The sequence below is a fragment of the Anolis sagrei genome, chromosome 3 (genome assembly GCF_037176765.1).
Source record: "Anolis sagrei isolate rAnoSag1 chromosome 3, rAnoSag1.mat, whole genome shotgun sequence".
Lineage (NCBI taxonomy): Eukaryota > Metazoa > Chordata > Lepidosauria > Squamata > Dactyloidae > Anolis > Anolis sagrei.
The window spans coordinates 233598035-233660972 of record NC_090023.1 but is presented as its reverse complement, the minus strand read 5'-3'; the positions used below and the strand labels follow the sequence as shown (position 1 = coordinate 233660972).

Below are 62938 nucleotides of genomic sequence, written 5' to 3'. Positions count from 1 at the left end.
GTTTCAAGATACGCAGTCTATGATTGGACACAGATTTTTTTAAAGGCCTAGATTTTGTTGCAGAAGCACTTAATGCTGACTTCCACATGCATAAGTCTGTTCTAGCCACCTTGAGTCCTCTCCAGGGTGAGAAAGGCAGGGTATAAATACCATAAATAAATTAATAACAGGCAGCCATCATGTCTTGCCAGCTACTCTGTAGACTGAAGAAAGAAGAAAGGAAGGAAAGCCCAAGCATAGCAATATACGCAAAAACCTAGAAAAATTATTATTATGTTTGTTTATTTATATCCCACTTTTTCTTTCCATAAGGAGACTCAAAGTGATTAACAAAAACAAGCATTACAATACATTACAATACAATTTTAAATACACACATATTAAAACAATATTAAATATCATTAGTATTAAAAAAACTATTCAGATTAAATCCATACGACATTAAAAGAAAAACCATAGAAGCCCCTGACATGATCTTAAAACCTTTCTACTTTAAAAGTCTGCCTGAATAAAAACGTTTTAACCTGCTGTGTGAAGGACAGCTGGGAGGGTGCCCTGGGCTTTCCTGGGCAGTTCCAGAGTCAAGGGGCATCCACCAAGAAGGTGCTTTCTCTCGTTCCCACCAACCGTGCTTGAGATGGATGTGGGTCCGAGAGAACCTCTCTTGAAGATATCAGGGCCCGGACACGTTCATACAAGTGGTTGCGGTCAGCCAAAAAGACAAAAGATCTTGGGGATAATTGCCCATCTGTGTGTTCAATCAACTGGCTATTCTTAATCTCATTACCTGCATACCTTGAGGCTGAAACATGCTGGCACTTCTTGTAGTCTTTTACTTTTGTTTTTATCCAACATGTATTTTAAGCAGTTTTTACTGTTTGCAAATTTTATCCATTTGTATGTTCAATCAACTGGATGTTCTTAATTTCATTACCTGTATAACTTATATGGTACAGTATAATAAGGGTCTTTGGACCATAATAAAAATGTTGTTGTTCTTGAGTCAACTGCATGCCATCCTTGTTCTACTGGTTCATGTTACTTGTCACACTATAGCTCTAATTTCCAATATTCACAAATAGAGCTTAGCTCACCTCTTGTTTTTGAATGTGCTATGGCAAAAAGAGGAGGAGGAAGCAGAGGAGGAGAAGAAAGGGAGATATGTTGGATCACACAATACACGTAACCATGAAGAAAAATTTTAGGAATACTTGAATATCATCAAGGCAATGAACTTCTGCTTTATATGTTGGTTTTTAATGACTATGTTTTAAATCGGCAATTATTTTCTTGATTTTTTAATTAGATTTTACTTTTTTTTTTTAGCCATGATTGTTGTAATTGTTCACTGCATTGAGTACCTGACTGAAGAAAGGTAAGTTAGAAATGGTAATGGTGGTGATGATGGCAGCCAGAATTCAGGATCAAACATATGGATGAGTAACCTGAAATTTCACACATGTATGTATATATGTATGCATGTATAGCAGATTTGTATTCATGGATCTATATTATTTTTTTGAATTATTACCATCTGGCAGATGGCACAGGGTGACAAAGTCCACAATGAAACTGAGGCAAACAGACTGAGGGACAGCTTTTATCCTAGAGTTGTAACTATATTGAACGCCATAGCTTCACATTGATGTGGCATTGTGGGCTGTGTGGTGGTGGTGTGTGTATGTGGAGGGATGGATGTGTTGTGTGTTGGGGAAAGCAATTAATTTCATTGTACAATATGGAATGACAATAAAGCTATTCTATTCTGTTCTGTTCTATTCTATGTAGTAACAAATGTAGTGCTACTGTCACATGCACTACTGTCCCTCACAACCTGCTTCACTGGACATTAGTAGGCAGAGAAGAGGAGGTCCATTCTTCAGGCCATTTGGGTATGGGCAGATGATAATTTCACCTCTCCTATCAGCCAGTTAACAATCAAAAGAAGGACCCTTGTTGCATTTTCTTTGTGCAGCCCAGATGGCAAGCAGGAAGTGGATGGAATTGTCATCTGCTCTGTCTCCCCATGCAGCCAATGCCCAGTAGTTTGGGAGAACTGGAGCAGGAGACACTACTTAGTTGTATTAATCTTAAGTTATATTGCTGAAATCAAGAAAAAAAAAGATATTGGGAGACCGTGCAATGGATACTGATCCAGAGGGATTAAACACTCTGTACAGTTCTTGTACAGAACAAATTCCTGGGCTCTGGATTCTTTAAGACTAAGAACACCAAGCTCTGGTTAATGGATCTTGGTGTTCTAGCTAAATGAAAACAAAACCCAAGAAGCCTTGAAGTCTTCCCACCCCTGCTTAGATGACCTGGTCTTTGCAAGTAGGGCTGGGAAAGACTCTTGCCCCAAACTCTGGAGAGTTACTATCCATCTGTGTAGAAACAGTGAGCTAGAGAAATTATTTTCTGACTTTCTTCAAGACAGCTTCCCACATTATCAGATATTTATTTAATATGCTTTGTATCTTACTTTCAAATATGTACTAGCACTTCTGGTGATTTCCTTGAACACTGTGGGAGTTCTAGTGTTTTGTTGTGCCTTATCAAATACCACATACTATAAATTTGAGTAATTTAGAAATAGAACTGCATTTATTAGCATATAAATAGGTGAACAGCATTATTGCTTTAATTGCCTTTGAGAAATACATAGCGTAATAAGGACTTTGGAGCTTTCTGAATCTAGAAAGTGCTTAAATCCACATCAAAATGCAGAACATTTCATTACAAAATACACAAACAAAAGTCCTGAGCCTACAAGTAATGATTCCAATGGAATTCTGATCAGCCCATAATAATTATGTCGTAGCTTTTCTCCTAGTTCTCCAAAGCAACATCACAAAGATTGTGTCTTGTTAATTGTCCAGTTCTGAAATACCTGAAAATCCAATCCAAAAGACATCATTCTTCCAATGCCCATCTGAATCCCTTTAGCTATACATGAGCTAAAAAATTAATCCAGGAGGAATTTTTGTGCACCGCTACACTGTGGATCAATCCAAAGCTTTAATGACATCTTCATTTTTTCTGTTTTTTCCTAATATCCTAGCCATCCCCTGTCACGCGTTGCTTTGGCCCAGTCTATATATATGTTTTGTGGGTGTATATGTGTGTGTGTATATATATATTTGTGTATATGTGTGTTTGCATTTATATGTGTGTGTGTGGCTTTGTGCATGCATTGTAACGTATTTTTTGTTTTTGGCTTTTTAAGTCTCTTCTGCTGTGTTTTTCAGTGTTTTTATGAGTGATGGTCACTCATTGCCCTGATAGGTGTATTGTGTCCAAATTTGGTGTCAATTTGTCCAGTGGTTTTTGAGTTACATTAATCCAACAAACGAACAGAGCATTTATATATATATATATATATAGAGAGAGAGAGAGAGAGAGAGAGAGATTATAGGCTCTAGGCAACACTATGCAGCGATTGGTCCACAGATATAAAGCAGATTTTTAAAGTTTAAATGGAACTATTATACACTAATATAGGAGCATAATGCATACTATGGTGTCGTGATTAATAATTGCTCTTTTTCCAATAAAGAAGCAACAAAAAGAAGCAACAATGGAGCTAGACAATTAGGGTAAAGGAAACAATGAACATTAAGATCCTTTTCATTCCACAGAGTTGGAATTATTGTTCATAACTTCCAACCAATTCTTCAGACTTCTGTGTTGTTGGTATCTAGATTGCCCATTTATAAAATAGTTTGGACTGAATTTGGTATTTAGTCTTAAAATTTCTATCCCATACATTTTTGTGTAAGCTTGGGACCAAAGAGCAAATGTAGAATTCCTTAACAAAACATTTCTCATTTAGGTCATGTAACAACTCACTTAGTCTGACACAGACTTCCAAACTTTTGTTGCATTCAAATTGTGTTTTCTTCACATTAGAACCAACCCAGTCAAGATTGGATACATTTTCTAGTGATCATATTTTTGGAATATTGCTTTACCTTTACTTTTTAGCCTTGATGGATCAGCAAAGCTAAGAATAGTAAACGTGGGTGCTTGTTATATAAAGATACTATAAAGGTAATTAGAATGGTTAGAGAAATTTGGAAAGTAAATACATGATGAATGGTATTAAAATTAAACTTAATGAAGCACACAATAAACAGAGCAGCATAATGCCTATGTGGGCATATTCCTCTGATCTCCTAAACAGTTTTGTATCTTCTACACCATAGTTTCTCAAACTGATCCTCCAGGTGTTTTGGCCTTCAGCTTCCACAATTCCTAACAGTTGGAGTTTGAGAAACACTGCTCTGCACGAACAAAAGAAGAAGTTGTGTAGGTAGATCTTCCTTGATGCTCTAGGATGCCAAACATGTCCAAAGTGATGGCATCAAGACCTTCGCTACCCCAAAAGTTACAGTTCAAACAGCAAGCCACTGCACACAGGAACTTTTTTTGGGCTTGTTTTATAGAGAGTTAAGATTGGGGGGGGGGGGGCAACAGATGAAAACAATTAAATCTGTAAACCATTGAGAGTGTGGGGGTGCCTATGTCAGATTACATCAGGGTCCTTTAAGGAACTTTGGACATGTGCCGACATTTCAGCAGGAATGGTAGGAGAAAGAGGAAAAACTACTAAAACACATATTGTGTAAGCTTCTAATCATTATGGTCAGGAGTTGGATGGTTTGATTAAAGTTCTATGGCTAACTAAAGGAGAAATAGTTTTGTTCCCGAAGAACTTCAAAGCAAAGCGACATCTACTTGCCATTGTTCTCTTCCACCAACACATAGTTATGGAAAAATGGTGTAGATGTGGGACAGACACGCATAACATCTGGTGACTATCAGAGTCAGGGATGATTACCATAAACAAATATTTCTATCATCTCAAACATACTATACTTTCTAAGAAAGCAGGCGTTGCCTAGTCTGAGGTTGAATGCTGTTACGTAGTATAGCTCAGCCTGTTGTTTTCCGTGCTGTTTGTATGTGCCTTCAAGTCGTTCCTGATTTACAGCAACTCAAGGCATACTTATGGAGTTTTCTGGTGCTGAGAATGTGTGACTTGTCCAAGGTCACCCAGTGGGTTCCATGACCAAGTGGGGAACCAAACCCTAGTCTCCAAAGTTGTAGTTCAATGATGAAATCACATCATGCTGGCTCATGTTGTGTTCCTTAGAACTTTTAAAAAACACAGCAATCCTGCACAATGACAACACCCAAGCTTCTCTCTGTTTCAGATTGAGGAAAGATGGAAGAAAGAAAACAGGCACCATCAAAATGGAAAAGAACCTTCCAAATAAGAGCAGTGTTGTTGAATCATCTGGTTTGCATCAGTATTGGCATTTAGAGAACAAGACTCCAAATTGATTCCACATCAAACAGTACACCCTTCTGTTTCTTGCCTATTTTGAAAGGCTAGAGCGGGGGCGGGGAATAAACTATACGGACTGAGTGCAGAATAACATGTTTTGAATTCTGACCTGTAAAGTTGCTCTGAGAATTGTACTGGGGATACATAACTAAATATCCATGGCCTGCAGTGTGACATACAGTAGGCCATGCACTCTGGCCTAAGAGGTATGACAACCTTACATGTTATTTGGTTGGATGAACCATAAGATCTGAGAATTTAAGGCTAAATATGCCGAGCTTATTTTCTTTGTTATGTGCCTTCAAATCGACTCTGACATGTGATGACCCTATCATAGGGTTTTCTTGGCAAGATTTGTTATTGTATTCTCTGAATCTAACATACAAAGACTGGTATTTCGGGTAAATCTTTTTTCCAAATCTTTTATAATATATTGATTTTAGTCTCTTCTTAAGAACCTGCCGGCAATTTTGCAGGCACAAGAAAAACCTAACTTCCTAAAGGACTTGGAAACTCACACAATTTTTTTTCAGACTGGGCTGCAGCAAGACTTCTTCCATATTCAAACTCCCGCCACCTACAGAAGCTGACTCGCTTTCAAAAAGTTCTCAATCTCATACATTATTTGGCTATAAGCCCAGTTCCAAAGAAGACTTCATTTATTTTGGATGCAATCCTTAGACTCAGGCCCTCTTACAAAGAAAGAGGACTATAGTTAAGGATCTTAATTAAAGGAGTGAAAAACTAAAATCACACATGAAACATATTAACTTGTGAAACTCAATTTTAATTTTATTGTTTGAAGTGTAAATGTCCAATTACAAATAAATAATTCATACAATATAACTCAGTTATGATAGACACATTTTCAGGCAGTTCAAAACAACAACCAAGATCAATGAATTTACATTAAATAACCAATTACTATAACAAACAACTGGTTATCCAGTTACTTTTTCAGCATGGTCTAATATGTTTATAACCTTTTAAAAAGTTCCCTCCTTTTGCCAGTTTAGAAGACAACAGACACATACAAGTTTCTTACAAGCCCAGAAGAATACACACATTACATATAATTAAAAATATATATTTTTAAAAATCAAGTGGGTGAAGTGGAAGTCTAAAGCAGGAAGAAAAAACCCAAGCTTGTGCAGTTTGCAGCAAACAGTTATTTTCTATGGATTTCCTATTCTGATGAATTTGCTACATAAGATCTTAAGCTTTAACAGGACAAAACCTTTATATTTCAACTCCAGGTATTTTTGTATCTTTGTTTAAAAGGGGAAACCCACAGTACATTTATAGGCTTCCTCTTGAATAATAATTGCACACTGCTTTTAATTTCAGCAAAATATTTTACTGCTAAAAAAACAGCTTCCCCTTGAGGTAAATATATGCATTCTCTGTAAACTGCAACAGCAGCAGGAAGAGTATTTAACATGTTTCCTGATATAAAAGGTACAATCACTGCTGCTGTATGCCTTCTGATGGCATTTGTATGGCGCTCCCTCACAAGTCTTGGTAAAAGGAATGAAAAGTTGGACAGAAGGGGCATAATCAATCTCTTTTAAAGCCATTTACACACACAAACACACATACACGCCCACACATTTCTTTCTCTTTCCTGCAGAATGCATGTAATAGCCGAGGTCAAATATGTTTTAGGTTCAAATCCAGAACTGTTATACAGTGTGAAAAATGAGACATATCTTCAAACTTTGGTGCCCTTAAGAATATATTTACCAAGCGTTGTTACTGAAGAGAACTATTATCAATCCCCTTCTCGTATTCACTGTCATCACAGGGGCCATGCTCTTCTGTACAGCATTTGTGTTGCTACACATCCTGCCTACGTTGTGTGCAACTGGACAATAGGATCTACATGACAGCCCCCTCTCCCCACTACACTAATGCAATTATTGGCCGCATATCACAGCAGAATGGAGATGGACCATGGTGGAGGACTTTGCCATGGCAACCTGGGGTTATCAAAGGGGTCATAAATTCATTCATTGAAAAAAAAATCAGTCTTTCAAAACATGGACAAACAAATGAATGGTCCCACGTGTGCTAATGACCTAGAGTGAGGATTCTTAGCTCTTGGTCCACCAGATGTTTTGAGCTTCAACTTTCAGAATCCTTGACATAAATGTCAGCTTTGAGAGATGAAGTTCATAACATCTGGAAGACTAAAAGTTGATAGTCTTAAGGTTCAGTGAATTGACAGCAAGTATGTATGGCTATGTTTTCTAAAATTAAGAAGAACCAGAGGAACAGCAGGCTGGAGAACAGCTGAATATTTTCTCCTACAACCATTTTCTAATGCAAAAATGCCCTGTGGCTTTTCAAAAGAACATTTTTTTCTAGCTATACAGAAAGGGAAGAAGGGCAGCAGTAAAAAAAAAAAAAACTAGAGCTCTTCCCTTTGCCACTTAGTAATGATTGAAGCTTCCTATGGCTATCTTTCATTCAAAAACATTTAAGAGGCTGTTACACACATCTGCCATATAATGTATACTTTATTCAATTTTTGGGAACTTCATTCAATAACAAGCCTTTAAATGTTTAGCAACTACAAAAGAAAAAGAAGATGTTCTGGGACTAGTTGTTGAAAAAGAGCCTATTTATGATTTCTTCTATTTTCTGGTTCCCAACAGAGAAGCCAACATAGCATACAGCCACAGGGATCAGACAACATTCTCAGCAGAAACAAAGAGAACACTGCAAGAAAGTCCTGCACTTTGATTTTGGTTATCAAAGTCTGTTTATGGCCCAGAGTCCTTTCACTTTGGTTCTCTGCTTTACTTAGTATCTGAACCTAAAAAACCAAAGAACCCACAAACATGAAAGCCATGCATGGAAATTTAAAAAGAGAGAGAGAGGGAATCCATGTAACAGTAAGTGAGGCCACTTGGTTCCTTTACTGTGTACAAAAAAAAATCTGTTGAATACAATTTCTTCTAATGGATATTGCTCCATGCTGCTTAGAAGACTAATTGTGAGGATATTCAAAGATATACTTCTTTGATGAAAAACTCCAGCATCATCAGTGACAAGGGCTGAATCAGTAAGTCCAAACATCAGAAGTTATAGTTATGTATCATGTCACGAATTCAGTTCCCAGGGGGGAAAAACCAATTGTACAATAATTTTACACAATATAGGAATTTGTTACACATGAAATCCAGACATTCAAGAAACAAATGTTCTTCATATGAATTCTTACTTCTAAAAAAATGCCAGTTTTAATTATATTCAAAGTAATGTTTAGAGGGAAATCCACAAACTAATTATCAATTTGATTGGATGAATCTTGTTCCTCTTAAAATTTAAACAGTTCATGTAATCAAATTAATTCCACTGTGCAATAATAACATTCTCAAAAGGTGAAACCCAATGCAAAGACTAGCATTATGGGAATACAACAGTATCTTCATCTGATGAGTCAATTTCTTTCAACCATGAATGAATAAACTATTTCACATTTCCCCATGTGATGCATCAATAAATGCACATTTTAATAACACCTTTTCTACTTATGATGTAATCGTCAAGTTTTTCCTCAAATTAAAGCTATTAATTCAAGTACAGAGCATGCACAATCAAGCGATAGTTAAGCATTTGTGTTTTTCATGAGACAGAAATAAATTAAACATATTATAGTCCAAATGTTTTCAATTGGGAGACACTGGAAATTACTAGGATTCAAATACTTCTAGTTGGTATCCATAGTCTTTCTAGTGACCATTACCTAGTCATATATTTAAAATCCACAATTTCTGTAATTTTATAGGTAAGTTTGCAAAGACTTTCAGATTAAAGCCTTTATGAAACATACGTTTTATTTTCCTCACATTGCCTAAAGCAATTATTTTTATCTTACTGCAACAGATAACCAAAGGTTCCCCTGGCCAAACAAGGTTAGTCCTTCCCCAAAACCTTCAGCACATCATCATTATGTAGCTCTCATATGCTCAAACAACTGGGATTGCACTCTCTTCAACATCAGGAGGAAGCTGAGCATGTCCCTCGCCTGCAGGTTTTTCCCTGCTCTCTACAGTTTTCCAGACCACCTATTACAACTGTCACATGTGTCTATCTGTGTGAACCAGGAGAATTTGCAAAAGTAATTTTTGGACCATAGCTCTCAGAACAACCAGCAAGTCTTCTACCCATGCTAGTAGGTGAATTCTACAGGCTGTAGTTCAGTAAGACTAACATTTCTGAGATCTTTACCAGAGCAAAGCAATTAAAACCAAAAGCTTCACAGTAACATGACTAAGAGCCTACATAACAGTTCTCATTTTCAAATTCAAGAGTTTGGGACAACAATAAAGTAGCAAACAAACAAAGTGACTCAGATCAGGATCTCAAGTGCAGTTAACATGGAAGCTTATTTTATAAAAAAATCATCCGAGGTGTAGTTTTGCTAACTCTCCTTATGAACAAAATTTCAACAACTGGGTAATTAAAAGCAATCATTTCTATCACCATTCACAACAGTGAGGAAAGTAAGAGTGTACAAATTGTCATCAGTACAATTACTGTTCTTCAAATACTCAAACAACCATCAACTTATCTCATACAAGACCATGCCCCACTCCAAAAGAGGCGCACATAAGAATGCATAGTCTCATGTTGGTGGGGCTTATGCAGGAAACGGCCATACAAATTGTGTTCTTAAAACGTTTGGGTTTTAGCTTGCTTTGGAGGGGGTTGAAACTGTTGATTGACATTCACACTCACATGCTCACACATATATACCTACATAAAGAGAAGAAACCTGAATGGTGAAGCTGACAAAATCAACACAAGTAGAAGTCCGATTTTAGAAATGGACACTGCCAATCAGAAAGTAATTCATTTAAAACTGAGTTCTCACTAGTTTCAGCAATTCGGTTTCCTTAAAAAAAATGGCCACAATACATTTTGAAAAGTGAATTACCTCTGTTAGACAGATTATTCACAAGTATAACTTTTGCTGTGTTAGAGCATACTTTGCCTGATTAAAGCCTTAATACTGCTTATCGTGCAGGTATGCTCCCATATATACAGTGCCTTTCCATGCCCATTTTTTTCCTTTATTCAGATAAAAATAAAATATATATGTAGGAGGAAATTGTCAGGCACATACTCCAGCTGTTATTTTATAAGTCAGAATGTCAGACTATTTCTTTTGCAATTTTATACAAAACAATTGCACAGCAACAAATAATCTGGTCTTCTGGCAACAATGATTTTCACCTGTAAGTCATTTCATTGTACATAATTTCACATTGATACTTCTTTAATATTTAAATACATATGTAAAAAAAGCCCCCCAACTAATCATTTCTTTTATAGCCAAGTTTTCCCTCTATGAAGCCAAACTTCAAAAAGTTACAAACAGAATATTATACAGGATTTATAAATCAGGTTTAAAAACTTGAGGCTTTAAAATCATGTTTGCCCAAAAGGACATTTAGGAAAACCCACACACTGTCAAAACAGCAGAGGAAACTGAGTGGGAAAAGAAGACAGACACAAGAGTTTTCTGTCTCAATATTTTTACTTATTCTGCCAGTTAAAGATGTTGATATTATCAGAAATAACAGCATAATCTGAAAATGTGTAAAGATGTTTTCATGTTGGTCCCAAGTGATGAGACATATGATTCAAGTATTTCCTATTTGATCTGAGCTCACCGTATCAAAGTGGTGTCAAAAAAAAAAAGGAAGAAAGGACAGAAGGGAGATGCGAGTTTATTTTACTTTTGTTCCATACATTCGATTAATGTCTTCCTGGTAGTATGTAGTCAGCTCTTTACGTTTTAATTTGAAGGCATCTGTCACCAAGCCCGTCTCTGGGGTCCAAGGTTCAGGGCTCAAACGAATTTTGAGTGGGATTTCAAATTTCTCAAGATTAGCTGCAACAGAAGAAAGAAAAATATGACTTGCAGATTTAAAAAATTCAGACAGATGGAAAATACTGGACATATTCCCCCAAAATGATGGATAAAACATCTGGGACTATTAAACACAGTGGGGGAAAAGACACAATCAAGAATACATATTCTATAAAGATTTTAAAACTGAAATGGAATGAGTAAGCATTATTCCTCCCTGTTAAACAGTAATACCTCTTTAGGTCTTGGAAAGTGATTGGCAGTAAAATTCAAGACAACCAATGAAAGCACTTTCCCCACACAATACCTTATTATTGTATGGAATCCACAATTTGAAAAAAAAATCACCTTCTGAACCACATTCACAGAAACTACTACAAGATACAATAATGTGGTTAACTGAAATTCTTTTGAGGGTGAATTCATGGCAGATGGTCATATCAGTGAGTAGCAATCATGATGATGCTACAAAACATTTAGTTTGAAAGATAACATTGCCTGGGAAACAACAGTAGGGGAGGGCTGTTATTTCGATGCTTTGGTTTCTATGCTTCCCGGAAGCATCCAGTTGGCTAGTGGGGAAGACAGGATACTAGAATAGATTAACCTTTGGTCTGATCAAGCAGGGCACCTCTTATGCACTTAGGAATTGTTTCAAAAGCGTCCTACCCCCTTGTGGTAACCAAAACAAAACCAGCATCTCAAGGAGATATTTCAGTTTGTCAAGTTTTGATCTGCTCTTTTACCATTCATTTTCATGAAATCAATGCAGTATGTGGGGAGAAAATATATAAATAACTTTCCTTGCTTGCTTACCTACGATACCAGCCTCAGCCAAAAGCTTTTGGACTTCTTTCTCCATTTCTGCACTGTTACATATCTCTTCTATGCTTCCTTTGAATCCTTTCTTTCGTGCTAACTCTTTAAGTTCTTTATGATTTGGCACAATAAATCCAATGACGTAAGACTGGAAACTTAAAAAGAAAGATGCATATGCACAACTTCATGATAAAACGTATATATCTATTCAGTTTTCCATATTCCATAACAACATTTTACTGTACATTTCATCGTGTTCTTTCTGAACTTTTCAACTAAATATCATGGCACACACATTAGTTTTGCCAAATGATTGCCAGTGAAGTCAAGCAGCCCCAAGTCAAGCTCACTCTAACTGGTAAGTGCTGTATGATTTCAGCCTCTTCCTCTGTTCAATGAAACCTCTTTTTTTAACCACTATTTATTTATTTATCGTGTCAGGCAACCGAACAGTTGTATTACATTTTTTACAGAACAAACAAACAAACAAAAGGCACAGAGTTTGCAAGCTTGGTAGTTGATTAAATGTCCTTTGACCAGTATCTGGCCACTTGGAGTGCCACTGCCATGGGATTATAGCTGTGGGGTTATGGGAACCAAAGTTCAATATATTAGGGAATGGAGCAGCAGGTTAGAGAAGAATTGTATGGTTTAGCCTTACAAGGCCAAAATGTTGGAAATTCCGTCTCATATAAAAAGGCCTCAGTGAAAACAAATAAGTTCCCTGTTCAAAGGTATTGTCTTGCTCCTTGATCAGTTTTGTTTAAGTCTTACAGTGTTATTGGAGGATGAGTTAATCACTCTTTTTACAATACACATAATATTTAACAACCAAACCCAAACTCCCTATTTCTTTGATTTGCTCACAATTCTTTCTTTAAAGGAGGGAAGGGACATGGCATGAGCCGGGGGTTTCAGACTACTCCAGCCCTCCCTAACTGGTGGCTCAGTTGTGGGAGGGAAAGCATTAAATTCCATGTGACAGTGTTACCAATAGTGACAGATACTATGTTCCATGTTGAGGGTTTTTATTGGAGTTCTATCATTCAATTAATAAGCTTGTGAGATTCCAATAACTTCCCTTTAGAATTTACAATTAGCTTTAAGAAACACCAGTACTAAGTTCAATTCCTGGCAATATGTAGGATTCGGGGGATTTTTTTTCTACTGTCAGGCCCTGCAGAATCTGTCCTTATTTGGGAGGACAATATGCTAGCTTTTAGCTAAAAACAGAGATGTCCTAAAATGCACAGTGTTACTCGGAGACAGAGAAAATCAACCTGAGTCTCAAGATTCTCAGTGGAAAATCTTCCTTCAGTCTCACCACCATCACTGAGAGAGGGCAAGGAGAAAGCCTTTTGGGTGGAGGCTTCCAGGCTATGGAATCCACAACTTGAAAAAAAATCACATTCTGAACCACATTCACGGAAACTACTACAAGATACAATAATGTGGTTAGCTGAAATTCTTTTGAGGGTGTATTCATGGCAGATAGGCACATCTATGGAATGAATTCATGGCAGATAGCCATATCAATGAGTAGCAGTCATGATGACGCTACAAACATCTATGGGTATTCTAGGATGGCTACTGTTCTGTTCTTTTACCAGTAGGAAATGACATTTTATTTCAAAAGGCATTTGATGATTAATGGTTTGTGCAGAAGAGCCTTTCTTCTGGGGGCAGAGGTGGGATTGCTGTATCCTTTTTTGCTAAGGTTTTCAATGATTTTACAATTTTTATTAATTTGTTCAGTTGCTTCCAATTCTTTGTGACCTCAAGGACCAGCCCATGCCAGAACTCCCTGTCAGCCGTGGCTACCTCCAGTTCCTTCAAAGTCAAGCGAGCCACTTCAAGGATATCATCCATCCATCTTACCCCTGGTCTGCCCCTCTTTCTTTTTCCTTCTGTTAATGGTATTTTGATATAACTAGCTAAATTGTGTTTGAGCTTTTTAACATTAGGTTTTAGGCTTATCTTGTGTCAACTTTGTTGTAAACCACCCTGAATGCCAGGGAAAGGGAGAGGGAGATTCCTTTGTGAATTGCGAGTACGATACAGCTCTTGGAAAAACTAAGCTAGAACTGTAGTGGAGGAACTAACTTTTCTAAATTTGAGAACTATTCTAGCACAAGCAAAACCATTATTTGCCAGAATACAGTATTCCCTTGCTATTTCATGGTTCGCTTTTCACGGACTCGCTGTTTTGTGCGTTTTTGCCTCCTGGCAATGATGGAGTGTGGAAGGGGGTTTCACCCTCCCCCTCGGGAGAGAGGCAGCCAATCATAAAAAAGAGAGAGGGGAGATACAAAGCAGTATATGAATCACGGCGTTACAGCCCCTTCCCTATAGATAGCACACAAAAAAAATGCACGGTGCCTTTAAATCTCTCCTCATTTCTGCCTCACCCTTGGAATGTAATATATATATATATAGAGAGAGAGAGAGAGAGATCGTCTCTACTTTGTGGATTTTAACTTTTCGTGGGTGGTCCTGGAACATAACAGCCGCGATAAATGAAGGAACACTGTACACACTGGTCATCTTACCTGCTTGCATATACACAGATATTATCCACCAATGGAAGATTCTTCAAAGCTGCTTCAACTTTACCAAGAGAAACATATTCTCCTGCTTGAAGCTTCACAAGATCCTTCTTGCGATCTGTAAAATTAATGTTTTCAGTTAAAAGATATACAGGATCAGACTAACAGAATTCTGTGTTTATTTTGATTTTATAACAGCTTCATTTTTAAGCAAGCAGAATGTTTTGGGACTTTAGCCAGGCATGGCTTGAAAATATAAGAATTAACTGCACACATACAGAATATACATATGCAATACATAAACACATTCAAGTGAAGAGGAAAAGTCTCCGAATCCACTGGAGTGAAAGAGTACTATGCCAATAGAAAATTTCAAGTAAAGTGCTACACAAGAAACCCACCAATAATTTTTAGACATCCATCTGAGTGGAATTCTCCAATGTCTCCAGTGAAAAGCCATCTCTGTCCATTCTCATCTATCATGAAATCGTTTTGTGTTCGTTCATCATTTTTGTAGTAACCCATTGTTATATTTTGGCCTCCAATAACAATCTCACCTCTAGGATATGGTTTATCTGTGTTAAAGTATCCACCTAGAATAGAAATTTTGGGGTTAATAAGTACTTTGAAAATACAGAATAACCATTTTCAATATATATTATGCTATTTTTGAATGCATATTTGAAAATATACACTAATACTTGCTGAGTCACAATGTCTAATGCACTGAGGAAGCAAACAGGGAGCTTTGTTAATTGGGAATTCTGCATACAAACAAGAAAGCATACCATGCAAATAACTCTCACAGCTACATCTTTGTACAGAGCATGTCTCATTCTTATAGCACCCACATTATCAGGTAGGTGAGGACCACTCCCAAGCAACATGGAAAATACTGCATTATGTACTATTTGATGGTGCAAAAGGAATTCATTTTGCCTTACATGATGATACTTCGCACTGGTTTGTGCAGTGGGACTGGAAGCCATTCTTGGCCAAAAAAGGATTTGAACTTGAGTCTTCCACATCTAAATGCAATACTATCTACTGTATTACACAGAACACAGGGTACCAGCTCCACTTAACCAAAGTTTCTACATTTATCTCATTAACAGTGACTCACAGACTTTCCATTATGAGGCCCAAATGTAAACAAGGGGGAGAAATGGTAAATATAGTTTGTTCCGAACTTTGATAAATTTTTGGTGATATTCTGGTTTTTAAGCAGAAGAAATTTTTGTTTTTCCTTTGGTTAATATTTGTTTTAACTAGCACACTTGAGAGTGTAGATCTTTTTTTTTAAAGCAACAGTATACAGTGGATAGAAAAATAATTCAAACAATAATTCAAACTCAAAATAGAACAGATATGAACACACTTTGCAGCCTAACGTCTTCTCCTGCACGTTTTTTCTTTTTTTACAGGAGACAGATGATACATTTTAAACAAGTGATTCAAAGAAGTAAAGTTAGAGAACAAAATCTAGCAATTTCTTTCTAATATGAATATTGGACTACGACTGTGGAGGCTAGAGTTCAATTCCCTGCTCAGTCAGGGAAACCCACTGGGTGCTTCTCTGAGTCAGAAAACCCGGTGATAGGTCGCCTTGAGGAAACAACTAGAAGGCACACCACCACCACCACCACAAAAACAACAACAATGTATTCTTATTACTCATGAACCACAAATACATTCTGTTGACAACTTTTATGTTTTCTCAATATTAGCAACTTATCTTTTTAGCAAACATTGGAAATGACATGTTTGGTAATGACATTATGTGTGAATACATTACATTTTGGACAGCAATGTTTTGGATAATGAAGACACAAACACTGAGAATATTGTTAAGAAGTGTTTGTTTTAGTGCTAATTTATTACAATTAAAACATGGCTTTTTAGGGGTCATTTGGAATTATGTATAGCATTTGTATTAAGTGTTTTTTTTAATGAAATTAATTAGTCATCAGTGTAACTAAAAAAAAAATCAGTAGAATTCTTCTACCACACAATTTTTTCCTGCCAATGTTATTTCATATTTATCTCATTTTTCCTGAGGGATCAGGGTTGACCACAGTGAATTTCATTTAACATGTTGCTACAAGCTTTGTCTTGGTTTCAGGCCATCATTGCTTATTTCTCTTTCTGAAATCATGTAGTATGTGTTGAGACTTCAAGGGAAAAGAAATGCCTTTTCTCACTTTTTGCCAAGGAAATATTTGAGGGGGGGGGGGGTCAAAACAGCAATGGCTCCCACTTTTATTTAAGATTACTACTGGCCATATGGGGCAAGATTGGTGGAAGCACTGAAGAATCAGCATATAATTTGTAAGAAAGGACAAAATGACAGAATCCCCCTTTCATTCTAGCACTTTGAAATAAAAACATTATTTACCTAACACACTGGGATGTTGGTGTATATAGAGAGGCAAACAAGTGGCATTTACTCTATGAAAGTTAGATTTGTTACTTTTTTAATGAGCAGCACTAAAGATTATTTGGAAACAACTTAGTCTGCCAAGTCTATAAATCCAGGTCATGCTATTCTACCACAGAATTTACTGCAGTGTTTTACTCCCATATTCAGATCCATATCTTATAATTTCTCAGAGAGACAGAAAAGGAAGGTGCCAACTTAGAAAACATAAGAAAAAGGGAGAGGTGATTACTGAAGAGCAAATTTTATAGGCAATTTCAAAGGGCTTACAATTTATTGGAATGGGCATTATCATTACAGACACTGTGTTGAGCTTTGATGGGGGAAAGCCTTCTGTGTAACTAAAAAGCAGAAATGTAACATGTACGATTCTCCCCATCTCAGCATCTCAAGGCTGGGAAAAGAAGTCACCTGTTAAAGGTATACTGATCATACAGCCACCACAGCTGCAGGAATTACTTGCTTATTTTCTGTTGTTATGAAGTGGGATACAAATGCTTCAAACTAGCACAACTAGCTGGAAGGTGAAAGTTGCACACATGCATAGTCCACACAAAAACTAAAAGGCAACGTTTCAAATACTTTCAACATCTCAATTTGATGGATTTGGACTGTTGTGAGGCATTCCAAAGCAGAGGCCCTTCTGGTGTGTGTCACCCTTATGTATATTTATTTTAACTCGCAGTGCTGCTTATTCCTTTGTTTTTTCAAAATGCAATCTAAGGAGTTAGGAAGGGGTACACTGCCCACACATGAGTTCTTGGTGTAAGCCAGGGCAGGTAGAAAAGTCAGTAGCTCCTACTTGGCCCAAGATTCCTTCCCTTCCCCATCCAAGTTCTTTCTAATGCAGTGCAAAGACATTTTGTGACAGGGAGTTAGTCCTGATGACTAGGCATACGTCATAAGGAAAGAAGTAAGGTTATCTCTACTGCTAACAAAAAATTTCCAATCAAAACAATTTGCAAAATATTTTGTCAACAAATTTGAAGCAAGAGGCTTTTTTGTTTGTTTGAAAAATAGGGAATTTCCACTCTAGTTCCTTCATAGCCTACTTCCAGGATTTCTTCATCTCAGCTAAAATAATCATGAACTTCATGTACTTATTTCTTCAATGTATGTTAATCAGACTATTTTAGATCCACTACTCTCATTCTCTGCTGGATAACAAAACAGTCTAAGGAGAAGATGATATGTGTCACTGGAGGTTGGGATCCACAAGACTTTGCAAAAAAAGAAGACATTTAGGGAGAAGGGAAAAATGAGAATGGCCTATAGCATTTGTCTTTCATAGTTAACTCCCTCATGCACAAACACCAATCCCCTCCTTTTGCCATCCATGAGTAAAACATTTTTCTGCCTGTGGGATTCTGGGGAAATAATCTCCCACAATGCTTTAAGTTCTGACTACTTTCAATCACTTAGCACCTGGAAAATTACACTGGGGCAAGAGGAAGGATTCACACATGCTGTAACATGACCCCAATTCGGTTTTAACAATTCTTTACTGGTTTTAAGACTAAAATAACAGAAGAAAATGAAAGGCTTAGTGTAGTCCTCAGAGAAACTTTATGAAATAACAAAGCAAATTTCTACCACTACACACAATCAATCTTGGAAAACGTGTTAAAGATTTCCTGGAGCATATTCACATTGAAATAATAAAACCAAACATGTAGAAACTTGCTCTAAAAGAATTACACTATGTAACACAATTTTTGTTCCTGGGTTATAAATGTCATTTCCTAATTGCTTCTATTGTAAAAACATGGGAAAAGTTTATTAAATGGCAAAAACTTTGTTTTTGCAGGACATTCTGCAGCTCATTTTGCTATAGTTTTTCAATGAATATCACATAGAGCAGGGGTCCTCAAACTAAGGCCCGAGGGCCAAATACAGCCCTCCAAGGTAATTTACCCGGCCCTCACTCAGGGTTGACCTAAGTCTGAAATGACTTGAAAGCACACAACAACAACAACAACAACAACAGCAACAACAACAACAACCCTATCTCATCAGCCAAAAGCAGAACCACACTTCCCATAAAATACTAATAAGTTTATATTTGTTAAAATTGTTCTTCATTTTAATTACTGTATTGTTTGTTTAGTGTTTTTTGCACTACAAATAAGATATGTGCAGTGTGCATAGGAATTCATTCCTGTTTTTTTCAAATTATAATCCGGCCCTCCAACAGTTTAAGGGACTGTGACCTGGCCCTCTTTTAAAAAGTTTGAGGACCCCTGACATAGAGTCTCAACCAATTCAACATAGTTTGTGGCAGCCACAAAAATGAGGTTTCAGGAGTATAACAACTACTTTCAAAGTAAGTAAATTAAACAATTAAACAAGAAATAACATTTTCAAACCAGGAAGCAGAAAAAAATGCAATTTTTGTTACATAGTTTACCACATTCCCTGGGAAGTTTCATGGCAAAAAGACTTCTTACCTTCTTTCCAGTTCACTAGTTTGATCTCACAGCAAACTAAGGGTGCTCCCACTCTGCCTGTTGTATAATCCCAAACTGAAATTTAGAAAAAGAAGACAACATTACAGACTGAAAGGAGTACCTCTCAGCCAGTTCTACTATTGTTACTCTACATAGTTTGAGATCAAACATGTTTTGAGTAATTCTGGAGTGAAATAATATCAATGTGTCATATATAATCACATTATATCCCTGTGTCATGGCTGATATTCCATCTCCATGCACCTCACTAACCTTCTGTTATTGTTCCAGCCCCAGAGGATTCTGTTAAGCCATAGCCCTGTCCCACAGGGCAACAAAAACAGATGTTCATAAATCTCTGAGTAGCTGCAGAAAGTGGAGCTCCTCCACATAGCAAAACCCGAATCTTCCCACCTAGCAGCATCCGGACTTTTCGGAAAACAAGACTAGAAAGATTTTTAAAAAAGATAAAGATAAAAACTGTTATGTAGATCATCTACACTAGCAGGTATATCATAAAAGCTGCATTTTACTTTCTCAAATAGCCTCTCTACATCTATGCATGTTTACTCAGACAAATAAAGCCAATGGCCCAAGAGGAATTGCTTACAAGAGTGCATGTCACAGCCAAAGACTGGAATATTATAGCACATCTAACTTTTACTTTTCAACTTTATAGCTAGCACTAGCTTCCAAAAACAATTTCCTGTTTAACAAATCTTGAGGACAGCATGTTTTCCCTCCATTCAAAACATCATTTCAATACATATGCTGCTTAACCCTGACTTTTACTTTTTTTTTTCTACACATTTCTGACGCAATCTCTTTACTCCAGGTTTGGGGCCACAGGCGAGTGGGTGTCCTTTTCCTTACCTGTCACACAATGGAGTAGAGTAGCCTTTTGAAATCTGATCCATCTTGTAATTGTAAGCTAATATAAACAGATTCCTTTGGAAACTGGACATTTCATTAACCCGATTCATGACATTTTTGTAGATTCGATCCATGATTTCCTGGTTATAGAAATGGATTAAACACATCAACCCAGCATAAATAACTCTGAACCCAATTTTATTCCCTGCAAATATATATATATATAAACTACTGTATTGTTTGGTTTTACATGACAACCTATCCCCTAGCTGCTGTGACCTCTCTCACTCATACACACTTCTCTGTCTGTCTATCTATCTATCTATCTATCTATCTATCTATCTAAATGCTCTGTTCGTTTTTAGTGACATCATAGTGATAGGGACTTAAAACCCCCCAAAACCTAGAATACAATACAGCGCATATTCCCCAACAACTTGCCTGGCCCTGCCCCCTCCTGTGGGAGGGAAAACAAACCAAACAGCTGTCCCACCTCTCTTGAGAAGAGACTGCAGAGGAGACCATCTGTAGGGAGGACTTTGATGGTGTCTTCCTTCACAGAAAAAGGAGGTTGGACTGGATGGCCTCCCCTGGGCCCGCTTGGCAGTGGAGAAACTCCCAAGTGGCAGGAAAGAAGGATGTGGAGTCTGTCTGTCTGTCTGCCGAAAATAAGGTAAACCTCTCCAGGGTCAAAAGGGTGAAGCCTCTGAGGTGAGTGCAGCCTCCTCCGCCTTGGTGGTGGTGACCACAGGTAGAGCCTGGAGGCAGCAGGGCCCGGGCCTTCTTCCCTAGACAGCAGCAATGCCGCCTCTGCCCTTTCTGCCTCCTTCCTTGCATTTCCTCTCCCTCAGCTGGCGGAGGGAGGATGGCGATGGCACCGCCTCTTTATTGGAGCAGGCACGGAGTAGAGGGCAGGGTGCCAGTGAGTGTGAAGGCCACTCCCCTTCTCCCATCCTGGAGGAAGCCTGGAGTTAAGGCGGAGGCAGGAGAGGTTTGATCTACACCAGGCCGGGGCAAGTTGGTAGTTCAGAAACCCTGGAGGGCCCAAGTATGCCCCTGCATGGTCTACACCATGAAATTATTCCATAGCATTGAGCCATGGCAGTTAAAGGGGCTCTATAGGCCATCCAGCCCAACCACTTTTTCCAGTAAAAGAAGACACCATCAAACCCTCCCGACAGACGGCAATCCAGATGGAAAGGAACCCCGAAGGCCATCCCGTCCAACCTCATTTTTCAGTGAAGGAAGACACCATCATCGCCTACCCAACAGATGATCAACCAGTTGGAAGAGAGCCGCAAAGGCCATCCAGTCCAACCCCCTTTGGCCTTAAAGGTGTATGTGTGTCTGTCTATCTGACCATCCATCCATCTACCATTCTATCTACCCTTGTATCCATGTTCTATCCATCTACCTTCTTTTCCATCTATCTATCAAAATATTGAGAAAAGTAATAGAATACTGTTTTATAAAAATACATATTTATGCCCAATATTTAAGCTCAAACTATTTCCATATTGCAATGTGTGCCATTTGAGGGGGCGGGGGATCTTACTGATTAAAAGTTAGGTAGGTTTTTCCCTGAGATTAAGTCCAGTCATGTCCGATTCTGGGGGTTGGTGCTCATCTCCATTTCTAAGCAGAAGAGCCACCTTTGTCTGTAGACACCTCCAAGGTCATGTGGCCGGCATGACTGCATGGAGTGCCACTACCTTCCCACCAGAGCAGTACCTATTGATCTTCTCACATTTGCATGTTTTCGAACTGCTAGATTGATAGAAGCTGGGGCTAATAGTGGGAACTCGTCCCACTCTCCGGATTTGAACCAGTGACCTTTTGGTCGGCAAGTTCAGCAGCTCAGCGGTTAACCCACTGCACCACCGGGCGTTCCACTATTAAAAGTTACAAAGATTAAATTTCCTTCTTTTCTATCTTGACAAACACTATACCATTCTTAGTCTAGCTAGCCAATATTGTATAAATAGTAAATTAATAGGTAGCATGAAACAAAGATGTTCATTAAAAAAATTGAAGTTATTTTATGTAAATGTGTTATAATAAATACACTCAACATTTTTTCATGATGAACAAGGAGCCACAGTGGAAAGGAAATCCACTTTCTGTGAACTTCTATCCACTCTATCGTGCACAGGATTCACAATATATTTTTCATGCTGTATTTTAGGCAAAAATCTAATAAAATATAGAATACATAAAACATAGTCTATACAATGGTCAATCTCTGGTGTGCTTTCTATTTATATATGAGACAATATTGTAGTGTTACTAACAAATTGCTGTGTTTTCATATAAATTTGAAGAAATTCATATTTTAAATATGCTTACCGGCACAGCTGCCATTAAAGTTGGCTTTAGTACAGAAACATCACCTTTGCTTCCTTTCTTTATTTTAGAGGACTAAAAAAAGCAAATACAGTATTAGGTTAGCAAAACAAAAAAGAAAAGCTCTTGTTTGCATACACAGGAGGGAAATATTGTTTCACCATGACACTTGGTGACAAAGTAGCATGTGCAAATTATGTCAAAAATACCAAAACTCTTAAAGAATTTCAAAACATAAATGTTTGACTTTACATTTAAATGTATTATAGGCATTTTTTAAAAATGCACCATTTACCGTTTTAATCTAGTTTATGAGGAAAATAATCTCACCTGATCACTTAGAGTCTGTGGTGATGAGTAACCAATGCGGCATCCATGGGACAAACAAACAAGTTCGGCACTTAATTCCAGAACATGAGCAAGAGGTAAGTAGCCGATGTAAACATCCTTATCTCTGTAAAAGGAACAATGATGTGCTTTGTCTCATATGGTATCAATGCACTGCCAGGTTTGGAGCATCATGATCCTGCCCCAACAACTTTGTAATTATGTCATATTACTATAGCTTAAAAAACACTGGTGCTACATATTGATGGTTTCCAGTTTTGAAGTCATCTGTAGAACTGGGTGTCTCTTCCCCCAATTTTCCTTGTCTCTATAGCAGTCTCCATGCTTGTAAATGATATTATGGATTCTACTGGCACCTTTACCACAGAGGTTGAGATCAAGTGACATTCAGGCAACATGTGGCCTTCAAGGACATTTTTGTAGCCCATAGATTCCACACCTTGTTTTGCAGAAAATCCAATTTTCCCTTTAAAACCAGTTTTTTAAAAACTTGAAATGATTGTTTTTCTTTGTATTTCAACTAGAGGGGCTACTGAAACTTCTCAAGTATCCTGAGCACAGAAAGGGGGCTCCCAGCACTCCCTTCCCAAGCTAACATTGAGAACAAAACAAGTTTTTCTTCAATCTCAGAACATTTTGCCTGTATCAAGGGATAATACAATAATTTAAAATAAAATCATTTAAAAGCATGTCCATCCCTCACTCCTACGCCATGATTTCAGGATCTCAGCTATTGTCTTTCTAGAGAATGGTGGCTCGGGCAAATTAAATCAGAGAAACTGTAACTTTACAGCATTCTTTCCAGGGTTGCAAAAGAACTACATAATCTAACTGTACAAAATTTACTAATCTAAACAAGTGCTACTGAAAGTAGATTGATGCCAGACTATAAGCCATCAACTCCTGGGATGTCCAGGAAAGGAAGAAAAAACCTTGAAATCTATATATATATATGGTACTGGCCTCTGGAAGATTGGTTTAAAACAACATAACATCAAATATCTTAAGATTTAAAAAACACTAGACTATATGTTAATCCTATTTATTCACACGTTAAGTCTACTTACAGAGGAGAGCTGAACAGCCCATTTCCTGTTATATACTAAAAACTTGGTAAAGGTAAACTCACAACCCTCCCAAGTTGATCTCTCTAGTAATACTAAAAGAAACAATATTTTAACGATTCTAGCAATGTACAGAAATGTGCACACTATTCAAGAGTGCATTTGATACTTACCCCAAATTAGGTATCCTTTCAGCCATCCCGGTTATACCAGAAATAAGGTTGCAATGTGAGATCATAACACCTTTTGGAACTCCTGTAGAACCACTGGTATACATAATTACAGCAATGTCTGATGGTAATGCTTTCAACTTCTGTTTGTTGATAGATACTTTAAAAAAGAGACATAAAGGCAATTAAACAGAAATCCAAGTTGTGAGACGATTACTCTATTATTCAAGAAGGAAACAGCTTCTTGTGGAGAATGGAAGCTGAGTTGGACACCTTTTTCTTGGTTTCTGCCCTCCTTCATCCTCTTTTAGAGCTTCTTTCCCATTTAGTTAGAATCAAGGATACCACCTCCACTGCATGACTTGTTTGGAGCCTATTTTTCTATGCACCTTATACACATATCCTTATAAATATTTTTTACAATATTTTTAATAATGTTGCAAATGAAAAAAAAATATGTATCATCAGAAAGCAAAGGTGTCACTATCTCAGTCACTCATGTGGACAGGTTTGGTATATTTCAGAAGTGATGTTCAGTCTGTACTGTAGAAAGCTTTCACTAAGTTCAACATAACCTTTTCAAGCTGTGGTATAAATGTTATTTCTTGTTTTGTCTATGGCAGACACAGCAAAGTGTGACAACTGAGCTGACACATGTAGAAAGTATGCTGGAAATCCCACAAGGAAAAAAAAGTAATTGGAGCTTTTATAACACATGCCAAGAAGTGAAAATTTCTTTGCTTTACTTTCGTAAGTCTTAGTCATAAAACTGCACACTAAATCAGCATTTTGTGCCAGATCTTTTACATTTGTGGAGAAAAATTACCATGCAGAACTTTATAAAAGCAATAGAAAACATGACAATCTACAGAGCCAAATGCTTCTAGCATCTATAACAGTTATATCTAGCATATGCTATCCACGTTAAATGCACCAAATAAAAACCTTCAAGCATTATCATGACTTTTTGTTTTCCAAAAAGTTTTCTTTATCCTAAGCACAAAAAAGATAAACAAGTAGATAATTATACATACTATTTCCAACTTTCTCTCCCATTGCTTGAACGGATGTCATAGTGTGAACAATTACACCCTTTGGGAATTCTGACCATGTTGCTGGTTTACCATCCACAGTAATAATATGCCGGAGTAGTGGAACCTGAGAAGCAATACTCTGCAGGGCACAAAATAAGATATATAGTTTTAGAAGATCTTTCTAGCACTGTCTTTTAAAACATTACTATCTAATATATTAGTTCAGAAGAAGTTATAAAAAGTGTTTTTTTATAATAATAATAAAAAAAGAGAGACAGATAAAAGAGTTGGAATTAGAAAGTGCTGAAGGCAAGGATGATAAGCAGTTACAGAAACAGGTACAGCATAGAAAAACAGAAAAACACACCAAGGCAAAAGAAGAGAAACAAGTGGACACAAAAGGCACGCATTTAATAATAATAATAATAATAATAATAATCTTTATTTATAGCCCGCCACCATCTCCCCGAGGGGGACTCGGAGCGGCTTACATGGGGCCAAGCCCGGACAACATGTTATTTCAGCCAATGAGTAAGATCCCCAGTCTTTCATGTTATTTTAGCCCCTGGTGGTGCAATGGGTTAAACCCTTGTGCCAGCAGGACTGCTGACCAAAAGGTCAATGGTTCAAATCCGTGGAGCGGGGTGAGCTCCTGTCTGTCAGCTCCAGCTTCCAATGTGGAGACATGAGAGAAGCCTCCAAGAGGATGGTAAAGCATCCAAGCATCCCCTGGGCAACATCCTTGCAGACGGGCAATTCTTTCACACCAGAAGCAACTTGCAGTTTCTCAAGTCACTCCTGACATGAAAAAAAATTAGGATATTTAAATTATTTCTGCAACTTATTAGATCAACAAAGAGAAGCAAAAATTTAAAAATATACTTCATGCATATGGCATTTTCTTCATAATACTAAAGAAACATGTATACAGGCGTCCAATTTATCTATGACTTACCTTCAATTTTGTCTGCATCAGTTCTTTGCTAGTAACAATAGTTGTCACTTCAGTTTCATTTAGTCCATGCACTATTGCAGGGCCTCCTAGGGTAGCATACAGTGTAACAACTGGGGGGAAAAATTAAAAATCTGTTATACTTTGCTGCTTCAAAGTCAACACTGGAATTCTGCAAAACAAAACCAGAAGTAGATTGTGCTTGTGCATTTGTATCAATCTCCTCATAAAACAGTAGTTCTGCTTCTCCAAGTCCTACAGAAGAATTCCTACTCTTTCCTACTTAACAGGAGGGCACACTGATTTGAATTCTGAATATTTCCACCTTAATTTTGTAGTAGGAATGGAAAGCATTGCTCAGCAAAGCAGACAATGAAAACAAACTTAAATATCAGCTACTAGTTGGCTACTTCACACTGATTTTTAATGAATTACCCTATATAATGTATAAATCTAGAATATTTAGTCAAAAAGCTAACCCACAAACTTGGGTCTGCTTACCCACAGGTCAATGTAACTACTGTACCTTAACTCTTATATATATATATATATATATATAAAGAATCGTTCTCTGGTGAAAGTCAACAGCTTGTCCATCCTGGGAGTAACTAAAGTAAGTACCAGCTCCCTTTGTAAGGATGCTTCTGTCCTTTTTAGATGCCTGAGATGGGGAAATGACGGCAGCGACCATTGACACTGTTCCTTCTCCACAGAATGATTCTCAATGTATCTACAGGCCATATCAAAATCCATATTTTAGCCCGCAAACCTGCCTTGTATATATACATGAGGTTGACTTATACATGAGTATATAGGGCAATGAAGAATTGATTGGACCATTCACTTTTTCTCCAAATAGAGGAATAATGGTTACTAAACAAGTTGTTATGATCTGGCCAGATTCATCAACTGAGTCTTTGAGTTCAGCTATTCTTTGTATCTTCATAGTTATTTAACACTCATAGAAGTGATGTTTTTTCTGGCAGGAAAAGAAGTGCAGAAGAGCACAATATGCAAACTATCTCTTTACTTCCAACTAGCCTTTCATCAAATCTTTTTACAAAAAAAGAAATGGCCAAATTTGTGACAATCAGGACCATAGCTCAAAGCCACTTACAAGAGGACATATTTTTAAGGATACTCTGATCAAAGGATGTGCCTTGAGTTGTCAATGGACTACAGTTCTCACAAATCCTGACTACTGATCATGACATTGGTGGTGGTGGGAATCAGAGTTCAATAACATCAAGATCAGTTTTTCCTAAATTTTGGTCTTCCAGGTGTTTTGGATTTCAACTCAGACTCCCTGAATTTAATTGGCAAGGGTAGCTGAGGCTTCCATGAGTTGAAATCTAAAACACCTGGATGACTAGAGTTTGAGGATCACTGATCTAGATGGCCACTGGTTCCCAGTCCTTGTCTTATACCCTGCAAGTATAAGGTGGCACATTTTGTTTATGTCGTCATATGCAGGGAAATGAATATTCCATCATGCTGAAGTAGTAGCACACATCCTGCTCATCAAGTCAAAACTGCTAGGAAATAACTTTTCTTAGCAGCTTGCTGCCTCTACAACTGTAAGTTAAAATATCAGTAATCTCAGTATTCTGGCAACAGGCATGGAGACTTTCCATATCAGTGCCAGCCAGTTCCCAGAAGCCACACTTGTGGCTTGGGAATTCTCTCTGTCAGAAAGACAAGCTACAACAGTCCGGAAAATGTCATCACATTGAGGCAGTTTCCAGTACTTTCCACTTGAGCTTGCAAAATATGCATAACTATAGCTATGCTTGATATCTTGGTTCATACATGCTAGGGAAAGGTGAATTTTATTTTACTTACTAATGAATTTCTTCTGAGGCACTGAAAAATAAAAGAAGAGCTTTGGGGAAAATCCTTCTCAGAGTACTATTTTCAGAAAGTGGCCAAGGTGGCTGGGGCATTCTGGTCAATAACCACCACCACGCAATTCTGCTAATATTCAGATACTAAACCCTATAATTACCAGGTCATTAGGCACTCTTAGCTACATGTGATTAGATGAGAAGAAAAACATTTCTTGGATATCATTAGTTCAACATGAACAAAACTATTTTCCCTTTAACTCAAAAACTAATCTGCTTGAACTGTGTTCTTGTTTTTTGTAGGTGGGAGGCTATTTCATAAGGAAGACCATTCTAAGCTGTTGCAAAGCAAATACACATGTACATTGTTTTCTTTGATTTGGTGGGAGCAAAGTACAAAAGACTGTCTTCATTTAGTTCCCATGTGCTCTCTGTGCTTAATCCAGTGACCCCTATTATATAAACATTACGATTTCCCCTAGCCAACTCTCAGCAAGCTATGGAAGAAGAAACAAATGCAATCTCTTGAACAAGAATTGCTATCATTCACCTACAGAGTATTTGGTGACAGTGAGGATGGGTGCACAAAATGAGAAACATTCCAGCAGTACATGAAGTCAAGAAACTTGCCTAGTTTACAAAATGGTACATTGACGTCATGAACGAAGTGAGCTACAGCAACTGCAAGCAATTACCACACACAGGGTCTGCCAAGTTAACATTGTGCATAACACTTTTGCATGCACACATACAGTTTAAAATATCAACAGTATAGTCAATAACAAAAGAGTTAACAGAAGTATATTTGTTACTTTTCAGCAGTAATTCAAAACAAACAAGAAACAAAAGGTCTATCCAAATATTATTCCTTTGGTGAAGTAAGTTAGTATAGTATTTGTTTTCTAATTCCATACAAAAAGAGAAATGGTACGTTAATTCAAGAAGAAAGGAAGCAAAGATATATACTGCACTATTATCTCCATTTACTAGATACAGTAATCACTTATCTCCAGTGACTAAAATTGATATTTTACGTGTGAAAAATTGTCCCATCAATCAGGGGGAAGAACAATAAAATTAAAAATGCATAACTAGTTTTGTGGAGTTATATATAGATGGGAAAAATAAACCAAGTAAAACTAGGAATTAAGGGTTTTTTAAAAGCATAGTACCTTCAGGACTACAGATAATGAACACAAGTAGAATACTACTTGTCAAACAATGCAACAGAAAGAATGGCTCCTTACATAATTAAACAAAATTTAATTAACTACATTTTATCAACTAACTCAATGTTGAGAAGCGACTACGTGAAAAATGAACAACAATATTAGCATCTGCCAGCAAATAAGTCAGCCAAGTTCATTCATTTGAGATCACTACACGTTGTGTCACTCTGTGAGCCGAAGCACGTCTCAGAAACTTGAGACGTCCTGTTAAATCCCCACTATCTCCATTCCTACCCCGCTGTGCTGGGCGCAAATACAGTCTTCCCTACACCAGATGTTTCAAAGTATTACTACGTTTTCATATTAAAAATTGAAGCCCTCTCTCAGAAAAGTTTTGTAGAGATGAGAGAGAGATTAAAACTAAATCAGTTTCTGACTATTTCTGGTTTTAATTTTTTTTAGCCTGTTTGATCATTATGATTAGTGCAAACAGCACAGAACCATTCTAAGACTGTCTTCTGATATAATTCAGACTTTTCCAGCAGTAATCTTTACAATATTTCAGGAAGAAAAGCACTTTGGGTTAACTGGAAATCAGCCTTGTAATAATACATCTATCTCTCCTTAACCAAGCCTGCTCCCTATTCCAGGCTCTTTATTCCAGGTCCACTGAAAAGCAAAGGCACAGTGATGATAGATGATTAAAATACTATGGAAATACACAGATTATAATGTGTGTTAGACTATTCAATTATCATGGCAGAACTGAAGCAGTGTTGCACAAGACTATAAATTTAAAGGCAAGAGCAAATACAGTATAGAAGGAGAACACATATATGAATACAAAGCAAGTCATAAAGCTATATACTGTATTAACATAGGAAAACGTAAATTGATCCCCATTTTGTCTGAAAAAGACAAATAAACTCGGTTCCTAGAGCACTGATCTATGAACCAGTTCACAAAATGAAAGTAAAAAAATTAAATATGGCACCTCCTGCTTCTCCCAATATAGAGTTCTTCCAGATTAAAAGTTCTCAACACTATCAATCAAAGAATTGGGCAAGTGACTCCATTTTTATTTCTTTAGTGAATTTTTGATAGGAAAAAGAGATGGAGGCAATTGTGGAAGAACATTGTATCATTTGGACCCTATTTAAAATTCACCATTTTAAACAGTGATTGCACAAGGAAAGGCTTTTCTTAGATTATCTCAAATAAAAACATTTTTAAGTAATAATTTCCTGAAGTACTTTTTCTCAGCTCTCCAAGCCTTTAAGAGCCTGTTTTCCACCTTTTAAGGGATGGGGGTTATTTTTCCTTTACACCTTTATCCTATAGTACAAAATACATGCATGAAAAATATATTAAATGTATTTTTAAATTTTACTGCATGCAGGGAGGCTTGAAAGCATGAGCCAAAGGATCATGGGAAAGGTATTGTGCTTGTTAAAAACCCACCTATACTTTAAAGATGTCTAGACTTACAACTGGAGTGAACTGAATTTTAAAGATTTTGTGGGAGAGTGAGATTTCCAGATCACTACAATCAGTATTTCTAAAATGAGGATAAAACTCATATTATTAGATTTTTTTTAAAAAAATGCAGTTAACTAAATTAAATGCCCAGCATTATTTTTAATTTTAATCTATTACATTTGGCCCGGCCATTGGTTTTCAATGCTTGTGTGTTACTGTGATTTATTGTTTATTTTTTGTTTGTGACTTATATTAATTGTATTGCTTTGATTGTTTTGTTTTGCTTGTTTATTGATGTATTATGGGCTTGGCCTCATGTAAGCCACACCGAGTCCCTTGGGGAGATGGTAGCGGGGTACAAATAAAGTATTATTATTATTATTATTAACTAGAAAGGTAATGCATGGAACTGAACAGGCACCATAATATGGCTCAACCACTTAAAATGCCACAGCATGTGCCAAAAAAACACCCCACAAAAGAGACAGACGAGCTGCACTGAAGGAATATAAATAAGATGAAACTATATGTCTCTTCTGCTTGTTTCAATAAAGCCATTTTTCCTGAGGGCCCAAAACAGATGGAAAAAACATAGAAAAATACTAAAGAAAGATTATTTGAATGTAATGTGCTCCATAAAAAGGAAGTGAAGAAAAACGTTAATTCTGACTAGGTATCTAGTGAGGAAGCACAAAAGTATTATGGGAGTAGGGGCATCTTAGAAGACCAAGAACCTTCCTAATCCAGAGTTTACCATATTAAAGTGATTGGGAAAACCTAACACTGTGTTCAGAAGGAGTAGAGAAAAGACCGATATTGTCAGGGGATAAAACTTACGCTGAAAGTTGTTCATGAAGCAAGCCTGGGCAACAATCATCCATTCCGCTCTAGTTTCACAGAAGATGGCAATATTTGTCTTTGGTAGCTGGCCCAACACAATTAATCCATCACCAAATTGTCTAGCTTTGTTGTAAACATCATCATATGAGAGCCAGTTGTATTTTCCAAGGATTACCTAATTTAAAAAAAATGAAGATTAAGAAAGAAACTCAGAAATTCAGCCTTTGTCTACATATTTTTCCTGTGCCCTTTCCCTCCCATGTTGCTTTCCTCCATCAAAATTTAGATTTCAATATTCTGAGAAAAGAAGCTGGCTTTATGCAAAATACATGTGATAATAACATACATAAATAAATGAATAATGCAGTAATAAACAACAGACAACAAAAACAGAGGAATGGTTTCTTGTGATCTCAATTCAGTTTAAGTTGAACTTATTTCATTCACAAAACATGAAAACTACATACACTATCTGGAGGAGCTACACAGATATAATTAATAGTAACTTAGTAATGCTGGCCAACCTGTCATTTTGTCAAAGGACGGAAGCTATTATTGCACAGAATCACGGTGTTGCTGCTAACATGTAGGCTGTTAGGAATTGTGGGAGTTGATGTCCAAAACACCTGGAGGGCCGAAGTTTGCCCATGCCTGATCTAGATTGAGGATTGCCTGATAACAATAACATAATATTTTGCATCAACCCATAGGCACTGGTCCTCATTCCCTCCCCTTTGGTTGCCACTGAACATCATCATACAATCACAACATTAATTATGCCACAAATGCAGCCTTAAAAAGAAAAGACTCTTCAGGTAGGAGAAGCAGAAAATTTTGGTGTCTAGTTACACACCAAAGACTGTCATACAGAGATTCCTATAGGCAAAAATCTTAAGCATTTAACAAAAGTGTGCATAAAAAGACCAATGCTGCCCTCCTGTGGGAGCTCCTTTTACAACAACAGAAATAAATTACCAATTGGCATATAGAAGTGGTTCGTAACCTGTGGGTCCCCAGATGTTTTGGCCTTCAATTCCAAAAAATCCTAACACCTGGTAAACTGGCTGGGGTTTCTGGGAGTTGTAGGTCAAAACATTTGGGGACCCAAAGGTTGAGAACCACTGGGCATATGGGAATCTATAAAGATTTGTACAGGCAGTCCCCGAGTTACAAACATCCGATTTACAAACGACTCATGGTTATGAACGGGAGTGAGCCAACAGGAAGTGAGAGCTTTATTACCAGTCCTCGTTTCCACAACAAGCCACATTTCTCAAAATCCAATTATCACAGGGACAAAAAGCGAAGTGAAATCTTCTGAACAGGGGTACAGACAGCAAACCAAACAAACACCACAGGGGTGTTCATCCTTCCCTATGCTATCCAAAGCTAAAACATCTAATTTTTTGGCTGGAGTTACACTTGAAAATGTACCTATTACGACTTTCAAACAAAATCAACTCAAGAACAAACCTACAGGCCCGATCTTGTTCATAATGTGGGGACTGTCTAAACACATTTACTCCCAGTAGATCCCATCAAAGTCTGCAAGACTGAACTCCAGTGTGGTACAATCCTCTTCTGAGAACTTTAATTTCAATTCATAGGAGCAACACATATTTTAAAATCACTCACAGCATGTTTTACATTAAAAAAAACTAACATCCTTTTGGTATTAATTATTTATACACACACACACACAAGCTGTAATTCTACAACTAAAATTAAGCCCATCCCGAAATCAATGGACTTTAACTCTGAGCAGATACATATATGATTTACACAAATCTTCATGAAGATTTATATATCTGATTCTATTATTTCAGCATTTCACTGAAAAGTAGCTACCTCATATGGACATGCTAAACAGGTCTATCAATTCTAGACACCTTCTTTTACAAAGTTCTTGTTGTTTTAAAACAAATAATTAATGTAAGAGGTACAGAGGCACATCTGGTTCTTAAATATAGGTAAGGTTTTAAAAACTAAATCTAATCTGTTTTTATAACATAAAATGAAAACACATTCTCCCAGGGGTGGCCAGAAGATTATGTCTTTAGTCTTTCATCACTGGATTATTTGTGGTACAACAAATAACTAAAAAGCTGGAAGTTACTCCAAAGGTTATCTACTCTAGCTTCCTTCCAAAACAAGAAATGTCAGTCAAAGCATGTATGACAGATCCAGTGACAGAATCTTCCACCTTCTTAAGTAGGATTTATGATTGCTCAATCAATGAAAGTACTATTCAGTAAGTTTTACTGATAAAATATGGCATTTAACATTCACCTCTTGTATAATACAAGTCATTCTAGAATAGTGATGAGAAACTGTGGCCAAACAAATATTGTTGAACTACCAATGCCATCATCTACTGACTATGCTTTCTAGGGATGATAGAAATTGTAGGACAATCCCTATTCTTGAGTGTTTCTCACACAGTGAAGTAGGGAAATAGTTTGTCCCAATGAATCAGTCTTTGCATTTGGTTCCTGATTGCAAACTTTCAAATCCTTGTAAAAAATCTTGAAAGCCTAAAATCAGCCTTGGGCTGCTTTACATATATAATACTGCCATCTTATGGAACAAGAGAACAGCAATAAAGGCGCTTACTATAACATTTTTTCTCTAAAGGCTTACTGTATATACTCAAGTATAAGCCTAGTTTTTCAGCCCCTTTTTAGGCTGAAAAAGCTCCCCTCAGCTTGTACTCAAGTCAAGGTTATTTATTATTTGAGTGTTATTAGTATTATTTTTATTACATGTATTATTTTTATCTATTATTAATATTACATTTATTATCTTTATCTATTTATTTATTGTTATTATTACATTTATTATTTTACTCCATTTATTATTATTATTATTACATTTATTATTTTACTCTATTATTACATTTATTATTTTACTCGGTTTATTATTGTTATTATTATACTTATTATTTCACTCTATTATTATTACTTTATTATTTTTTTATTACATTTATTATTCTACTCTATTATTATTGGAAGGATACGTAAGCACATTTAAACTGAAGAAGGTTAGAATAATGGTTTAATCAGAGTTGGACAGCCTTATCTTAAATTGCAGTTTTATGTAAATATTCAAAAACATTTAACCTCCTGATGCCTCCATTCATGTAATCGTAACGGTATCAATACGTTTCCCCAGTTCTTTGTGGTAAAATTATGTGCCTCGATCTATATTCGGGTCAGCTTATACTTGAGTATATGGTATTTAAATTGACATTTTAATTTTATACTCTGGCCCTAGCAGTTTTGGGAGAACATTGCCCTGAACCCATCCCCTTTGGATTAGACTGGGCATGTAGAGTCCAAAATCAGATACCCGAAATCTTCAAGAGCATCTCAACATTATGCAGTCACAAACATAATATTTCCTTTCTGTAGGATCCTGGAATTTGTAGTCTGATGAGATACTCAGAATACTGTACCAGAGTACTGCTGATGTAGTGATAGTAATATCATTATCATCATCATCATTGTTATTATTATTCCCCACTTTTTCACTCCACAAGAAGACTCAAAGTGGCTATGAACTAGAATTCTGAAGCAGGGAATTCAAAGTTCCTCATCATACTATGGATGGCCAGAGTTCCACTGGATGAAAGTGGAATTATTCACAATTATTCTAGAGTGCAGATACTAAATGACTGACGTATAACTGCAGGAAAGGGAAAAAATCGGCTCAGGGTTAGTAAGGGACAGAAGGAAATGCAGAACTCTCCACCCCACCCCTGACCCTACTCAAAGTGAGATGGGAACTTTCCTACCAGCTACAGTTTGAACTTTATTCAGAATTTGCAACAAGGTTTCTTGTTTCCTAGAAGCTATTGTGCCTCATTGAGCAACCCTCTTGATCTTTTAGACTACAACCCCCAGAGTCTCTTACCACTGGTCATGCTAGCACATACTTCTGGAAGTTCAAAACATCTAGAAAAACGAAAAGCCCCCGCCCCCCGCCCCCCAACCCTGTCATAAAAAACAGAAATAAGACTGACAAGATGGAGGACATGTGGGATAATAAGACTCTTGGAAGCCCCAGTGGCTTGGACTCCACTTTTAGGTATCTAATGGTATAAAGCATCCATAACTTTAAAAAGATCCAGAGGACTTTCAAAAGGCCCTCCAGTGGATAATCTTTGAAAGCCTTTAATCATGTCATTCTCACCAACACCACTTTTTCCCTTATAAGAAAGTAAAATAAGCAGCTCTGTTTCTGTATTTCTCAGCTGTCTGGTAGTTTAATAACTTGCATAACAGAATAGCCTAAATCTCTCTAATACTGAACATTCATTCCACTAATTATCCCTAGAAAAGAAACTTACTAAGTAGATAAATTCCTAATCTGTGTGCAAAAGCCCAGTTTTCAAGCAGTAACAACTTGTTTTCAGTAACACTTTGGGACAACTAGGACATGGATCACATGCACTCATGATCAACAAATTTTGGCACGGCTCATGAGCTAGCCAATATTTACATTTGCTCACCATTCACTGAGCCACCCTTTCCCACAATTCTTCCTGCATGGGGAGGGAGCAAGAGGGAGCAAGAGGGGGAGAGAGGGAGCTTTTGCCAGACATCATGCCAAATGAAATATATCAATAGGGATTTATAAAATGCCAGAAATTCACAGTCCATATTTTCAGAACAGAAAAAAATCAGAGTTGGTCTGAACAAGTGGCCTTAGGGCAATTTTTCCCAATAACCCTCTCCCCCAAATGTATTTTGCTTGGCAGAAATTAACGGGACTGCTAGTAAACAGAGACATGGAGAAAACAATGAAGTCAGAAGACAGAAACTGGTATATAACAGTTAATTTAAGAAATACTGAAGAAACTTCCCAATTTCTCAATCCAAATAATACTATTGAGTATAATTTAATATTTTATATTGATGTTACTGCACATTAATGTTAATTATGATAAACTATTACTCATGTACAACTTGTGAGAAGAATCTGATATAGAGTCCCTTTCATATACAGACTATCCTAGAAGAGACAAAGCATCTCAAATGGCAACCTTATGATCATAATATACTATCCTGTAAGAGTACATAATAGGTTATTTTCTATTTTTAATTTATTACCTACACACTTAATGCCTGCAACACTTAAGATCCAAAATGGATTACTTTGCAAGGTCCATAGACAAATTGTCTGCCTTGGGATCCTTCAAGGCTGCAAAAATTGCTGAAAATGTATAACATTATGCGAATGGGCCTTTTGTTAAAAATTAAGAAAGGAAGGGCAGAGATGACAGCCTATTTGAATTGTGAATTGCAATTTCTGAATTCCTCTAGGAGAGCCAATTCACCCTTTTTGTAACAGAAAGAGCAATCTGAGGGAGTTTGAGGAATAAGGCAGGGGAGAATCAGCTACATAACCACAAGTGGCCCCAAGACCACATTTTTACCATCCACGGCTTAAGATCTTCAATGAATATAAAAATAAGACATTAAGCCAAGGGTGGGTAAATGTCACATTCAGCTTCCCCAGGCTTCCCCAACCACCAATACTAAAGGGTGGGCAAAAAATAAAATAAAATAATGACATTTCCCTGTTTGGGAACTACTGACAATTTTGCCAAGTTTGGGAATATTCCCCCATGACCTTTTCAAAGGTCTTCCTCCAGACAAAAACAATAATTAGAATTCATGCTATAGCTATTTCTTCTTTTGAAAGATGGCTTGTATTAGCCAAAGGAAAGCAGAAAAATGAGAATTGCTGGCTTTTTTGGAGGGGAGGGGGAATACAATTTATTTTCCCCAGGGATTTGTGGAGGGAAATACCACCCCTGATCCCAGTATTCACTTCATATCCCCATCATTTTAATATGTCACTTCAGAAACAGAAAAGTAACATACCTTCTTAAAAACTTTTCCAGATGGCTGAATTTCATCTTCTTCCTTTAAGATTTCCCGTGTTCCCAGAAGTTCTTTGTCTTTAAATTTACTCCTAGCATACCTGAAAGCTTTGTCAAGTGTATCACATCCAGGATATAATACAGATGCTAAACAATGCAAGCTGTTTACTGATCTATATGCATTTCCTGGCTTATTTTTCACAGGTTTAGCTTTGAGTTTCTTTGACTTGGTGATGGCATGTCTTGATCCAGAAAATAAATACCATGGAATAAACGTAATGACTGTGTACAGCCAGATCACAAAGTTTATAATGTGAAAGAGGAATGGATTAATATCATGCTTTAACTTCATTGTATCCATGTTTGAAGAATGAAAGCTTGATAAGTGTTATCACATAAGGATCCACAAAGTCCTGAAAAAAAAGGAAATGCATTGTCACATACTGATAGTCTTTTAAAAGTTGCTTTCTTTTTCAACAAATGTGGTTTTCAATCAAATGTATAGAACCACAATTTCAGCATACTTTTCATAAATGAGGAAAGGGGAACATCTATGAGGCACTTGGTTTTGAATCACAGCACCTTTAAAGATAGATCATTACCAGAACTTGGAAAGACATCAATTAGCCCACCAAAACTGGATTTGGGACTATCCCTGCACTTGAACGTGCCATGAAATGGATAGAACAACTGAATTCTACTCATCTATTCAAGTGTTTTGCTCAAATCCCAACACAAAATCTATGCAGTTCTGGTGTATCATGTATAATATGATGCTTTTTCATGATACAGTAGAGCCCTGATTATTCGACCTCCGCTCATCCGACACCCTGTATTATCCGACGCCATCATGTGGTGGATTGGAAACATTGCACCTTTGATATGTGGTCATGAGAACTGTTGGCTTTCTTTCCCTTCGGAAAAACTGGGGGGAGGAGGAGGAAAGTGCATCTTCAAAGGGAGGGGAGGGGAGGGGAGGGGAGGAGAGTGAATCAAAAGAGGAAGAGAGGTGGGAGGGAAAAAAAGAAGGGAGGGAAGAGGGGGAAAGGAAATGCGATGGCTTTCCTTCTCTCTCTGCTCTTGGCGAAGGCAGAGCCTCGCTCTCCTGCTTTGGAGACTTTTCTCCAACCCAGCCTTGTTTCCAAATTGATGGGGCAGGGGGAGGAAGGGGGAAGAGAGAGAAAAAGCATCTGGAGCAAAGTGAGTGTGTGTGTGTGTGTGTGTGCAGGAAAAAAGGGGGGATCCTCCTCCCACCAAGGTGACGAGGCTTCTCTCTCCCTTTCCTAACCCACCCACCCCCCACTTGTGGCTGGAAGGAAAGGGGGAGAGAAGGCTCATCACCTTGGTGAGAGGAGGATCCCCCCCTTTCTTCCTGCACACACACTTTGCTCCAGATCCTCTCTCCCTCCCCTCCCTCTTCCTTCCCCTCCCCTCCCCTCCCCTCCCCTCCCCATGAGCTCTCTCTTCCTCCTCCTCCCTTTTACCTCTGGCAGCCTGGAATCCTAGAAACACAAGAGACTCCCTCCCTTAAGAGGCTATCCAGTCCAGCGCCATTCTGCTAGGCTGGAAGGCACAAGCCAAGCCCTCCCAACACAGAGCCACACAGCTCCAAATGAGATTCTGGAGGCAGTTGACCAATATTAGTGTTTAGTAAACTTTGGTTTTCCAGTGTTGCTATTCCTCTATACTCAATATGGGATTCTAGAGACTGTTACTCTATACCAGTGTGTTCCCAACTCTGGTCTTCCAGGTTGTTTTGGATTTTAACCATAATGTTTTGGTGCTTAATTTTTAAACCCATAACGTAATTTAATGTCTAATAGGCTTTTCCTTTATCCCTCCTTATGATCCAACATTTTCGTTTATCCAGCATTCTCCTGGCCCCTTTATGTTGGATAAGCGAGAATCCACTGTACTTAATTGTGTAGTTGTTAAAATATCTAACTAATTCTCAGAAGATGCTGCCAAGTAAGTTGAAGGAAGACAGGAATATGAATGATATATCAGTCACTCATATTGCCAGAAAACCCTTCTTTTCTTAAATAAAGTTCATTTTCCAAATTAGGAAATTATTCAGAACCACAAAGAACCAACTTGTTTACTTTGCTTACCAAGCCATTTTGCTATATATGATGTAGACCTCAAACATCTGTTTCATTTATTAGCATAACTTGCATTAACACCTTCTGCAGTATCTGTAAAAGAAATAGTATGGGTTCAGATATCTTTCTGATGGAAGATACTCTTCTTATAGATAATGTTATTATATTTGCAATGCTAAAACAAGCTTTACTGCAAAATACCATAAGCTATTTCAGTAAAACCTTTATAAATAAATTATATTGAAAATCATGACATTCCATTTACATATAAACAAATCTTACCATAATAGCTTTATTTATTTAAGTTACAATATTTAGCAAATGCAACTAACATTTCAGCATGTGCTCCTGAGTAAATAGCTTAAAAACTGGTACAGGCTATATCACAACACGTTAAGTATGTCAACAGTCCAAATAGATACATAAAATTATTCTCATGGAAGCAAACTTGCTTCAAAAATAGCACACCTATGTTGAAAAAATGAAAATAGCTTAACTAAATGTATGTACAAGTTCTGGGAAATGTATTAAGTGTTGCTAGGCTTGATCCCTATTACACAATATAATCTGTTACCTCATCTGTTACTTTCAGAGGTATGCTTGTTAATTGGGAAAGGGGAAAAAACACCCAGCAAAAATGTGTTTACCATCTGATCTGATAATCTTATGACGAACACTTGAACTGGAATAAAGCACAAAATGTCAAGTCAAAGAAACCTTAAATGACTTCTCATTGTTGTGGTTGGTATTGATGGGACAGAAGTCTCCACTTTCCTTAGCTGAAGTGGTCACAGGAAATACTGTAGGAACATAAAGGTGAAAAATTAAAACAAAATTAAGTAACTGCTTTAAAAAAAACTGCTGCTCTTTAACATAAACATGCATAAGATTTCCAAGTTGCATTACAATAATCAAATACTTTTAAACAAAATAATAATTTTCATGGTTTTGAATGATTACACCTATTAATCCATTGAAATAAAGTTATTTTAACGGAATAATAGGCATTAAGGGAGAATCACGATAAGATAAAATAAAAAGCTATCTTCTGTGACTAAAGAAATTATACAATACTTCAAATTGGTCCCAAGCAATAGGTCAATCCATACAATTACTGGATACACAAGAGCGACCACTATCATATGGTGGTTTCTAGCTAATGGGACATGAGAGAAGCCACCCACAGGATGGTAAAACATTCAGGCATCCCCTGGGCAATATCCCTGCAGACGGGCAATTCTCTCACACCAGAAGCAACTTGCAGTTTCTCAAGTCGCTTCTGACACAATTTTTAAAAAGCTAATAGGGAATTCAGGTTTGGATTCTCCACAATGTATTTTTCCATCCCACAAGAACTTGATAAGCACAGTCTTCCTCACTATGCTGGGTCTACAAACAACAGCTACAGGATTTTTTATTGCACAAAACAACAGTGATGCACAAAAATTATAATACTCTGTATTCTGCAATCAGGGTGCATATAATTCTATATTAGCACATTAACTAGAAAGAATGCAAGAATTTGTGTGTTACTATACACCTGAGAATACAGGCAGTCACCAAGCTACAAACAAGGTTGAGTCTGTAGATTTGTTCTAAAGCTGAATTTATATGTAAGTCGGAACAGGTATAACTTGTAAGTAACTCCAGACAGACAGATAGATAGATATGCAAGCTTTAGATAGCACAGGGAAGGATGAACACCCCTGTGGTGTTTGTTTTAAACCAAATGTCGATCCTCAGCACTACAATAATGCCACACCTGTGCTAACTCACACTTGTGGAATCTACTACCTAGGTTAAGCATCCCCTATCTGGAATTCTGAAATCTAAAATATTCCCAAATTCAAAGCTGGTTTACAAGGGTGAGACCTTCACTTTCTAATGGGTCTGTGTACACAAACTTTGTGTCATGCACAAAATCATTTTAAAATATTGTATATAAAATTGGTCTAATCCTATGTCTGTAAGGTGAGTGACCTTTATGTATAGACTTGAGTTCCATCACCAAGATATCTCATTATGTACGTATATGCAAATACAAGTATTCAGAACTCCCAATAATAATCCCAAACAGTTCTGGTCCCAACCTTTCGGACAAGGAGTACTCAACCTGTATTTGGCAGAGTCCGAAAGTTCCCACAATGTTGTTTTGCTCTGGGCCACTGTAAGAAATTAAATGGGCAACTTCAGGTCACCTAGCACAAAACGTAACTCCAAGCCAAATGGTACTTGTTACTACTAGACTTCACAAACAAATAAGCAAGCCCACTGAACTTTATGAGAAGAGAAAAAAAATCCCACCAGGAAACTAGTCTATAAAATCTGTAGCCAGACCTGGTTCAGCTGTAATAATCAGGGAGGCAAGGGTCAACAATCCAATGGATTCATAACCTAAATATTTTTATATGATTCTCACTTTGGCCAGAGACATTCCCCACATCTTATCCTTACTTGATATACAAACTGCACTCCATCTGGGACAATAAGAACTTAATTGCTGTAACACATGTTAAGCACTAAATGCAGGGATACCTTTGCAAAGTCTTCAGAAATTGAATCAGGCCACAACACAGAGGTCCAACTACTCACATCAATTACAGAAATCCTGATAGATCAGAGATTACTATCGGTTAAAGGATTCAACCTCAAAAGTGTTGACTGATCTTTGAAGTACTAGAATATAGATGATCTGGGCTCTGGACATTCAAAGAAGTGTGCCCTATTGTATGTTTTTCTATTTTCCTTAAGATCACTCAAAGATACCTTGCTTTAGATGTACATGCTATCTAAAACTCAGATTTAGAGCTTCTTTTGCTACCAATCCTACAGATACCCCTTTCCAGAAAATCATGTCAAATCTTATTTCTCACAGCTTTCCCTCCTCAGAAACACACTTGCAGCACTTGCTGCTTAGTTAGTTTTTAATGACTTTGTTTATATGAGCCATATGTAGCTTACAATAGTGCTATTTCAATGAATTAGTATATATTTTTCTGTTATTATGTTGTTGTTTGGCTTTATATTGTGCCACTGTTACCGAGTAGGATAAAAAAAATCTATCTAAATTCTTTATATAAAAAAATTAGATATGTACAGAAACATTTGATTATATAAATGTGAATTGGGTGGTGGATCTCATATGTTATAAGAAGTTCTTTATAAATTCTGTGTGAAGTAAAACAAATTAATCCCCTACAGCTATTATGAAATTACTATTTTAAAAGTTAGTAATGTAATCATAACTTGAATGACTCGTGATTAACCAGCATCAAATAAATAAAGATTAGCATCAAAAATAAGCCACATAAATGACAGCAGCAAATTAATTACAGAAGCATTTTGTTTTACTCAATGAATGAAATTGAGGCAAACTGACAACACAGAGTGGTGAGGAGCATGACTTATGGTACTTAAATGCAACCAATTCTACATATGGTTAGGCTAACAGCTTCCTTTAAACAAGCACAGAAAATTAATGGAGGATACATCTATTAACGGCTATTAGCTGGAAGGATTGTTCCTTTGAAAGCAATACATTTTAATACAAATATATTAATGACAAACCATAGAGTTTCCAGGGCAATTTCCTGGCCATTGTTACAAACAGTATGCTAGATTTATTTCAAAGGCAACCTTTTTTTTCCTGAACAGTATTTATTTCAGACTGCAAGTCAGTGTATTATGTTTACTAGACTTAAATGGTCCTCCCTCCTCAACCTCAAACCAATACATCTGAAATGCTCTCAATAACACTAAAATAGTAGAAGCTACAGCTTCATACAAAGCTGGCACATTAAAATTAAATACAAATTGTAACTGTCCAGACATGTGCTGTGGCATTTATTTAAAAAACAAAAACAAATATGCTATAATATACTCCAAATTTTATTGGACTTAACACTCTTGGCATCATATTTCACAAGTGATTAATTATCATCAAATCTGAATATTTTATTTTGGAATGTGGTGTCCAAATACTGGTATTACTACAAAGTTTAATTATTCACTTGAATCTAGCTCAACTAATGGGGTTATTTTGAGAATAAAGTTACACAGGCCATTCTACCATGTCAACACTTTTGAACACAGCAAGGCTAATTGTATTATAACAAACCAATTCAACTCATTAGCTTTTTAATCCATATTTACCATTCACTAAAAGGTTGATTTTACCACCTACGTTTGCATTTATGAAATAAGCAATTATATTTAAGTACTACAAAAGATGTTTTTTTCTGAACATAGTCATTATAGTTAACTGACTTTGGGGGGGGGGGGGAGCAGCAGTGTATGTAACGCAATGTTGATTTAGAACATCAAAACAAAGCAGTCCTGAAACACCTCTATGACTATATTAATTATAGTAATTCTATAATTGTAAAATATATTAATTAATATTATATTAATTTTAAATGTTTAATATATATTATTTTTTATTTAATTTAAATTTTAATGTTTATTGGAACTGTATGTGTTCTAAGGCATTGAAGAGGTAGAGAAAGGCAGGATATAATTAGGGTGAATCAATAAATAAATAAATTACAGGATAAACTTTCTTGGATTGGAGAATCAAACCTTCTGCTAATCTTAAAGATGCCAAGACTCTTTGGTGAAGCAGACCAAGAAAACGGATCCATTTCGTCCACACTCGCTTTTCAACCCCATGTTTACTGAACAGTAATTAGGAGAGGTGATGACCCTTCAACTCAATCTGGATTTTTTTTTCAATTTATTGGGAATCTGACATCCTGCAAGGGATTAGCTCAGAGAAAAGCCTGTGGTACACTAAGACAGGCATCAAGAGGTCGAGAGGGAGGTGTATCTGGGCCTTTTGCATTTCATGTCTCTGGTGACACTCAGGTCTAGCGTGTTTGTGGTTTCCTGCTTCAAAGAAGGGCTCCAGGCGACGTTTGGGGGCATTGTGTCGTGTTGTGTTGCATTCTCAAACACCGGCTATGGTTATAAGCTTCTAAATGGGGAAACGAGCCACCATTAAGCACAACAGCGCCCTCTAGCGTTCATTCCTAATGGCGAATCCAAGCCTAGAATCCATGTATGCCAATCTCCAGCGCCTACCTATTGCGCCTTTCACCCCGGGTGACCGAGAAGCAAAAGCAAGCAACCTTTTATCCCGGGCTGGCTGGCTGGCTGGCTGGCGGGCGGGAGGGCAGCCGGCCTTCGTCCCGTCCCGACCCCCCACCCACCGGCCCGCCAAGCAGGGCCCTCTGCCATTCGTCCGCCTTCACGGGCGCAGGTGGGGGGGGGGGGGAGTTAAAAGGGTTGCCGTGGAAACCAAAAGTCCGCTTTGTGACGCGGTTCTCGCCTGATCCAGACCGAAAGGAGTCCGGCCGCTCTTTTGCACCTGAACCTCACCTGAGGAGCCTCCAGACACAAAGCTGGCCTTAAAGCTAAGCCATGGGACAGAGATTTGAGCTTTGAAGAGCGAAAAAGCGCCTCTGTGCCCATCGTGAGAGAAAGGGAAACGCTCCCCAAGCTCCCAGGACTTTGGGGAAATCTGGGTTTCTAAAGCAAAGGGTGCATCTACACCGTAGAATTAACGCAATTTTACACTGCCATGGCTCAATGCTATGCAAATATGGGAGCTGTAGTTTTACAACTTGGCCTTTTCTGACAAATAGTGTTGGTGTTTCTCCTACTACTCTATTGAGCCATGTGCCTTAAAGTGGTGTCAAACTACATTTTATAGTCTAGATCGGTGGATCCCCAAACTCAGGTCTTCCAAGTGGCCTCAGCCACTTTGGCCAATGGTCATAGATTCTGGGAGCAGAGGTCCAAAACATCTGGAGCAGCAGACTTTGAGAATCATTGATTGGGTAGTATTTGGGGCTATTTATTTACAATTTGAACACAAGCAGCCTTTCTTTGGGTGCATCTAGATCAGGCATGGGCAAACTGTTTTGGACTTTGACTCCCAGAAATCCCAGCCAAAGTTTTGGACGTTGATTCCCAGAAATCCCAGCCAGCTTACAGGCTATTAGGAATTGTGGGAGTTGGAGTCTAAAACACCTGGAGGGCCAAAGCTTGCCCATGCATGGTCTAGATCAGGGGTACTCAGACTAAGGCCCGGGGGCCGGATACGGCCCTCCAAGGTCATTTACCCGGCCCTCACTCAGGGTCAACCTAAGTCTGAAACAAAAGCACACAACAACAATCCTATCTCATGAGCCAAAAGCAGGCCCACACTCCTCATTGAGACACTAAATGAGTTTATATTTGTTAAAATTGTTTTTCATTTTAATTATTGTATTGTTTTTAAGTGTTTTTTGCGCTACAAATAAGATATGTGCAGTGTGCATAGGGATTCATTCATGTTTTTTTCAAATTATAATCCGGCCCTCCAACAGTTTGAGAGACTGTGACCTGGCCCTCTGTTTAAAAAGTTTGAGGACCCCTGGTCTAGATGCACCCAAAGAAAGGCTGTTTTGTTTTAAAACTGTAAATAAATAGCCCCAAGCACTACACAATCAAGCCAGACCCAAAATCTGTTCTTTTATTCATGATCAGGTATCTGTGCTGCTGTCACTTTGCAAGTGATGGCTACATCTGCTCTCACTTGCTTTATTTTCATTGCAAACTACTTTGAAAATGACCATTAGGCAAATGATTTCTCAACTGTAAAACAAGCCATGACTTCATGCTTAGCCTCAAGGAATAAAATGCCTGTAATTCCAGTCCCAAATTGCATCTTTACACTGAGAGAATGACAGCTTCTTTCTTCCTCCTCAAATGTCTCAGCCTCTCCCTCCAATTACACATGGTGTGTGTAGATAGTGAGGCTGCAAGCATCTTCCCACACTATGCAACATTTAAATGCAATGTTCAGCTGCAGCACCTTGAAATCAGCACTGAAGACAAGTAATGCATGCACATTTCGGAGCAAAATGTTTGTATTTTCACAATTTAGCTTAGTAATGAAAGCACCCAAGTAAGATTTTGTTATCAACATCATAGGTATTTTTATTGCAAAGTAGCATCATATTCTCTAATGTACCCTTCTAAATTGGGGAAGGAATTATGCGAACTTCCAGATACTTATTCCTAAGAGCCTTAGATAGCATGGCCAACATCATCTGGAGGGTTGCAATATTTCCATTACTGCTATAAATGGGAAAAATATAGTGACCAACAAGTTATCCTAATTACTGCAAGTGCTGGGGTGGGCTGGTGGTGGGGTGGGTACTGTAATTCTAAAGGAAAAGAGTTTTATAGCATGGTGCATAAAGGATTTTCTTTGAAGTTTATTATTCTGTCACAATAATAGCAAAACAACTAACACTAGCTGCCCCACAAAAACATGGAAACAGTGATATAACCATTTATTATCCTACCAGTAGCCCAATGATGACATATGCTAGATGAGCAGGAAATACTGTATGTGAAGGTGACAAAGAGGAAAGCATACACATTCGTATGAGTATCTGCCACTTTTAAGATATGAAATTTCTAAAGCAGCCTTTAAAAGCTATATAAACTTAACGGCTTGGTTGAACTCATGTCTGACAAAAAAAGTAGTCACACTACAAGTGATGTCAATAATGGACTCTTTGCATAACTATTGGCATTTACATATCAAATATGGATAATGCTGTTATTTTTTTTAGCAGTGTTAAATGCAAATCATCATGTTTACTATCAGTAATTGCCAATAATAATCTTCATATTTGTTCCAGCTAAAATCCATGCAGTTTTTCCTAAATTGCACTTGGCAATAAAAAAAACTTCATCTTCATCCGAGTAACTACAAGTATTTGTTTAAGCATGGAAGGCCCATATAAGTTATACTGAAATTCCCATAAGCTATAGACAGTATAAGCCAGTTATGAGGGTGTAATCATAGTTAAAGGCACACTGCACTAGTAAATGTGGCTATAGACAAGGAATCTACATTATTGTTCAGCATACTGCAGCAACAGTGACTAACCACTTACAAAACTAAATGCTGGTTTCACCACAACTTGAAATGCCTCAATTTAGTACTGGAAACCGTGAAATAAGCAATAGTTGTGGCAGAAGATCTTTTAATGGTGCACACTGCACTGTTACCTTCAGTAGTAACAGGTGCTCTGGGAACAATTCCAAATGGGCAGGCAAAATATTTGAATGAAATAGTCATAGATAGGATCAGAACACGACAATTACAAAAAGTGATACTACTTGGTAACATGACACTTATCTGATTTCTAATTAAACAGAATCTGAATTACTAATGGTTCTGGTCCAAATCTTCAGTCAGTAATACCTAATATACACTGTGAAACTGAAATGGAACAGAAGATTATTATTTTTTTGTTTCCCAGAGGTGCCATATTTCAATTTATAATAGTATTTCATAATCATTTCCCTTTCTTTGTCTCAAATTCTGTTATAATACCATTTTTCTTAATCACAGTTAAGCTTGGCATATTATGTTCCAATTATTTCAGTTCAAACTTTAAAATTTAGTAAAATTTTACTTCACTATTGTGCACAACATTTAATTATTTAATCCAATTATTTGATTTGATTTAATTATTTGATTTTATTGATTTTATGGTTATAATGCATATTTGTTGTTAACTGTGTATTGATGTAATTTTGTGTATGATTGTTTCTATGATGCAGGCATCGAATTGTGCCTTTGCTTTTGTAAGCCGCCCTGAGTCCCCTTCGGGATGAGAAGGGCGGGGTAAAAGAACCCCAAATAAATAAAATAAATAAATAAATTTTCCATTTAAGCAATAGTACTCAAAATCTGGCAAAACAAAAAAATGTATTCACAGAAGGATAGCTAAGAAGGGAGTTCTACAGCCACCACCAACAAGGCTTCTTTTCCATGTCACCATCAGATGTATCTTTGAGGGTAATGGGACCAAAAGAAGGGCTTTAAGTCCCATCACGGGGAAGCTCATATAAAGGAACATAATCTTTCAGATAACCTGGACCCCCACTCCCAGACAGTGCTTCATCGAGGCTTGCCTCGTGCATAACAACTATGTTTCTTTCAGACTATGGTCACCACACTTTTGTACTATTTGTGAGTAATGCGAGTGCCTCAGATCATATGTTTAACATTTATCTGGACACACTAGTTAACTATCGTCCCACTGTAACATCTTCCTGCTATCTTTGCCCTCTTTCTACTGCTACCTAGCCCTAACCTAACACAAGCAGCAGAGGTGCCAGGAAATCATCAGCAAATAATCAAATCCAGGAAGCTCAAACTTGCAAATGTGTAGGAACAAATGTATTATGTATTTTCCCACAACTAAGTAAACTTCCAAGCCTTTCAAAAAGGAGCGGTACGTATTTAGCCACCAAAGGGGGGGGGGGGGGGGATAATTCTCTGCCATAACGTGCTATACACTCCAAAAACTTGCATTTATTCTGTAATTTTTCCTATGTTCTTTCATACAGTAAGAACTGAAACTGCTAATATCTTCCATCACATTTGTAAAGTTAAAAAAATAGCAATGAATTTTTAAACCTCATCAAGAGACAGATAATATATCTTTCTTAAAATACAACAGATATACTTTATCTTCAGAATTAGAGCAGTATTGCTGCTAAGGATAATTAGGTAGTTAACTAGGGTTAACTAGATAAACAGAAGACTATAGTTGTCTGCTCAGGATACCCAGAGGTATTGGTTCTGATGGTGACCATGAGAGTGTCACCAAATGTGCAGAACACAACCATGTCATCACCAACACGTTCTTCCGCCAGAAAAACAAGTTCAAGACATCATGGAAGCATCCTCTGTCAAAGCATTGGCACCTCTTAGACTACGTAATCAGATGTGCCGGAGACTGCCGTGACAAGATTCTCACAAGAGCCATGACAGGTGCTGACGACTGCTGGACAGACCACAGGCTAATCCGATCCACAATGGCTATCAAGATCGCCTCCAAGCGCAGACTCCAAAGAAGAAAGACAAGGCACAAAATGAACACCCAAGCCCTTCAGGAGCCCTCCAAATGATCCCTTCTCCAAACAGCATTCAAGGACCATCTACCCATAGAACACCCCAAAAATGTTGAGGAACATTGGAACAAACTGAAGACCTCCATCATCACAGCCTGCGAAGAAACTATTGGATATCAAACCAAGAAACATCAAGATTGGTTTGAAGAAAATGACAACGAGATCCAACAGCTAATTGACAAGAAAAGGAAAGCCTTCCAAACATGGCAGAGACACGTCAACTGTGCTGCTAAGAAAAAGATCTACGCCAGTGAAAAAGCTGAGGTCCAAAGGAAGACAAGAGAACTCAAGAACATCTGGTGGACAAAGAAGGCTGAAGAAATCCAACACCTGGCAGATACCCATGATGCTCAGGGATTTTTCAAAGCCACAAAGGTCATCTATGGACCAAGAAACCATGGCACACAGTCTCTACGCTCATCAGATGGAATAAAACTTCTAAATGACAAAAAGTCAATTGCACTACATTGGGAAGAACACTACCAAAGATTCTCTCACAAATCCCACAACAAAAAACCAGGGATGAGCTTTCAGCACTGCCTAGTTTGGAAGAAGTCAGCAATACCATCAGACAACAAAAAAATAACAAAGCCAGCGGACCTGATGGGATCCCTGCTGAAATCGTTAAAGAGGGAGGACATGAGCTGACACAACAACTCCACCAGTTCATAGAAAAAGTGTGGGTGACCAAGAAAGTCCCAACAGATTTCAAGGATGCCACCATCATCACCCTCTTCAAAAAAGGGGAAAGAACAGACTGTGGAAACTATCAAGGTATATCCCTTCTAACCTCTGCTAGGAAAATCCTCGCAAGAATCCTTGCAAACCGCCTTCTACCCCTCTCAGAAGACACCCTCCCAGAATGGCTTCCGGCCCTTCAGGGGAACAGTGGACATGATCCTCACTGCACGACAGCTCCAAGAAAAATGCAGGGAACAAAATCAACCACTGTACATGGCATTCATTGACCTTGCAAAGGCATTTGACACAGTGAATCGCCATGCTCTCTGGACCATCCTCCATAAAATTGGTTGTCCTAACAAATTTGTGAACTTCCTGAAATGGAATGTTGGAGGACAGGAAAAGAGATTTAAAGGTGGGCTCAAAGCCAACCTTAAAAACTCTGGCATAGACACGGAGAACTGGAAAGCCCTGGCCCTTGAGCTCTCCAGCTGGAGGTCAGCTGTGACCAGCAATGCTGTAGAATTTGAAGAGGCACAAATAGAGTGCGAAAGAGAGAGCTGTGCCAAGAAGAAGGCACTTCAAGCCAACCCCGACTGGCACCGCCTTCTACCTGAAAACTGATGCCCTCTCTGCGGGAAAACATGCAGGACAAGAATAGGACTCCACAGTCACCTATGTACCCACCTCCAGTACACCGATTTTGGAAGACAATCTTACTCGGACAACGAGGGATTGCCTAAGTAAGTAAGTAAGATGGTGATCATGCTTCCAGGATGTGGTGGGTGGAGAAATAAACCTGTCTTGTATAGCAACTAAGCAGTTAGCATTGACTGAGATTGTGAAACTGTGTGTACAGCCATGCCTCACTTTTAATAGAGTATCTGACAAAGAAGCTTCAGTCAAAGTATGATAGCTGGGACCCTATACTGGTTGCGTAACGCGGGTCTGAATTAATGAGAGGAACACGGGCACAAGACAGCACAGCGAGTGAGAGACGCAGCTGTGTCAGGGTCGTGGGAACGTTCACCAGAAAGGGGGAGAGGAAACGTTTCTATCCCGTTTACCACCTTCATAAGCCGTTGTTTATCATTTAACAGTAAATAACTTTAACATTACTTCACTCACCTTAATTACTATGCTTGACTGTTTGCTGCCCCCCCCCTCTGACCCGCGTTACGCACGTCTTCCCTTCCTTAATTCTGACCCACGATGCACAAGTAGTGTAGCGTTGGGTCCCAGCTATCATACTTTTGCCAAAGCTGTTTTTTATGATGCTATTTTAATACCTTTCTAGTTGCCACCTTTTCCTTCTTATCCTCTATTTAGTTCCAAGGGTTTTTTGAAGCAGGGCTGGAGTAACACAGATTTTCCATATTGTTAGGGTACCTAAATATCAGATTGCAGTATTGTGTCTGCAGGGAAACATGGAAAAGCTGAGAAAAATGGGATTCCTGTGGCAGTAGTCTGAACCAGTCTAAAACAAGCAAGGTAAGTAGCAGCTTCTTGTACAATTTCTTTCTGAGCATATGTTAATATCAAACCTATGAGAAAGCAGATAAACCTACTTCAATACCAACTCTCAGTGTGTTTTTGAAAGCATAAATGTATACTTATGCCCACAAAAAGGAAAAATAATAGACGAATGGAGATTAGTGAAGGAAAGAAAAATATCCTTGTATACGTTTTGTAAGGAATCTTGAGGTGGTCCCTAGGTGATTCAATGTGATTATTTATTAGTGCAAGACTTATCTGACCTTATTGTGTAAGCTAACCTTAAAAACTGTGGCATAAAAACTGAGAACTGGGAAACCCTGGCCCTTGAGAGCTCTAACTGGAGGTCAGCTGTGACCAGCGGTGCTGCAGAATTTGAAGAGGCACAAGTGGAGGGCGAAAGGGAGAAATGTGCCAAGAAAAAGGCCCATCAAGCCAACCCTGACCGGGACCACTTTCCACCTGGAAACCGATGCCCTCATTGTGGAAGAACATGCAGATCAAGAATAGGGCTCCACAGTCAAAGACGTACCCACCACCAAGATACTGCACTTGGAGCGTCATCATACTCAGACAATGAGGGATTGCATAAGTAAGAAAGTAAATCTGTGTACTTTGTCACAGTCATAGAAACACCTTCCATCACTATCTCCTTCCCTGAAGCATCAGCCATTCTTTTAATTTGGTCTATTACCCTCTATTAGCAAAATATAACCCTCCCTGCTGCCAAATGGCATTTTGGAAAGTAGTTTGAATCTATATACAATAAGGTCATCCATGTTCTTAGCATTTAACTACTGAAATCATCCGGGCGTCCCCTGGGCAACATCAAATCATCCAGGCGTCCACTTGGCAACGTCCTTGCAGACGGCCAATTCTCTCATATCAGAAGTGACTTGCAGTTTCTCAAGTCGCTCCTGACACGGCAAAAAAACCCAAAACTGCTGAAATATTCCTATACTTGTAAGAAAGACAAGATACGTGTTACAAGTAGAGTGACAAGAATATCTAAATGACAAACAAACCTGGAGCATATATTTTAATATTGATAAAGCAGAGTAATCTACCTTCATAAATTCAGTTTGTCCATCACATTAAAAGTAAAGAAGACCTGGGATCTGAAAAAACACAATTAAAAAAAAAATTCTTTTTCCCCATTAAGATCCAGATTCTTTTAGAACTAAATATGCAATTTACCTGTTCTAGCAAGATTATTGCACAGAGCCAAACAATCAAAACAGGATATAGACACTCGAAAGTACTGTTAGTATATATAAATGGTCATTAAGATACATATGCTCTGAAAGAAGGATTACAAAGGACACATAGCCACATGAACACACACCTGTTCAATGTCCACGTATCAAGAAGAACAGATATGGAAACAGAGATAAGCTTCTACAAGATTATAATTGTCCTTTGGACACGAGACACTATTGTAAGATCAAATTCTTCCTTCCGTCTGCAGATTCCAAATTCACTTCAGAAGGTTGGGGAGCCCTCCAGAAGACAGGCAGTTATTACGTTGGGGGTGATGAATCTCCTACTGCATGAACAGAAGATGACTAAAAATCATTTATTCATTTACAGAGAACATAAGAACCAAACTTTTCATCAGTTCAGATTTAATCCATATAAATCTAATTTCTTCTCATCTACTTTCTAAAGTTGATTCAAGCTACAGAGTTAAGGCAAAAATTGATTCAAGCTACAGACTTAAGCTACAGACTTAAGGCAAGAATTTGTATATACAAGTTGAGCACCCCCTATTTACAATTTTAAAATCCAAAATTGCCCATATGAATGGGCTGAGATAGCAAAATCTTAGATTTGGGATAGTTCAAGGCAGCCAAACTATGTTTCATCCACACAAAACATTAGAAATATTGTACAAAATTATCTTCCAGATATGTGTATAAGGTATATATGAAACATAAATGAATTTGGTACTTGGACCTGGGTTCCATCTCTAATATATTTAACTATCTATCTATACACATACATGGGTATCCAAAAATCTGGGGGGGAGGGGGAACCCTGAAATCCAAAACATTTCCAGTTTCAAGGATTTCAGATAAGCAATACTCAACCTGAATTAGTAAGTGAACCTTTTTATTCGTTCACTCTTTTTGTCGTCCCCCTTTTCTGTATATGTGTATACACACATTCTAAATATATATATCAAATTAGGTGATAGTTTAAACAGGCCTGCACGCCTGTTGTCCACGCATTCCCTTGGGACTAGCCCGAGAGAACCTGTGGAGGCCCTCTCCGCAGGCCCCCAGACCCTTTAGAAAAGTTTTTAAAAACTTACCAGCCTGCAGCATTCCCTCAGAGTAGTTCTCCCGGGACATACAAATGTCACACCAGGAGGGGGGGGGGGAGGGGGGGGAAGCTAATTTCCTCTGGACATCCCCCTTTTTATTGCGGAATGGGCTATATGGATGGGCCCCCAGATCAAAGCAGATATTGTGGGATTTTCTGTATTGATATTCTATTTATTTATTTATTTATTTGATGCACTTATTAACCGCCATTCTCAGCCCATTTGGGCGACTCATGGCGGTGTACAAATACATATAGAAGACAATTTACAAAGAAACCAATTACAACAACACAGACTATACAACAATTACAGACAACACTAAAAATCCGCTTCGTCTCTTAGTGGAATCATAACCAGTCTCATATTCCTTGTTCCATTCCAATCTTCTTTACCACATTGTTGTTGCACTTAATTAAATGCCCTCTCGAACAGCCATGTCTTAAGGCTTTTTCGGAAGGACATGAGGGAGGGCGCCTGTCTGATGTCTGCAGGGAGAGTGTTCCACAGCCGGGGGGCCACCACCGAGAAGGCCCTCTCCCTCGTCCCCGCCAGCCGTGCCTGTGAGGCAGGCGGGATCGAGAGAAGGGCCTCCCCGGACGATCTCAAGGTCCTCGTGGGCTCGTAGGCCAAGATGCGGTCCGAAAGGTATAATTCTAGGTTATATGGCTGTGTGTTACGGTACTTTCAACTCTTTTACAAGACAGATATCTATCTATATATATATAGATATATATATACACACACACACACATACACACACACACCTTGTGAGTAGGTCCTAGAAAGCCTATAAAAGAACATCAATAATGCATACTGCTATTAATAATAATATCAGGGGACAAAGCTTTCTGAATAGGAATTTTTCTGTAAAATAATAATCCTTTCCCTAAAGATGCAAAGTCAGGGGGAAGTAATCGAGTGTTTTAAAACAGAGGTCCTATAATTTCATCATCCAGATTTTTTTAAAAAAAATCCATATGCTCCAGCCAGTTTGACTGATAATCAGGACTTCTGGGAGCTGAAGTCAAATACATCTGGACAATCAAAGACTGAGAGCTAGGTTTCTAAAACACGTCAAAGGGTTAGCTGTAAGGACCAACAGGCTTGGCCAATACATCAAATAATATGAATACCATCAGCTCAGTGTTTTATATGTGTGCTCCCAAGTCATTTTATATAAGGGGCAGCGCTTTACTATACCATTGTTTATAATGGGAATTGCACATCCATGGATTTTGCCATCCAAAGGGAGTCCTTGAACAATACCCCAGTGGGTACTAAGGGACCACTATATTGAAGCTTCATATTCATGCACTCCTTCTCTCTTTAGAACTTATCTAAAGAAATTGAAAGTTTAGCTTCCATTGTTTAAAAAAATATCAGCAATTAAGAGTTATATCTTGAACTGGACAACATGTTCCTAGTCAATTACTTCATTGAAACAAAATCAAAAATCAAACAATGTTTTATGGAATATGTATATTTTAATAAAAAATGCAATAAGCCAGAGTTAAAAGTAACCACAGTTTAGAATTCAGCATAACGCTAAACTGCTCTTAACTGAAAACAGAAACAAAGATTTCCAATCTCCTCAGTCATGCCAAAGGAGAAGGGATCACGTGAGTCTATGGCTCATGCAAGCAAAGCTAAACCACAGCTTAGTATTATGCCTGAACCAGGCCAATATGCATTATATAATACCACTCAGACTCCTCTGAAATGCACTAAGGTTCTTCCAAAGTAGTTGATGTTGAAAATGCTCTGGTGATGATCAAGTCTGAAAACACTTGGGTTCTTCCCAGACTTAAGTCATAAGCAGAGAGGGTTTCATGGATAAAGGTTTCATCGTGGAGTTCAGCTGAGAGGAATGTCCAATGGAATATATATACATATACATATACATATACATACACACACATACACACACATACACACACACACGCATATATATATATATATATAAAACATGCATGTATAACAAAGCCTTAAATGATGATTTCTGAGATACTATTTAAGTTACAATACCAAAAATTCTGCTGATGGTACAGAATTAAAATATGGGTCACTATATGCCAGGAGATCAGTTATCCATCGCTTCCCATTAAGTGTCTCTGTTTGCTTGTCAAAATAAGACCTGAAGCTATCCCATATATTTCAACAGCTGTCTCAGAGCTGTGGTTGTAAAAAGTTTTCTAGCCATGATGGAAGCAGAGCACTTACAAGTGTTGAGTGTGTACTGCAACCCAGTACACAAGAGAAAATTGACTGGATTGCCTCTCCTCTTCCAGTGAATTTCCTGACAAAATAAGTTGGAGTCTGTATGCCAATAAAACATATTTTGACTTTCCTGAGCCTTGATGAAACTCTGTTGTTGTGTGCTTCCAAGTCATTTTCAACTTATGAGGACTCTAAGGCAACTTATCATGGGGGTTTCTTAGCCAGATTTCTTCAGAGAAAGGTTTGTCTCTCAGGCTGAAAGAGTACGACTTGCCCACAGTTACCCAAGGGATTTCCATTGCTGAGCAGAGATTCAAACTTTGGTCTCCAGGGTTGTAGTCCAATGTTCAAACCAGCAGACAACACTACTGAAATAATAATCCTCAGATATTACTGAGCTCTCCATTGCAAAAAAAAAAAAAAGGTTTCACAAAAGGTGATAAGGTATATCTAAAAAGTAGCCTCCAAATTGGCCACATCAAAGTCTCAGAATCATAGAATCACAAAATTGGAAGTGATCACATGGACCATCAAGTCCAACTACCTGCCATGTAGGAAAAGTTGATACAGGAAAAGTCTTCCAGAACTATACCCTGAAATCTTGTGATTTCAAAATCTATGCAGGAATATCAAGAGGCTCTTTTGTGCAAACCATAAGCTAGAAACATCAATCTATTTGATCATCTGCCTGCAACAAATTTCTGTTGGAACAAAATGGTTTATATCTTGAAATATTTCAAAAATATTTCCTGAAAGTAAAACACAGAATAAGAAACACAACCAAAGATATTACTCACAGGAGTTCACAGCTGTGAATGATTTCATTTTGATCTAGTTCAAAGGATTTGTCACCTGCAGAATACAGAGTTCACATTCCAACCCCAAAGGTGAACCACTCAATGCCATGCTGGAGATGCAATTATAAGCTCTAATGTAGGCATTCTCAAACCGCAACCCTCCAGCTGTTTGGGCCTCCAACACCCAGAATTCCTGACCATTTAACAAGTTGGCTAGGGCTTCTGGGAGTTGGAAGGACCAAACAGCTGGAGGGCCACAGTTTGAGAATGCCTGCTGTAAAGGTTGGCCACCACAATGCTGATACACAACTCATCAAACAATCTGTGAATAACAATATCCTATTTATTTTATATTTATTTATTGCCAGTTTCATTCTAAATTCTCACCAACATAAATTCAAAACCAACCTATTTGTCGAGATTCAGCTTTCTGAATATTTGCATAGAGACCTTAATGGTAACCTAACTCATCAGACAATCTTTGAATAACAACATCCTATTTATGTAAATTATTTATTTATTTTATTGCTAGTTTCATTCCAAATTTTCAGCAACACAAATTCAAAACCAACTTATTTGTCGAGATTCAGCTTTCAGAATATTTGCATAGAGACCCTAATGGTAACCTAGTTGAATGTCTCACTTTCCTGTCATGTTCCTTCCCAGCAGTCTCATTTCTTTGGAATCAGAAAGAAAAAGCAAAACAGCACAGAGACAACTCCTTGATTTCATGTGCTGCTGCAACTTGACACTTATTTTATAAGCATAAACAGTTCAGAGTTACTTCACACTATTCTCTTTCATGCCACTTTCTGGCTATATGCAGGGACCTCAGATATCATGACACTTGTAATAACAATAGTTCAGTCAGTCCCTAACAAGCTCACACTTGAACTTCCTCCAACACTCAAGAGCCTACTTAATATTAATGAAGTATATTCTAATTTTGTCTGTACTTTTAGGAGACATGTTATATATACATAATGATTTCTTTGAGTGAAAGTTGCCCAATACGTTGAGAAAGAGGGAAGTCTGACAAACTAGCTGTCATTTTATGCAAAGCCACAGCCTATGATGAACTGTAAAAAACAAAAACAAAATAAAAACACTTCCCTTCCTGGTTTAAAGTACTTTTACAATTAACTGTACACATTTAATTCATACAGTCTATGATCACGTTATACACCTGTTCCTTCTTTACACACCAAGTCTGCCCAAATTACAATCAGCCCTTCTCATATATATATATATATATATATATATATATATGGATTCTGCTTCCACAGATTCCACAGATTTAACTATACGCGGATTGAAAAAAAAAAACCACATGAGAATACTTTGTGTGTTGTTGAAGGCTTTCATGACCGGAATCACTGGGTTGTTGTGAGTTTCCCGGGCTGTATGATCATGTTTCAGAAGCATTCTCTCCTGACGTTTTGCCCACATCTATGGCAGGCATCCTCAGAGGTTGAGGGATCTGTTGGAAACTATGCAAGTAAGGTTTATATATCTGTGGAATGTCCAGGATGGACGAAAGAACTCTTGTCTGCTTGAAGCAGGTGTGAATGTTGAAATTAGCTTGATTAACATTTAAGGGGCTTGCAGCTTTAAAGCCTGACTGGTTGCTGCCTGTGGGGATCCTTTGCTGGGAGGTGTTAGCTGGCCCTGATTGATTCTTGTCTGGAGTCTACTATATTCCATGCAGCTGTGGACAAATCTACGTAGGGACCACCAAACACAGCATCGCCCAAACACGAATCAAGGAACATGAAAGGAACTGTAGACAAATTCAACCTGAGAAGTCAGCCATAGCAGAGCACCTGTTGAACCAACCTGGACAGTGCATAATATTCAAGAACACAGAAATGTTGGACAACTCTAACAACTACCATGTCAGAGTACCCAGAGATGCCATTGAAACCTACAAGCAGGTGGACAATTTCAACAGAAAGGAAGAAACCATGAAAATGGACACCAAATCTGGCTAGGTAAGTAAAGGTAAAGGTTTTCCCCTGACATTAAGTCCAGTCATGTCCGACTCTGGGGTGCTGGTGCTCATCTCCATTTCTAACCTGAAGAGCCGGCGTTGTCCATAGAGATCTCCAAGGTCTTGTGGCCGACATGACTGTATGGACTGCTGTCACCTTCCTGCCAGAGCGGTACCTATTGATCTACTCACATTTGCATGTTTTCGAACTACTAGGTTGGCAGAAGCTGGGGCTGACAGCGGAAGCTCACACCACTCCCCAGAATCGAACTTGTGACCTTTCAGTCAACAAGCGCAGCAGCTCAGCGCTTTAACCCACTGTGCCACTGGGGATTCCCCCAAATCTGGCTACCAGTATTAAAAAACTCAAAAATCAGGACAGTAAAACAGGGGAATTCCAGACAAGAATCCATCAGGGCCAGCTAACACCTCCCAACAAAGGATTTCCCCTGAGCAGCAACCATCCAAGCTTTGAAGCTGCAAGGCCATTAAATGCTAATCAAGATGGCCAATTGCAACATTCACACCTACCTCCAGCTCATCCCTTGTTTGGGTATCAGCCAGCATGTCAACGACTTAAATCACGAAATAGTTTTCTTAGATCTACAGAGACACTCGCTGGAACACCTCAGCAAGCAAGTCCAAAAGTGGCAGGCTCAAACCCAGCACCTCCATCCGTGGGTGATACCAGATGAGAGACTCCCTCCTGGGCACACAGAAGACTGGGCGACTTGGAAGGCACTGAACAGACTGTGCTCTGACACCACAAGATGCAGAGCCAACCTTAAGAAATGGGGCCACAAAGTGGAATCCACGACATGCGAGTGCGGAGAAGAGCAAACCTGCGTCAATGCAACCTGAGCCCTGCCACATGCACAATGGAGGACCTTCTTGCAGCAACACCAGAGGCAATCCAAGTGGCCAGATACTGGTCAAAGGACATTTAATCAACTACCAAGTCTGCAAAATTTGTGCTTTTCTAATCTGTTTGTTTGTTTTGTTCTGTTAGATATGTAATACAATGGTATGGTTGCTGATGACACGATAAATAAATAAATAAATACCTACCTCAAGAAGACAAAAGTTCTTTCTCCCACCCTGGATATTCCACAAATATAGAAACAGGTGGTCCCTAGATAGACTTGTCCACAGCAGTAACCAGTCAGGCTTTGAAGCTGCAAAGTCATTAAATGCTAATAAAGACACCCAGTTTCAACATTCACAGCTGCCTCAAGCAGACAAGAGTTCTTTCTTCCATCCTGGACATTCCACAGATATATAAACCTTTCTTGCCTAGTTTCCAACAGACCCCTCAACCTCTGACGATGCCTGCCATAGATGTGGACAAAACATCAGAAGAGAATGCTTTTGGAATATAGCCATACAGCCTGGAAAACTCACAGCAACCTTGGGGTTTTTTTGCCATGTATAAATATGGGACATCATTTCACTATGCCATTGCCTATAACGGGATGTGAGCGTTCATGGGTTTTTATATCTATTGAGAGTCCTGGAACGAAGCCCCAGCAGATACCAAGGGTCCACTGCCCTCTATTAATAGAAACAGCTGTGCTTCCCTGGGGACAGTAACACGCTAATCTGGTGAGTGTGTGCAGGCATTTCTGTAGGGTTGACAGAACTAACCTAGGCCTTGCTTGCATATCCATGGAGGGTGTGTCTACAGCAGGCATGGGCCAGCTTGGGCCCTCCAGATGTTTTGGACTTCAACTCCCACAATTCCTTGCAGCCTACGGCTGTTAGGAATTGTGGGAGTTGAAGTCCAAAACACCTGAAGGGCCCAAGCTGGCCCATGCCTGCTGTACAACTACAGAATCCACTAACAACACCTTTCAAACCCATTGATTTGCTCGCCTATCTCTCGTCCTCAACCTCCAGCCTTAATCACAAGGGTCGTGCTTCATTCAAGTAGGCCTCACTGGATCCCCTTCGCATGTGCTGAGCCCCCTCAGCGGCCCAATGCAGTCCTTCCAATTCCCTGAAGGGACCCCACCTTGGTTGCCTTCCTCTCTCAATTCTCTTCTCAGAATGACCGAGCCTCTTACCTCGTCGCCGCCTGAATTAGTGTAACGCTTCCCGCTCGCTAGCTGGCTCCCTCCCTCAGCTCCCTCCGCGTTCTGCCGGCGAACAGCTCTGCGCGTGTGCCGAGGGGGCCCGCGCCTTGGCTCCGCCCCCATGGGTGGGGCCTCCCCGTCCGAGCCAATGAGAGGCCACCGAGTGTGTTCTAGACCCCTCCCCCTCCCTCCGAAGTCTCCCTGTTCTTCCTCTCCCTTTTTTTTTTACTGGCGCACCTCACAACCGCCGCCGAGGAGCATCCTCATTCCATATGCCGCCGAGGTGTCTTCTGATTGGCTGGCTCTGGGTGGCGCGCGAGGGGCTGGCGCTCTGACGTTCTAAAACGGCTGTTGAAGGCGAGGAGTGAAAGGGGGGGGGGGGGAGAGAGAGCTGTACAAGGGTTACTAGCGGTCGTTCTTGGCGCGAGGTCACGGGAAGAGGGGGAGGAGCCTGCCGCCGTTACTGCCGCCGCCGCCGCCTTCTAATTCTAATGTGTCGAAAGCAAAGAGAGAGACACGCAAACAACTGCTTCGCTGTTCTGATTTTGTATGAGTATTAATAATATAATACTATCATATAATAGATAATATAATATAATAGATAATATTGCTGTAATAATAATAATAATATAATAATAATAATATAATACTATATTACTATATTACTATAATATATAATAATATATTACTATAATAATAGACCGTAGTAGTAAATAGATAATACAATATTACTATAATATTAATAATATAATTTAATAATATAATAAATAGATAATATTGCTGTAATAATAGACTGTATAAATAATATAATATATTAATTTTGATAATATGATAATATAATATAATAAATAGATAATATTGCTGTAATAATAGTAGTAAATAAATAATACAATAATATTACTATAATATTAATAATTTAATGTAATAATATAATAAATAGATAATATTGATGTGATAATACACTGTAATAGTAAATAAATAATATAATAATATAATATTACTATAACATTGATAATATAATATAATATATTAATTTTGATAATATGATAATATAATATAATAAATAGATATTACTGTAATAATAGACTGTAGTAATAAATAATACAATAATATTACTATATTAATAATATAATTTAATAATATAATAAATAGATAATATTGCTGTAATAATAGGCTGTAATAGTAAATAAATAATATAATATAATATTACTATAACATTGATGATATAATATAATATATTAATTTTGATAATATGATAATATAAAAATATATTAAATAGATACTATTACTTTAATAATAGACCGTAGTAGTAAATAAATAATACAATAATATTGCTATAATATTAATAATATAATTTGATAATATAATAGATAATATTACTGTAATAATAGACCGTAGTAGTAAATAAATAATGCAATAATATTACTATAATATTAATAATATAATTTAATAATATAATAAATAGATAATAATGCTGTAATAATAGACTGTATAAATAAATAATATAATATATTAATTTTGATAATATGATAATATAATAAATAGATACTATTACTGTAATAATAGACCGTAGTAGTAAATAAATAATACAATAATATTACTATAATATTAATAATATAATTTAATAATATCATAATATAATATATTAACTTTGATAATATGATAATATAATAATATAATAAATAGATAATATTACTGTAATAATAGACCATAGTAGTAAATAAATAATACAATAATATTACTATAATATTAATAATATATAGTTTAATAATATAATAAATAGATAATC

The 62938-nt window shown here is 37.8% G+C and overlaps 1 protein-coding gene across 4 annotated transcripts; it reads right to left on the bottom strand.

Annotated features, from left to right (window-relative positions):
- Positions 1-6116: 6116 nt before the first annotated feature.
- Positions 6117-61252, bottom strand: ACSL3 (acyl-CoA synthetase long chain family member 3). Of its 4 annotated transcripts, none has more exons than XM_060767892.2 (18): positions 61141-61247; positions 53093-53293; positions 40306-40388; positions 39598-39681; positions 37488-37899; positions 31597-31774; positions 26271-26380; positions 25316-25454; positions 24285-24441; positions 23030-23153; positions 22703-22774; positions 20357-20496; positions 19757-19929; positions 19484-19558; positions 15001-15192; positions 14603-14717; positions 12051-12208; positions 6117-11255 (listed from the first exon to the last, which is right to left on the bottom strand). In XM_060767892.2, exons 5-18 carry the CDS (start codon positions 37845-37847, stop codon positions 11092-11094), a joined length of 2157 nt encoding a protein of 718 aa, XP_060623875.1. In that variant the 5' UTR covers positions 37848-37899; positions 39598-39681; positions 40306-40388; positions 53093-53293; positions 61141-61247; the 3' UTR covers positions 6117-11091. The 4 variants fall into 4 exon arrangements, with proteins under 4 accessions (XP_060623875.1, XP_060623876.1, XP_060623874.1 ...); XM_060767893.2 differs by lacking the exon at positions 53093-53293 and adding an exon at positions 41702-41753; XM_060767891.2 differs by lacking the exon at positions 53093-53293 and having other exon boundaries at positions 40236-40388; positions 61141-61252.
- Between the last annotated feature and the right edge of the window lie 1686 nt (positions 61253-62938).

Coding starts and splice junctions, on each gene's coding strand:
- ACSL3 (XM_060767891.2), bottom strand. CDS start 37,847: ATGGATACAATGAAGTTAAAGCATGATATTAATCCATTCCTCTTTCAC. Junction 26,381..31,596: donor CTTCATGAACAACTTTCAGC/GTAAGTTTTATC, acceptor TTTTCCCCCCAG/TTGTTACACTGTATGCTACC. Junction 25,455..26,270: donor TGATGCAGACAAAATTGAAG/GTAAGTCATAGA, acceptor TGTGCCCTGCAG/AGTATTGCTTCTCAGGTTCC.